We start from the raw sequence: 70,322 nt of genomic DNA on the forward strand, positions 1-70,322 counted from the left end.
AGCTGCTCCAAGCCCCTGTGTCCAACCTGGCCTTGAACACTGCCAGGGATGGGGCAGACACAGCTTCTCTGGGCACCCTGTGCCAGCACCTCAGCACCCTCACAGGGAACAGCTTCTGCCTAAGAGCTCATCTCAGTCTCCCCTCTCTTGAGCAGGTTCAAGCCATTCCCCTTGGCCTGTCCCTACAGGCCCTTGTCCCAAGCCCCTCTCCAGCTTTCTTGTAGCCCCTTCAGTGCTGCTCTCTACCCTGTGGTGTCTCAGCCCTGGTAAATCTGGGGTGATTTGGCCTCTTTGGTGAAAGGAATTGCTGAGGTGGATGGGACAAACCTGTCCCAGGGAGGACACTGATGCCTCTCCCCAGCTTTGGCTTCTGGACCATTTCACATCCTCGCATGAAGGGATGATACTGCTCAGGTTTGCAGGCTTTTGAGTGTTCAGTCAAACAGTGGGAGCATCTCTCTCCTGAGAGTGAGGAAGCTTGAACCCATGGAGCTGATGTGTCCCATGCAACATGGAATAGCTCCAAGTGTTGCCCAGGGAGCTGGGGATGCGGCTGCCTCTGCACAGAGCAGGAGGCTTTATCAAGGTGCTGAGTAATTCAGGTGCCCCCAGAGCTGCCTCTGGAAGTCCCTCCACATGCTATGGGGGGGCTGAAATACCTTTGAGCACCTGCCTATGGTGTTCAACCAGAGCTCAGTGCAGTGCACAGGGAGCAGCTCCTGTGTTGCTCGAGGGGGCTTTAGGAAATGTGAGCTCTGACCCCATTGCCCTGACCAAGCCCATCCCTGTCTGGAGACGTGAGGGGGATGATTCGCCCTGAGGCTGGGTGTTCAGATGCACTCCTAACCCTGGGAGCAATGGGGAAGGGTCTGTGTGATGTGCACAGTGCTGGTGCTGCCCTTCAGTGATGCACTTGGCTGTGAATGCAGGGAGGCCTCAGTGTGGTGCTGTGGGCATTGCTTCTGTCCTGGTCCTTCCTGCATGGTGCAGGGGGTGATGCTGGAGTGTGGGTCCTGTCTCTTTGAAGTGTCTGCCCCTTCCTTTGCTCCCGGTTTCACCCTGGTTTGGCTCCAGGGTGGGTTAATCTGTCAGACTCAAAGCCAGACAGACAATGAAGGATGTCAGATCTCTGCCTCCTCTCCCCTCCTGCAATTGGGGTTTGAAAACAATAGCGCTGGTCCCACAGACCTGGTTTCATTCTCTGGGAAAGGAGATTGCAGGCTTGGTTGCTGAAGATAACTGAGTTTACGTGCCAGGCTCCAGCTCTGCAGAGGGCTCAGTTTGCTATCATGGTGTTAACAATTAGCACTGCACCCACTGCAATGAGTGAGCTGCTCACCCCACTGCTGCTCGTGTCCCCTGAGGGGTGCTGCAAATGCAGTGGGGATCTGGTGATGGACATCCCTGCCAGGGCAGCTTGTGCTGCTTTGGCCACCCTCCTAAAGCACAGGCTGCTGCCTCAGAGGGTGGGATGGGAAGGGGATGGAGCTTTGTCCATGGGGAGCTCCCTTTGGGTCACCCCATTGCTGTGGCTACAGACGATGCTCAGCATCCTTTCCAGCTCTCCATCTGCAGGACTCACACCTGTGCTCGTGGAGAGGTCATGGCCAAGGGAATGGTGCTCAGGGCACCTATTGCTGGTGATGCTTTGCCTGGCAGGAGTCACAGCCCAGCCCCAGAGCATGGACTTGCCCTGGGTTTGCTGTGCACAGGCACCAGCAGATCCAGGTTTCCAGTCCCTTCCTTACCTGCCCTTTGCCTTCCAGGAGGGAGCTCTAATCAGGTGCAGATAACAACCCCGAGAGCTGCAGCCCTGTTATCCCATCTGTACCAGATGTGTTTTATTGTCTTGGGAGGAGATGGCAAATGTCAATGGAGGGAGCACGATGCACCCTGTGGGTCCCACCACGGCTGCAGTTGTAGGGCAGGCTCTGTGTGCTCTCTGCTCATCACCCCTCTTCTCCCTTATGCCTTGGCACAAGAATGCTGCTGGGTACCAAAGCTCCTTCCCAGGTACCTAAAGCAGCTTCCCTGGGTGATGCCTGTGTCCAAAGACCAACACTGGGACCTGGAGTCTTGGTGAATGAGGACAAGTAAAGGGGGAACATGAAAATGAACCACACTGAAGGAGCTTCTGCTGGCTCTGAGCAGCATGGGAGCGTCTCAGGACCGGGTGCTGGGTTAGGAAGGGCTGTGTCACTGTGTTTGCATTCCTCGGTGAGGCAGGGCACTGGGATGCAGCTGGGTCTGTCAGTCTTTTGATGCTGCCCCATCCAAAAAGCCCTGAACCTGCTGGCTTAGCTGCCCAGCTCTGGCTCCCTGCCTGCTGCCCTGCTGAAGGCTGCTGGAAGGTGCAGACATGGGCAGAATGAGCCCTTACATCTGTCATAATGTGACTGCAGTGGCAAAATGGAGCAAAACAGGACCTGCTCCAGTGGAAGGGGACCCTGCCCGTGGCAGGGGTTGGAGCTGGATGAGCTTTAAGGTCCCTTCCAACACAAACCAGGCTGGGGTTCTATGATTCTGGTCAGAGCTTGAAGGATCAGGGACCCTCACCACAGGCAACACCAGAGGCTGAGACCTGGCTCTGTGTTGGCATCTCAATGGGCTGCCTGGAAGGTCTCCTCTCTTTTGGGGAGCTGCTGGAGAGCCAACATGAAATGGAATTGGTTTTTCCAAGCTTTCCCAACCCCGTCAGTGATTGCAGCAGGTCCTTGGTTTTGAGGAACATCAGTGCGTGGCAATAGAACCATAGAATGATCCAGGGTGGGAAAGGGCTTTAAGGTGATCCAGTCCAACCGTTCACCATCACTGCCAAGGCCACCACTGCCCCATGGCACTGAGGCCTCATCTCCACGGTGTGTGAACCCTTGCAGGGCCGGTGCCTGCAGCCCTGCCCTGGGCAGCCTGTTCCAATGCCTGAGCACCCTCTGGGGCAGGAATTGTTCCTCAGCTCCATCTAAACCCAACTCAGGTACGATCGGAAGGAGCCCAAGGGCTGGGCAGAGGTGTTGAAGGGGCTGCCCCTGGCAGCTCCCCAGACTTCCTGCTGCTCCCCCAGTGCTGGCAGCCCCCAGACCGTGGCTCCATGGGGCAGGAGGCATCGCTCGCTCTCCCTCGCCGCCATGGGGATGCCTGGCCAGGATCACAGGACAGCTTAAGGGTTTAAGCAGATAGGAGGCTTAATAGCTTGACCCCAGGACCTCTCCATCGCCTGCTTGGGGCAGCAGCTGCAGGCTTGCAGCGCGTGTGGGAACGTGTCCTGAGCTGCAGCAGTGACCTCTGCTCACTGCAGAGACACAGCTCCTGTGGCCAGGGGCTTGTGTGCCCTGGAGATGGTGGTTTCCTGTCTGCATGGGGTGTATGGGGCTGAATGGCGCAGGGGATGTGGTTGCCCCTCTGCTGGTTGGGGTAACCTCTCCTCTCCCTCTCTTCTCCCTCTCCTCTTCATCCTCTTCATCCTCTCCCTCTCATCCCATGGGTGGCCGCAGCGTGATCCCGGCTGTGTCCTGCCATGGATGATGGGTGGGATAAACCCACCCGCACCTCCAGCAGCAGTGAGTGGAGAGGAGGAGCAGCCACACCAGGGTCACAGCCTCTCTGACACTGCCTGGGAGCCCCAGGACATGCTGATCCCAGGCAGGACACGGTGCTCAGGCTGCCTTATCCTGCACCACTCCCTGCACGTTCCTCATGTGCTGCCTCTGATGGGAGCTGGATGCTGCCTGGGGCTGGGGCTGTTGGTGGCAGCCTGGCCTTGAGGTGCCCTGTACCACAGGGCTCCAAAGTGGGGGGGGGGGGATTTGCTGCTATCTCTCCTCCTGTCTTCTGCCCGTTGGTGGGTCCCTGTGGTCCCACCAGTCACATCCTGCATCCTCAGAGAGAGTAGGCTTGACTTTATCTCTGCAGAGCTCTTGCACTCAGCATCACCATGCACCTCGGGGAAGCCTGACAGCCCTGCTTGTGGTGCAGCATCGTGAGGTTCCAACAGGAGCAGGAGCCCCAGGTGAGCCCCCAAACCCCATCAGGACCAAGGAACCAAAACCAAACCCGGGAGCATCCCTGGCTGCAGGAGGGACCAGGACCCCCAGTAACGCACCAGTTCCAGGGCCATGGGACCCAGAGCAAGGGGCCCAGCACCGTTTCCCCCTTCCTACGTTGTTATTTCAGGTGCTGGAGCCTCACAAACACCCGCAGGTGCCGTTCGCAGGGACCTTCTCCCCTCGCCCTCTCGGGGCTCCCCAAGACCTTGCACCTCTCCCCCCACTGGGACAAGCTCCACATACACAGCCCCTTGTTGCTCACCTCCCTGCTGACCCGAGCTGTGAACAGAGGCTGCTTTGCTGCGGCTGAGGAGCCGGCAGGCTCCGGCCACCGCGCTCCAGCCCTCCAGGGCTGCCTCTTAACCTGGAGGAGCAGTGGGTTATTTGTGTTGCTCTTGGCAAGGCAGCCCCGGCCCTCCGAAACAGAGGTGAATGCTTGGAGGTGTGGGGCTTGGGCCAGCGTGTGCTGTTTGTGTTGGACCTGCCACGCGGGGAATTAGTTCAACCCGGCTGCTAATTGCTCCTGAAGTGCAGGGCTCCGGCAGACGGAGGATGGGAATGGGGAGTGTGGATGGGCCCCTCCTGGCTGCATCCATCCCGCTCCGGCTGCAGGGAGCACAGGGGTTTCGGTCAGCATCCGGATGCTCGGGTACCACCGGACTGAGGTGCGATGCTCTGGTGCTGGTGGAGAAAGGGCAACCCCATCCCTGCCCCTGGCATCTCTCCTGGGATGGAGAGGGGGAATTGCCAGGGAGCCTCTCTGGTTGGTTCAAGCCATTCCCCTTGGCCTGTCCCTCCAGGCCCTTGTCCCAAGCCCCTCTCCAGCTTTCCTGCAGCCCCTTTAGGCACTGGAGCTGCTCTGGGGTCTCCCCTTCAGGAGCCTTCTCTTGTCCAGGCTGCCCCAGCCCAGCTCTCTCAGCCTGGCTCCAGAGCAGAGCTGCTCCAGCCCTTGCAGCATCTGCATGGCATTGCTCCAACAGCTCCACATCCCTCTTGTGTTGGGTGCCCCAGAGCATGCACCCATAACCGTGTGGCACCCGAGGGTGATGTCCACATCACCATGCAGGTTAATGTGGCCATGGTGCACCGGTCCTCCTCTCTCTCAGGTTTAGCACTGGCCTGCTTTGAGCCTCTGTGGGCTAAACCAGGCTCCTGCCCAGCGCCTGCACCCTGCTGTGTGCAGAGCACTGCCCGGCTCCATGCTGTGGTCCTGCCCATGCCCTCTCCCACCACTCCCTTCCCCTGCTTCCATTTAGTAATTATCCTTTACAAGCCCAAACGCTCATTGTCCAAATGGGGATTAAGAACCATCTGTGCAAACTTGGAGGCCGTTTTCGGTGACTGGGAGGAAACGGATGACTCAGGCATTGCGACACTGCGATCCCTGAGGAGCAGCCCTGTTAACCCAGGCACCTCCCACAGCCTCGTGAGGCTCATGGCAAGGGCACCGGTAGCAGGTTATGGAGGTCTGGGATGTCCCCCCTGAACCATGAGGTGTTTCCATCTGCTGTTCCTCATGGCAGAGCTTTGGTCCATCTGGTCCCACTCTGAAGGATGGTGACAGAAAGCACAGCATCCACTGATGGATACCAGGAGATGCCTTCTCAATGGCAGCAAGAGGTGTGCTCCAAGTCTCTCCCCATCACCTCACCTTATGTGTTCCCGTAGCCCATCGGGACTGGGATGGCACCCAGACTGGTGTCAGCCCAGAATGGCTGCTGATGGGGATGTGATGCAAAGTGTTTGGGTTCCCTGCAAAACCCCTGCCCTAGGGAGCTCCAACCAGAGCCTGCTTTGGTCCAGTGTCCTGAAGGAGGAAGTCAACAGGTTTTATGGTGGTTAAGGCTGGGAAGAGGAAGGGAACAGGCATTCTGAAGGATGGTGATTGAGCTGATCCCATCGTTACAGGAGGTGGATCTGGGTCCTGAGGAGGGCAAACACAGCTAAACCCAAGGATCTGACCAGGGATCCCTGGGTGATGGGTGTGAGGCTGATGAGTGAAGTGCTTCTGATTCCTGTTTGTAGGGTAAAAAGGGATTTCTCATTGCTGATGTGCAGGGGGTGATGCTGGAGCTCAGATCCAAGAGCAAGGATGAGGCAAAGCTGGGCTCTGAGTGATGTCAGTGATAGGGAAGGAGCACCAGGAAAATGCTCCTCATTTGGGAGTGTTTCGCTCAACTCCTGCTCATGGCTGCTGTCCATGCCCATTGCATTGGGGTAGGAGATGGGTGTGAGATGTGTCAGCTCCTTTGCTGGGGGCCTGCCTGTATCTAAATCTGGTGTCCTGTGTGCAGCTCAGGGCCTTCAAATCCTGAAGAGGTGATGGCTGGGGCAGGACATAAGTCACCCTCAACAATGAACTGTGATTAAGGCAGCTTTACACCACAGGTCCAGCCTGGACACATCCATAACCCCAGAAGTTGGTGAAATTACTGGGGAAGGCTAAAGGAAAATGACCTGAAGACAGCGCTAAGGCAGGTGAGATTTTGCTTGGCTTAACACACAAAACAGGGAAGGAAAGGAAGGAATTTCCCCTGTGACAGTCTCGGCTGCTTCAGTTTCCAGTGACAGTCAAAGAGTTAAAGTGATCTGATGGGAGTTATGAGTGTTTATCTAGAAGAAAAGTGGCAGGTGAAAGGGATAAAATAACACCGTTTGTAAAGCAATGCAATATGTTCGAATTAGCCGAGGATCAGAGCTGGAATCTGGGAGGTAATACTGGATAGAAGGAAATGGGAGATGGAGACAGAAATAGGATGAGGAAAAACCAGCCCAAGGTGGCTTCACCATTGGCTGCTACCAAGGAATAAAATGGGGTTGGCATTATTAGGACCGGTGTGAATTTGGTTATTAGAGGGGGTTTTGTTGTGCTGTCAGGATGAAGCTCAGGACCTCTGCTCTCTCAGGGTGCAGAACAGACCCTCTGGAGCTGGGTTTGGCTGCAAAACCATGTGCAGAATCTGTTACCATTCCCAAGGACATTCCTGGCAACAGCCATTGCCATGACCGCGTGCTGGACCCTTCCTGTCCTCCTCCAGCACTCCGGGCTGTGGGTGCTCAGCCCCATGGCAGGGCTGGGTTCTCCCCAGATCTCTGATGGGCTCAGCACCGTCTCCAGCAGCCACAAAACAAGCAGGGTTTTGGCAGTCAGGGTCTGATGTCTTCAGCAAGTGTAGGTGTGAGCAATGGTCACCCCAGCTCTTGTGCCATACAGGTGCTATAGGTTCTATGGGCCTATAGAACCTATAGGTCTATAGGAGACCTATAGACTCATAGAATAGTTTGGGCTGAAAAGGACCTTAAGATCATTCTGTTCCAAGTCCCTGCCATCCATCAATTCCAGTTCCTGTGTCAAGGACACCCTCTTCTTCCATCTGCCCATGCAGAGACACCGTCCCATCCTAAAGCATCTTTTCTTAGTGGTCCTAAGCTCTTTTTCCCTGCTGTCTCCATCTCTTGGCTTCCTTACATCCAGCTGGTAAATTCCTATGGATAAAGGGACCACAGGAGATACAGGGAAATGACCCAGGTCACCACTGCAGGAACATGCAAAGGGATTTGCTGTTACGTTCGCTGACGTGTAAGGGAGGGAAAGGATGCAAGTGCTAATTCCTGCCCTGCATGAGCACTGTTAATGCCACCCATGGTGATCTAATTGCTTTGTGAGCAGGGTGGCGGGTGAGGCTGAGCATGCCCAGGAAGGGAGGATGAGATAGTTGGGAGTGATGACAGCGTTGATGGGCAGTAAAGGGCATGAGGGTGATGTGGTCAAAACAGCTGGAGACAAATACCAGCTCTGCCCATGCACTGGGTTGTGTTGTGCTCAGGATGGAGGGTGCAGAGCTGGCAAACATGAAACCCACGACATGGAGGAGGTGAAGTTGAAGGTATGTGACACACGGGGTGGGTTTTCCATAGGGAAAGAAGGAGCAGAAGATGGTGGTGAAGTTGGGAGGTTGGGGAATGGGGGAAACCGATGGAGTTACCCATCCATGGAGCAGGGTGGGGAGGGCTTGGAGGGGATGTCCTGTTCTTGCCATGATGATCTCGAGTTGGCAGTGGGACATCCAGGATGGTTTATGAGCGGGAGAGGCTGGGTGGAGATGGGAGGTCCTAAGGGAGAGATGAGCTCACCAGGGACAGGGTGTCAAGGGGGTTGAGGACCAAGGGCTGTGGGGCTCACAGTGGGAGGGATGCAGTGGTGCGGGTGTTATCGGATGTATGGGGATGTCAGGGACCAGCTGAGTGGGTGGGAGCGCTGGAGGATGAGGAGGATGTGACCTGCTCCATCCAGGGTTGGGGGAAGCTGCCATCTGCTTGCACCTTGTTTCCGTACCAGGGTGAAGCAGGTTCAGTTCCACCACCACCCTGGGAGGTGGTATGGGGAGAGGAGACAGTCCCTTACCTGATGCTGATGCTGGAGTGGGGAGGGATGGAGCTGGGAGGTTGTGGGGTGGGATCCACTGTGGGAAGAGAGGAGCCATTTGAAGGAATGGGGTTTAGGAGGCTCGGGGCTCATTTTGTCCCATCCTGTTTCTGCAAGAAATGGTTAAACTTAAACATAGCCCTCAAGGCCTGCCACCCATGGAGGCCACAGTGAGAGAAGCCATTGGCTTTACCAGGAACCCTATGGGAAGGTGAGCTTGGAGAGCTACAACTGGAGAAAGGACACGAGGTAGAGTGTTAGTGCAGCCAGACCCAGCAGCAGCCCCTGCTGAAGTGGGCAGATCCAGACCAGAAGGAGCAGTGTGAAAAGGATGTAGCTGAGTGCCCCTGGCTTGAGTGAGGACAAGGGACAAGTGAAATGCATTGGCTGGGGGCGGCTGGGAGTGTGCTGGGCATCTTCAGGATGCTGGCTCCAGGGAGACCTGAGCAGCTTCAGTGCCTAAAGGGGCTGCAGGAAACCTGGAGAGGGGCTTGGGACAAGGGCCTGTAGGGACAGGCCAAGGGGAATGGCTTGAACCTGCCCGAGAGGAGACTCAGATGAGCTCTTAGGCACAAGCTCTTCCCTGGGAGGGTGCTGAGGCGCTGGGATTCTATGATCTGGCACCGCATCCCTTACAAATCCAGCACCTGCAGCACAGGGATGGAGGCAAGAGGTGGCAGGGCCCTAACTCTGCAGCTGCATCTTGCCCCCTCCCAGCCCAAAGACACCACGAGACCACGGGCAAGATGCTTCCAGCAGCACACGTAGCAGCTCTGCCCCTTGGCTATGGGCAGGGAAGGGATGCCTTGTCTTAAGCAGATGAACATCAGTGCCCTCTGGACAGGAGGAAGTCTCAGACTTCCTGAGGTCTAAGGTAAGTTGGCTCCCAAGGCAGGGATGTGCCAAGTGGCTGAGCAGAAGATCAGTGAGGAATCTCCTTTACAATGAGGGGAAAGCAGGGATGCAGCCTGTGATCCAAACAGCAGCATCTGTGTCCCAGGAGGAGGGATCAGGACAGCCTCAGTGTCCCTATGACACTCTTCAAAAGCACCATGTGGACACTTCTCCTAACTAAGGACTCTGGAAGAGACCAGCAATGATGAGATGTTTGCAGCACGAGCTGGTTTTACTCAGAGCCTGATTGCCAGGAGAAGAAAACCCCATGGCTCGTTCAGCACAAACTCATTATTTAATAGACAAAGTAAATATGGAAAGGAGAAAAAGGCATTTCCCACCCCCTTCTGGTGCTGAAATTTACAGTTGTGACAAGAGCCAGAGCGCTGGGAGCAGGGGTATCTCCGGGTGACATTTGCAAGGGCTCAGCTTTCATCACAGCTTGAAAACATCCCATAGGCAGAGATTATCTCCGCGCTGATCTGGATTGTCTTGCTCAGCTTTGGCCCTCATCCTAGATGGACAATGAGCAGAAAACTTGGCCAGTGGCCTGAGGGCCGTGACCTCCTCTGGGAAGAGGAGGAACAGCCTCCAAGGTACTTGAGAACTTGCAGCCTTGCAGGGGGGGAGCTAAAGAGATGGAGCAAAGCCTGGATCCCCCCAGGGAGGATTTAACTGCATCCTTGAGCAACCGAGGCTGCTCTGGTGGGGACACCTCTGCTTTCCATTGGGGTGGATCAACCCATGGGGCTCAGCTCAGTGTCCCCTGGCCACCCTGATGGTTTTGGATGTGGGGCTGAGCAGGCACAGGGGATGCCTCCCCTCAAACCTCCCTCGCCCTGCGCTGCTGCTTCAAGTCAGTTGTCAGCAGCCTTCCAGCCGGATGGTGTCTGGAGACCTTCCAGCGACCACAGCCTCTCCCCCAGCCCATCACTGCCACAGCACAGACAGGATTTAACCCATGTCTGCACGTTCCACCCCCCCAACCCTTTCCCCTCTGGAGATGAAGCAAGGAATGAAACCCATGCTGCAGGTTTGCAGGAACCTCCTCCTCCAGCCCATAGGGCTATGGGCACAGTGCTGGGCTCTGCTGGACCATGCAGGGAGGGCTCATTGATGCTGATTCCTGATGTTCCTGTTGCCTCGAGGTGCCATTCCCAAGGTTTTCTCCCTCTCTCCTCTCAGAACAGCGGGTGAGGGATGGAGGATCCGGTTTGCTTCCACCTCCCCTCGCAGTGCCCCTCTGCTTATTAGTTCTCCAAATAGTTCGTCCTGCAGCACGGGCTCTGCACTAACCCGATCCCAGGCAAGAGGGGAAGCCAGAGCGGGTAGGACAGCGCGTTATCCTCATGGCATCGCTCCAGGCCAAGCCTGTGGGAGCGGGATGGGGCAGATGGGGCCCTGCTGCATGAAATCCTGGCAGCCTGGGCACATACAGCAGCATCACTCCTGTGCTTCCCAAGGGCCTTTCCCCCCAGCAGCATCTTTCCCTCACCCCAAACAATTGCTCCACTTCATACTTCTGCTTTTCTCAGCAGCCAACAGGGTGGGAACCATTCCCAGAGCCCTCACCAGGTGTGGAAAACAGGCATGTGGAGCCGGAAGAGGAGATCGGGTTGTGGGATGCTGGTGGGAGCGATTATGGGACAGAGGAAAAGAAATCCCCTGGGATTTCCTCCCATTGGCTCCCAGCTCCAGCAAGACTCATTGGACTGCACCTTAGGAAAGACTTCATCCCCAAAAGGGTGGTGAGGGATTGGAACAGGCTTCCCATAAATGGTGGGATCACTGTCCCTGCAAGTGTTCACAAACCATGTAGGCAATGCCCCCAGTGCCATGGGTTAGTGGTGGCCTTGGGTGTGCTGGGGCAATGATTGGACTGGATGAGCTTAAAGAGCTTTCCAACCTAATTGATTCTATGATTTTATGGCCTTTCTGCATCCTCTTCACAATCTCCAGCTGAACAAGGTGATGAGAAGTGAGATGAGAAGGGGGCTTGCAAGGGGAAGAGCACGGTTGGAACACTGTATACTCCGATTGCCCTGGAGCTGCTCCAAATCCATCCAACACCCAGCAAGCCATGGAGCATCCCACAACAAGGGGGATGCAGGAGTGTCCCACATCTCCCTTATGGGGATCACTCTGCACTGAGCATTGCCTCCTGGGGACAGTGCCACCCTGTCACCATGTGCCCACCCTATGCAGGGCTGCAGGTGCTGGCTGAGCTCCATCCCCTCCCCAGGCTCAGCCAAGGCCAGCAGTGCCCTGGGTTGCTTCGGCACACAAAACCAACTGCAGCAGAGGATATCCAAGCACCCAATGCCAGCCCCAGCTCAAACCCCTCCTGTATGCAGCGCTCCGAGGCAGCAGGAGGGCATCTGATGAGAGCAGCATCCTGCAGGTCCCCAACCAGCCACTGGACGCAGACACATCCCTGCTGGCGCAGGACACCAAGGGGCTCTGGCTCCAGCAAGAACTAAAGCAAGTGAACAAAACAACATCAAAAAGAAGCCAAGAATGGTCAATTTTTTTAAACTTTAAATATTTTTTTCTTTAAAATCTGTTTTCCTCTGGGCTCTGTCTCTGTGAAGAGCTGCGCTCTCCCTGCAGCATCTGGGTTCCTTCCTCAGTCCTGGCCATGGGGCAAGGGAGAAGCTGGGTCAGTCATGGAGGGGGACGGACGGATGCTCCCCGCCGTGCATCACCGGCACGTGTGGATTTCCACCACCCGATGGCAGGGTTTGCACTTGACGGAGCAGCACCAATGGAATTTACAGCTGCACCTTTCCACAACCTCCACCTCGTCCGTATGAAAGCCCCGGCCGCAGCACATCAGCTCGCAGCCATCGATCGCCTTGGAGGTCTTGTTGCACTGCCGGCCGCTGGTGCCCAGCACCCCGTTCTTGAGGTCGTGGTCACAGAAGTCAGGACTGGAGTCCAGGTAGACGAGGTCCTCGTCCGTGTGAGGCTTGAACTGGGAGTTCTTGGGCACCAGCACTTTGGTGGAGCCGATCTCGCTCTGCTCGACCTCTGTGGCTCCATCGAACTTCTCCTTGAGGACGTTGCCCACTTTGCGGAAGGGGGGCATGGCTTTCCAGCACGTCTTGAACTCGCAGGAGCCGGACACGCCGTGGCACTTGCACTCCACCCGCATGTTGTTCAGGATGGCCTGGAGCACAAGGCACAGGAAAGGAGAGGGGATGGTCAGCTCGTGATGGACACAGCAAGAAGGGCATGGGATACAGGGTCTGGAAAGGGGTATGTGGAACGTGATGCTGATGGGATTAAAGGAAGCCCAACTGGCTCAAGTGGTGGCTGCAGAGCTGCACTGCCTGCACAGGTTCCCCCCTTGCCATTACCTTCCTCCCTGCCTCGTTGTTGTGGAGGTTCATCAAGGCTCTGTTGGAAGAGGCCCCTTTGCTCCTCTCACGGACATCAACGAAGGACTGTGAGAAGGCCACACCATAGGCGATGTTATCAGAGCAGCCCGACCACTGGAAGCCTAAGGCAGAGAGCATGGATGAGATGGATACAGCCAGCCCCCTCCAGCCTTGCCCTTCCTGAAATACAGCTGACCTGCCCCTCGTCTGCCTTGCTACCCACAAAGCTGGGCTTTGGGGTTTTCATTGGGGAAGATGAGGAATGTGGCCCTGGGGACACACAAGCAAAACGCTGTCTCTGCCCTATGGGCCATGCTCCCAAGTGCATTTTTGATTAACTCACTTGGAGTAACAGGGGTTTCATAGAATCATAGAATGGTTGGAAGGGACCTTAAAGCTCCTCCAGCTCCAACCCCTGCCACAGGCAGGGACCCCTTCCACTGGAGCAGCTGCTCCAAGCCCCTGTGTCCAACCTGGCCTTGAACACTGCCAGGGATGGGGCAGCCACAGCTTCTCTGGGCACCCTGTGCCAGCGCCTCAGCACCCTCACAGGGAACAGCTTCTGCCTAAGAGCTCAGCTCAGTCTCCCCACTCTTGGGCAGGTTCAAGCCATTCCCCTTGGCCTGTCCCTACAGGCCCTTGTCCCAAGCCCCTCTCCAGCTTTCCTGCAGCCCCTTCAGGCACTGGAGCTGCTCTCAGGTCTCCCCTTCAGGAGCCTTGTCCAGGCTCTCAGCCCCAGGTCCTTCCCTTCTCTATGTGTTTTACATTCTCCTCTCTGGCTGCTCCAGGGTTTGGCATTTCCATGCCTGGCTACATTGCAGCCCAGCTCAGCTGCCCCCATTGCTCACTTACCCTGCGGGCTGCCCCCCTGCACCGTGCGGTCACATCCGCACTTGTCCAGCTCTCCGCTGCTGCAGGCACGGGTCACTGCGAAGGCCACCCCTGCCGAAGAGATGGCATAGACGAACGCTGCCTCCCGTGTCCCTGCAAGGCACAAACCACGGTGGGAAACAGGGCAGCAAGTCCAAGGCATCAGAAGGGCTCTCCCTGGGGTGTGCAGCCCTGTGGCCAAAGGCTGTTGTGTGCCTCTGCTCCTCTTCCCTCCCAGGGCGGGTGTTGCACATCGTGGCACATCACACTACCAAGTGAAGCCTTTTGCTCCATCTCTTCCTCCCAAGGTGGGGTACCCCATGCAGGACACTCATCCTGCCCACTCGCAGGGGTGCTGTTTGCTTAGTGCTGAGCCTGGACCGGTCTCGGCAGAGTCACCTCTGCCCTGAGACATCATTTGCCACCATGAGAGCCTTGCTTTGCACTAGTGAAGGAGCTGGGAGCTGCCCACAAGCTTGAAAACAAGAATGAGATGGGTAAATCATAACCAGGGAATTAGAGAGATGCAAAGGCTCTATTGCCACTGTGGGGAGCTCTGCAGAGCTTATATGGAGAGACCCTCTTGCCTGATGCTTGCAGGGCACTTCTACCATGAAATCCCTCCTGCATCCACAATACTTGGCTGCTTTCCACCTCCAGGAGCAATGCAGCTGCAGATCTTTGCCATCCTCTCACACAGGGTCCTGGAGCACCCAGCACCTCCCACAGCACCCTGCACACACCAGTGCAGACCCGCACTGGTCCCTACCTATGCGGTGCCATAGGGTTAAGAGCAGCTTGTCTGGGAAGCCAGGAGACATCCCTGAGCATAACCATACAGGGCAGCATGGCCATGGATCAGCCCTTACACCCAAATCCCTACCGGCTGAGGACACAGCCCCTCCATCTCCAAGGAAGGAGGGTTGGCACTGGGGGTAGTCCCGTGCTGGGGGCAGAGCAGGGGATGTCTTGCCAGCAGACATCACCCTGGCTTGCTGGTTGGACAGAGGGCAACTACTTTGGTGGTCACAGCCCAGCCTTTGGTGGCCGAGCTGTGCTCTGGCGGCAGTGGCTGTGGGGGGGACTGAGCCGCCTCCAAGTTAATCGAGGTTAATAGTAGGATCCTGTTGGTTGGTTTGTGCTTGTGGCTGCCTCAAAAGAGACGACTTTTAGTTTCTGGTATTTCTGGTATTTCCAGTCCCTGAACCTTCACAAGAAGAGATCTTCACCCCTGCGTTGAGGGGAGGGAAGTCAAACAAGGAGCTGGGGGGGAGGCTTTGCCCTAAGGGTGCTGTGAGGGCTGTATCAGAGATGGCACCTGAAAGGAGGCAAGGGCCACTTCTGTGGTCTCCAGGGCTGTCCCCTCCATATCCTCACCCTGATGGTTCAATCGCAGCCCTGTGCTGCTGGGACAGCAGTTGGGAATAGAGGGGCTGGGGGCTGCCTTGGTCACACCCCCCCCCCCCCCGAAGGCTGGCAATGGGTGGTGGTGGTGGGTGATGATGCTGCCCTCCGAGGGTCCAGCACCGTGTGCTCTACTCGCCTCGGGCGGCAGAGGGCTGTCCTCCCAAGGATTCACCTTGGGATGCTTCCCTCCGGTCTGGCCCTGTCATTGCTTCAGTGCTGCCAGGGGAAGAGACCCAATACATGCAGCCATTGCTCTGCAGAGCGAAGCTCCTGGGCTTGGGGGGGGAAGAAGTGAGACTGCAGGGACACTTGAACTTGGCATTGTCCCTATAAGAGGTCCAGGCTCTGCAGATGCCCTGTGGGTACCCACTGATGTGGATAAGGTTCAGGAGAGGAAGCACCCAGCAGCTGAAGAACTGCAAGGGCCTGGATTTGCTGCCCCAGTGCAGCACAAAGAGCCATCAGCCCCACAATCCAGCATTGAGGCATTCCCTCCTCCACCTCTCTGCTGGCTCAGCAGCACGCAAGCAAAACCTTCCTGCATCCCTCCAGACTGCTGCTGTAGCCATCCCTGCCATGCAGCATCACCCCAGGCACGCATCCTCTGGCTCACCTTGTGTCACCACCTTGCCAAAGACAGGCAGGGTATCCAGCGTGGAGCAGTTCCAGCGCCGGTTGCGGAACTGGTACTGGCACTCCTCGATGGCCAGCTGGGCTCCGCGCCGCACTGAGTCCATCACCTCCAGGTTCCTCTTGCACATCTGTACCTGGCGCTGGATCAAGCCCTTGAGCTTCTCACACGTCTCCTCCTCAGAGATGCTCCCCACTGAAGACAGCTTTGCCAGGTACCTGCCGCAACAACAGGGAAGGGTTGGGAGATGGTGATGGTCTAGGGTGAGGTGTCCCTGCCTATGGTGAGGGGTTGGAACTGGCTCATCTTAAGGCCCTTTCCATTCTGTGATGCTATGATCTGGGACACCCTGCACTGCAGAAAACAAGGGGTCCTAACCTTCTACCCCCTCCCTAGCTGAGACCTGGTGTCCATCTGGGGTCACCTTAAATGTACCAGTGCTGCTGTGGCTCCACAGGATGCAAGCCCAAGGAAAACAACCATCCCTCCGCAGCCTGGTGCCCTGTCTCTCAGCTGCTGGCTCCCCTTTGCCTCTATTGCCTGCAAGGAAGATATTTTCGGCGTTGTCTGAATGTGCCCGGTCAGGTCTCCTGAGTACCGGCACATCCAAGCGCTACTAGGAAAAGCCAGAGGTCTCTGAAGTCAGCCAAAACAAGCAGGACAGGCGCTCGGCTGCCAGCTCCAGCTGCCACACTGCTCCCGCAGCCTGCTGTGTGCTCATCACCGACGAGCATCGCCCTCCAAACCACTTCCCTCCTGGAGCCTGCTTTTAGCTCCCCCAACCCCCAGCAAGGAAGGATGGCCTCTGGGAGCTGCCAGGATTCCCATCACTGGGAATTGGAGCAGGGCTTGAAGCAGGGAGGACAGAATCAGGAGCCTGCCATAGGCAAAACTGCACAGGCTGGGTACCTCCTGCACCAGCCCAGCTTGTGAATGGGACCAGGAGGTCTTTGCTGACCTGGAAAAGACTGGCTCTGTGTGGAGGTGACTGTGTGCTCTGTTCTCCATAGCCCCATCCTCAGCAGAAGCTGTCACAGAGCTGCTCCTTGGTGTCAGCATTAGGGATGTGAGGGACCTCATCCTTTTGGGGCAAGCATCTCGCAAGCTGTTGGCACCTCCTCACCGAGCGCATGGGCACATTGCAGTAACCCAACCCACTGCCCTCTGCATGCGCCCATGCTTGCCCATTTCCCAGGCCCATCCTTCTGCCCCAGCTTCTACATCCCATAGGGAGCTTAGGATAGAGCCAGTCAGTTTATCCACAGGCTGTTGGACAGCCCAAGGTCCTCTACAACTCTCTGTGCCTGTGCCAGCACATTCATAGCTGAGGGTCCCTCCTCGTGGCTGCTGGCACCCGCTGTAAGTGACATTCTCCTGCCATGGAGAAAGGGAGGTCCCCTCCATGGGACAGGCAAAACTCACACTTGCACCCGCTGACCACACCGAGCTTTAACACCCTCATCCATCACCAGCATCAGCTCCTGTTGCTGTCTCGCCTGCACCAAGAGATGCGAGTACAGAGCGAAGGCTTTTTGGAAACCTCATTCCTTGACTCTGCATTTCCCAGCCCTACAAGAGCTTGTGGGTTTTTTGTTTGCTTGTTTTCTGTTTTTCCTCCTCCTCCCAAGTTGCGACATCCTGTTCAGGATCCTGCCTTTGAAGCCCTGCTCGCCTCCGAGAAGTGACTGTGCAAAAGCAGCTCCTGCTCCCTGCCTCTTCCCATGTGTCCCAGGAGCCGGATCTGCTGACTCCAGCCACAGACGCGAGCTGTCACAGCCTCTTCCTCCCGTCCACCCTGCCAGCCGCCCCAGGAGCACAGAACAGGATTCTCTCTTCTGTGCATCAGCAGAATTATCCACCAGCTCTTGGTTTCATGCTTACAACCAGGGACCGTGGGAGATGGTGAGAAAGCCGCTTGGCTTGCAGTGTCCGTGGGGAGTCTGCATGGCGAGCTGTCAAAGCAGCTTTCCTTGTGCATGGAGATGGTTTGATGCAATGGCTCTCGGACGGCGGGAAGTGGCAGGCTGCCGTGCTTCCAGAGCCAAGTTCTTCTCTAGCCTTTGTACCAGCTAAGCATCCCTGCCCAAGCTTGCTGCTCCTCCGAGGGCACAGCCCTGTCTGCTGCCTGCGCAGCTCCATGGTGCTGGCTTGGAAACCCCACTGTGGCCAAACACTTCCAAGGATATGGAGGGACAGGCCAAGGGGAATGGCTTGAACCTGCCCGAGGGGAGACTGAGATGAGCTCTTAGGCACAAGCTGTTCCCTGTGAGGGTGCTGAGGCGCTGGCACAGGGTGCCCAGAGAAGCTGTGGCTGCCCCATCCCTGGCAGTGTTCAAGGCCAGGTTGGACACAGGGGCTTGGAGCAGCTGCTCCAGTGGAAGGGGTCCCTGCCTGTGGCAGGGGTTGGAGCTGGAGGAGCTTTAAGGTCTCTTCCATCCCAAACCAGTTCTGTTGGCCCCCACACCATGCAGTGACCCTGTCCCTGCGCTGCTCTCCTGGACACGAAGCACAACAACTGCTGTTCCTGCATCTTGCTGCTCTTGGCTGACCCTTGGGAGGATGGTTTGATGCTGAGCAAACCCGGACTGAGACAGCTCCATCCCCTCCCAACAAGCCATCATTTCAGTGTGAGCATGGGGAAGCTGGCACAGAGCAGAGCAGTCAGATTCATCCCAAGACACTGAATCAACCCATCAGCTTTGAGCCTGGAAGCCAACAAAACCCAATCCTACCTCCAGTACCAACCCTTTGTGCTGATCTGGCTTTCCCCACCTCATGCAGCTGAAGCAGGATTTATTGTACCAGGCAACCAGCTCCTGCAAAGCAGTGGGGCTGGTCCTGAAGATGAATCAGTGCCTGGTCTGACCGCAGGCACCTTGGCAGGAGAGAGCTGTGCCGCAGGTGTAACAGCCACATTCATACCAGCTCTGCTAGGGAAGGGGCCATCACCTCCTTTTCTAATATACTTCCCAGCTCCCTAGGATTCTCCAGGCGATGGGGAGCTATAAATTCAAAGCACACATGAAGAGAAGCATGACAAGAGCCTTTCAAGCCTTTCCAAGTAGATGTACCTGATAAAGATGCCTCCCCAGCAAGAATTTAATGCTGTTTGGGATGATAAAATGAAGGCCAAGGATGCTTCAAAGGTAGGTACAGATCTCCCAGAACAGGTCTGGTAATTTGTTTTGTAAGGCAGGCAAATAAGATGAAGCTATCCAGAATGGTGCTCTGGCCTCTGTCCCCCATGACAGGTCCTCTGTATGCCATCATTCCCCCTCAGCCCTCATGTGTTTGCCATTCCTTGGGGATGGAGCAGCCACTTTTGCACAGTCACTTCTCAGAGGTGAGCAGGGCTCCATGTGCCTGAATTGCCATGGCCTCATCACACTCCCAGCTCACTACCAGTCTCCTACATCCCATGAGTACCATCACTGCTTCCCAAAACCACACTTTTTTGGGGCAGGGGAGGAGCCTCCCATCCTGGTCCCTGGTCCAGGAAGGATCCAGAGGTTGAGTCAAGGATATAAGGAAGGACCTTTACTGAAGGATCTCAGCTTTGAGGCATCTCTCCACACCATACCCAGGACACTAGGCAGGAACATCTCACCCCCTTTCCCCTTTCTAGGGCAGCTGAAGGGGGACACAGGAGCTGGGAAACATTCTCTGCCCTCACCAGCACTCAAAGATGCTTCCACCCCACAACTCAGAGTATTTCTCAGGGCTGCAGAGCTCAGGCAAGGTACCAAACCCACCCACAGCATCCCACGGTCACCATGGAAACCTGGCTCCAGCACTTCCCCTGGTCCTTATCACGGACCTTGCTCCAAACTTCATTTTCCTGGAATGAGGTGGTGGAAACCACAGGCAGAGCCTTTGTCTACCTGCAGACACAGCAAGACAGGCACAACAGGAGGAACCCAACAGTTCCTGCCCTTTACAAGGTCTCAATGCAGATCTCCAGCCAGACATCACATCTTGATTGCTGTGCAGAGCTGCTCAGGGCTCTAGAGTATGCCACAAGCCTCACATGGAGCCTCAAAACAGCCCTGCTTGTGGACAAACCCCTGCAGATAATGGCACATTTTATCCCTTTTCCAAGAGTTGGCAAGGACTATTTCAAGAGCTGAGCTGTTCCCCAAGCTGTTTGTTCAGGTTTTGTCTCCTTGCTTCATCATTGCATTCGTTTCTTTTCTCCTGCCTTGAAATCCAAACGAGTCACTTGCAGAACAAGCTCCCTTTTAATAGAAGTTATTGGTTTAATACAAAACTGATGGGAAGCCCTTCCTTTTTATCCCCATGCACAGTGTATAGGTGAAGGCTGACACCCCAGAATTTAAGCAGCCGCAGTTGAACCACCCTGCAAGATATTAAATAAGGGAACCTCATATCCAGGGAGCTTTGAATAGGTCGGGGGAAAAACCTACCTAAAAATGATGGTAATAATTCCAGAAGGAAGAATAATCGGTGCAATGACAAGGAGGCATTGGAAAAGTCACAGCAGTTGGCAGATAGAGCCAGAAGGAGAGGGGAGGAGATTCCCTGCTGTGGGAAGGTGCAGGAATTTGAGTCATTGACAAATTCTCAATAGATGCAGCAGAAATCTCCAGTGTTTCTTTCATGTACGAAAATGCATTTCAAGTGTGAGAGCTCCTTCTGTTATCTCACATTGGGAATATTTTCCCGAAGTCAGACCCAGGCCACTGGCATCACTGAGGTATCGCTTGCTTAGAGATGCTGAGGAGTTGGATGAGCTCAGAAGCTTCCCCTTATACAACAAACACTCAACCTACTTGGGACACCTGCCTGGCCAAGGCCACAGAAGCCTTGTTCAAGTCTTACATTGCAGAGATGCCTCAGCTCTGCTCTGAGAAGCAGCCTCTGCAAACATCCTCCCTGCTCATGGGGAGGCAAAGTCAGTCTGGATCAGCAGCGCATCTCTGTGTGTCTTGTGGCTGGGTGCATGGGCAGCCAGTGACCCAGGGTTATACTTGGGATTGGGACTGCCTTGTGCAGACAGGTTTGTTCTGAGGAAGAAAAAGGGCTTGTTTAGGATGGAAGACCCAACAGTGCATCAGGACAGATAGGCACATGCAGAGAGGGGTACTGATCAGGTACTACAAGAAGCCATCCTGTAGCTATGGCAAAGGGGATAATCTTTTCCTTGTTGCTTTCCCCTTATAAGCAGAGAGAAGGCATAGAGAAATGTCCCTAAGGTTGGCAGGTCAAAGGATGCTCTAGGTGAGCCCCTGTGCTTTCTCATGGTGTCCTGCACTGGGTTAATACCACTCTCCTGTGCCAACAAGGCCAGGGTCGTAGGAACCACCTCCATTCTTGGCATGGTTCAGCAGCTCTGCCAACTTGGGCATGTTCCTGTCAGGACCTGTGGAGATCTGCAGCCTGCAAGCTCACCCTTATCCAGTGGCTGGCTCTGCAGTAGGACATGTCCCTCCTGGGAACAGGTATCCTGCCTTTCCAGCCCTTCTTAGTGTAAAACATCATTTACAAAGGCATCACCTGAGAGCCTGTCTGGTTTCTTCCCTGGAAGAAAAGCATCCCTCTGGCTCAGTCCTTCCTGTCACTGTTAACTGCATGTTTCACCTCTTGGCTGATACCATGCATTTCACACCCTACCCTTCACCTCCAACTGCCAAAACAGTCTCCCAGGAGGAGGCAATGCCATGCTCACCATTACCTGCCTACAGCCCTATGTGTGCAGCTCCACCACCTGAGCTCAAATCCTGACCCCACACCTAACACCATCTGCAGCCAGCAAACACCCATCTACCCATGCACCAGCTACTGGTTGTAGCCTGCCTCCTCCCCATTATAAGTCTATGGGGACAGTGGGATGGCCTGGCCACTGATCCCAAGCCAGTGCTACTTCTTGGCTTTATGAGCATCCAGGGCAACATCTTCACTCTGTGGTGGGCAAGACCGAGGTGGAAGCTGGGAATACCCCAAGAGAAGTATCCACATTGGAAACCTGCTTTGGAAGAAGCCTTCCAGTACCTGAAGGGGGCTACAAGGATGCTGGAGAGGGACTCTTCATCAGGGACTGTAGGGATAGGACAGGGGCTGATGGGTTCAGACTGAAACAGGGGAAGTTCAGGTTGGAGATAGGGCAGAAGCTGTTCCCTGTGAGTATGGTGAGGTATGGGAACAGGGTACCCAGAGAAGTGGTAAATGCTCCATCCCTCGCAGTGTTCAAGGCCAGGCTGGGCACAACCTTGGGCAACATGGTTTAATGGGAGGTATCCCTGCCCATTGTGGGGGGGTTGGAACTGGATGATCTTAAGGTCCTTCCTAACCCAAACCATTCCGTGACTCTACGTGTAGGCAATATCCTTCACTGCATCTCCCTTTATAAGCCAATAGAAGGTACTCCGGAGCTTGAGAACAAGAGCAGCTCCTTGTTACAAGAGGAGACAAGCACAGGCCATTGGGCTGAACTGTGGGAATTCCCCTTCTGCAGCGCTTCAGGCTAGACCTGGTTGGAGAAAATCTGATGAGTTGATAGTTTTGATCAGAATCTGCAAGCACACAGCGAGAGGAGCCTTCTGCTGGGTTAGGTTGATCTCACCCAACCTGCAACAGACCCCAGGCTGCTCTCCAGCGCCCAAGAGACTCAATTCATTTGTAACCCCAAGTGATTTCATGAGAGCACAACACTGGCTCCAGTTCTGCAGAGCAAGATGGGTCCTGCACATCAGCTTCACTGCTGCAGCTCCAGCGGGATGCTGCAGCATCCTCAGGGGATGCTGCTGGGGGTCACCCGCAGGCATGGGGCAGACACCCTGGAGCTGGAGCCGAACTAAGGTTTCCTGGGCTTTGTACCATGGCAGCAGGCTCAGATGAGTGAGATTTTGGGGGGATTTAGAAAACTTTCAAGCTTTAAGACAATAAAATCACGTATTGTAAGAGCTGACATGGCTGGAAATACAGGAGAGCCCCTGAGGCGGTCAACCTCCAGGATTGCTCAGCAATTTCACCAGTATAAGGAAGCCCAAATAAATGGCTGTAATGCATTTCTCTCCATCCACAGGGATTAAATTAATAGAGCAGACAGGAGCTCTCAGCAGAGTGACATAAACACTTCTTTGGCTTCAATGCAAAAGTCCAGTTCTGACTCACGGAGCCATAGAGAACCAGTGCAGAGAGGAAATCAGCTTCTTGCTGTTGCTCATGTTTGGAGCTGATCCTCTTCTGCACAATCTGGGGTGCACAGTGGTTTTATCTCACGTCCATCCTACCTATAAGGCTCTGCTGCAACAGTTGGGCTGTAGTTTCAGTTGTTCCCTTAGGAAAAGGCAAAAATGCCTGTCAGTGCTGAGGAGCAGTGAGCACAGGTCCTTCCAATGCCATCCAGTCTTCATTCCTTACATGACCAGTGCTCAGAGACGAGCTAAACTGGTGGCAAGTCCTGCACCAAGACTGGCAGAGGCTGCAGCCCTTAAAGCCAGTCTGTTCTCATCGCTGGGCTAAAATCAGCTGGTTTTGTCAAAAGTGGCAAGACTTATGAATAAATAAATGTAATTCCAATGGGGACTGCTGGCTTCACTCTCCCTCCCCTCGCCCTCAGGGGATGGGTACCACTCGTTGCATGCACTGACCCTGTAGGATGCCCAGAGCAATGCAAAGGAGGTCTGGGCACCCTAGAAGCAGAGAGCAGCTCATCAAACCCACAGCATCCCTCAAAGCAGGGACATTCTGCATCAAATCCAATAGGTGCAACCCACCATCCCAGGCACGACCTTCCTCATGTCCTCACATCAAAACCCAAGAGTACCAGGCTGGGCAGAAGCAGCTTTGCCCTGGAGAGAGCTGCATCAACCAAACCAGCACTTCCACAGACAGCATCCACTGGGAAAACGCTGGACTGGTTCCTTGCCAAGTGGAAAATGGGAGGGTCACAGCGACAATGCAAAGAATCCTGTACAAATGAAACTCAGCCAGGCTGGAGGCGAAGCTGGCGAGGATCACCTTAAAGAAAGAATGGAGTCTGGTTTAAAACCAGAGGGATGCAAGCATAGGACCCAGGCTGCTTCTTCCCCAAATCCTCCACATTGCACAATGACCCAAACCGGCACAAAATGAGCTCTTGCGACATTCCCACTGCAAAGCTGGCAGGGATGAGCAGGGAGAACCAGGCCCTGTGTTTGCAAAAGCACCTTGTGGTGTTCAGATGAAAGGGGGGACAGGGAAATCCTCCCTCTGCAAAGGGGTTACTATGAGAGCGCAGCTGCTGAGCCAGGCTTGTTTGGACACTTGCAAGGTCTCCACGCTTTCCCAGAGTGCTCAAATTCAGCCTTTTTAAAGGGGTTTAAAAGCCCATCTGTGCTCCTGGCCCCTTCAGCCAAGTCTCGAGCCCAGACGGAAGTTTTAAACCCCTGTAAATAGGGGGTAGAGGGAGCTGCTGGTGGCACACACTGCTCCCCAATGGCATAGCCGCATCTTGGACTATCCAGTGTGCATATGGAAAGCATCCTCCAAAGGCAGTTTTAGCTGCAAGAAAACACAGAGAGGCTACAGTGATAGCTCGATAACCTGGGGTCTTACCCATTAAGGACCCTTGTCCTGTTGTACCCGATGCTTTCTAGGCATGGGGTTTGACTCTCATCATTCAAACCAGCCCAACAGCTACAGACTGCAGCGGCCCCAGTGCCACATTGCAGTTAGTGGATGCCTCCATCCACAGCACATTTTCTAGTTCAGCTCTTCAGGTGGGCTTCCCTGCCTCCAAAACAGATAACTAAATGACTATATAACTAACTAAATAACTAACTAAATGAATAGATAACTAACTAAATGACTAGATAACTAACTAAATGACTGCTTGCCCCTTACTTCCTACTAAAACCGGAGCCCAAGTGCTCCAGAGAGGTGCTCCTTTGGTCAAAACCTTCTACAAAACAGCATCCCCAGCACTAAGATGGTTTTCAAAGGACAAGCTTCAGTTCCACCACATCACTGCATGTGCAGGATCAAAAGCTGAATCAAGTCCGTGAAATGTGGGTTGCTTTGGACGTAACTTGGCTATTTCCCCTCTATAAAAGACATCGCTGGACTCCTCCAGAGAGAAAGCAGAAGCTAGAGGTACCTTCCCAAGCACAACCAGCTAGGATGTAAAAGGCACTAACTACAGCCCTTTATCTAATTCTATGGTTCTATGCATGAAGAGGCAGGAGGAAAAGCTTTGAAGCTCTCTGAGCCTCCAAAGGCAGGAGGAAGGCGAGAACGGGGCGCAGAGCATCTCTTCAGGTTTGGAGAACAGCAGCTTTCTGGATAGGCAGCAAGCCAAGCAGCAACCCCCAGACTCAAGACACTGAGGAAACACAGGTGGGTCCTAACCAGAGAGAAAGGAGCTCGGTCTGTTTAGGCAAAAGATTTGGCAAAGTCCCTTCCAGCTCAATGGGCAGCAGAGCGATCCCTCTGATACCCACCCCTTTACATGGGATGGCGCAGCTCAGGGAACAGAGCTCGCAGAGCCAGAGCGAGCCCTTCCCCACCAAGCCAGGCTTACACAAACCCCCTTCAGCTCAAGTGTTGCAAGCAGCGTCTCTCGGCAGTGCTGGGAATGCGAGTCCGGACAGGTTGGAAGAAGCTTTTTTGGGGGGGGTTAGGAAAGAACAGGGGGAAAGAAAAGACAGAACTGAGCTTAATCACTAATCCAGCAGGTTTCTGGCAAAGCAAACTTCACTGCGGCTGCCACCCGGCGCACACACCTATGAGCAGAAGTATGCGCTGGTGAGGTGCGGGCTGGCAGAGCCCACATGCGTGAGGCGGCGCGAAGACCTACGAGGCATCCTCATTCCTCGAATATCTGATAACTCCTGGGATCCTTCTAACCCTGTTTATTGCCTCCGGCAGCCTTTGTTTCTGATGTGAGAAGATAAACAATGGGAATTGTCTTAATCCTAAAGGCAAAGAATCAAAAGCGCCGAGCGGGGGACGATCCTTTTATCACGATACGTTCGCAGCATCAGATCCAGCTGACCCCCTTCCTTTCAAGCGCACTGAGATGTGTCTGCTTTTCCTCCCCTGTTGGCAGGAACGAGCCCCCCCGCGCCCACCCCAGCACGGACGGCTGCACACAGACCTCCCCATGATCCACTCCTCCACCTCGGCTTCCCAAACACGATCCCAGCTGCATGCAGCACTGGGGAGCAGGGGGTCCCACCTCTGCACATCCACTTGTCAACCTCCATCATGAACCCCCCTTTGCCAAGCACTTCCCTGTGCCAACCCTGGGGCAGCCGAGGCTGCTCCTCTCCAAGGATCTCCCACCACCCCGCAGGGCTTCTTTTCCCTGCAGGAAAAACACTTCCCCCAGTTCCCAATATACCTTCACCCACAGCATGACAGCTTAAAAGACCACCTTGATAGCTGCTATGATCCACCCACCGCCTGCCGGAGACGCGTGGCATGCAAGTCTCTCCATCTGGCAAAGGAGGAGGGGAGGAGGACGAAGTGTTAACGCATCCCAGGCGGCAACCGATGGGAGAGCACCTTTTCCCACGGGCAGGACACTGGGAGCACGCTGCTGACCTGGCGCTTTCCCTGGGTGTAGGGAGCATCCTCCAAAACCCACCCACATCCTGCAGCCTCCAGCCAGGCAAATGGAAAAGGCAGGAGAGTCGGGAGCTGTATCTGGGTATGGAGAGGACTCCTTGTGCAGGGGATGCACTTGTGGGGCCATGCCTACCTGGGCACAAGCCATTTGGGATCTCTCATGCCAGCAGCCCCTGGCATTACCTGCCCTCACTGACAGAGGCCGGGGAGGTGAGATGGAAGCGGCCCATGTTCTCATGCTGGGTGCATGCACTGGGAACTAATGATTTCCCAGCAGATGGGTGCAGGCGGAAGCACCATCTCCCACCAGAGCAGGAGGAACCAGTGCCTTTGCTCAGAGCTAGGTGGGAAGGTGCTGTCATGCTCCATCCCCTCTGCCCCGGGGGGGGGGGGGGGGGTCTCCCAGAAGACGGTCCCACCGCCTTGGCAAACACGCAGGAATTTTCCAGAACGATTTCCGCCCCTGTTTACCTTACACATGATTTCAGTGTTTGTTCAGTGGGTTCCCAATGTCACCGTGCCACAGCCCCTCACCACTGCGCTCCCTCCGGGAATGGGGTCCGAGGTGTGGGGCAGCCCTTCCCACCACCGATCCCTAGGGCCAGCGTCAGCCCTGCCAAATCCTGCCCTGCACCGCTGGCCCTGGCGCAGCACCTCACCAGCCCCCAGGCCCTGCTCTGACCCGATGCCCCGACCTCCGTCCTCCCCCGGCACATGACTTGAGGATAAAGAGGGGACGGGGGCTCCATAACCAGCCGCTGCCCATCCAGCCTGGAGAACACCCCGGATCCGAGCATCGCTGCAGCCCACGTTGGGGATGCTGCTCCAAGCCTCCACCACCGGTGTGCGGTGTCCGCGGGACAGCGGGTACCGGCGCGATGGGGACAGGAGCCGGCTGCCCCTCCGGGTACCACCGAACAGCATCACCGCGGGTCGGGGGGGTCGAGCCACGGCACTGCCCGAGCCTGACGGCACCTGCCCTGGGGTAGCAACAAGTAGCGGCGGTTCCCCCCCCTCGCCCCGCGGCTACTCACAGCCAGTTGCTGGCGTTGGCCGAGAAGGTGGCGAGGATGATGAGCAGCAAGGAGCGCAGGAAATACTCCGGGCTCATCCTGGAGGGCGGCAGGGATAAGCCCGAGCGCGCCGGCGGCGGCAGCCCCCCCGGTCCGTCCAGCCGGGGCCGGGGCAGCCGCCGCCGCAGGTGGGCTCGGGGCAGGAGGAGCTGCAGCGGCGGCAGCGCTGCCCGGTGGATGCGCCCGCAGCGGCCGCCGAGCCCGACTGTCAGCGGGGCCGGCCCATCCCGGGATGGAGCGGCGGGACGGGGCGGGACGGGGGCGGGCGCAGCCCCGGGGGCCGCCCCGGCCCCACCGCCCCCTGGGCGGGCCTCGCCGTCGGGGACACCCCCGGAGGCGGGACGGGGACTGGGAGGACATCATGGGGGGGTCTGGTGCGGTCGGGGCACGGTGGGGCTTGTATCCCTGAGGGGCAGAGAGAGACGGGGGGGATGTGGAGGGGGAGCACATCACGTTTGAATGGTTTGGGTTGGAAGGGACCTGAAAGCTCATCCGGTTCCAAGCCCCTGGCACGGGCACCTTCCACTGGAGCAGCTTGCTCCGAGCGCCGTCTTGAACTTTTGATGCTTTGAGGGTGATGGGAAAGCAAAGCCTGCAGGATAGGGCTGTGGGTTTCCATATTGCCGGGAGCGTCGCCCCCGACTGCCTTCCCCATAACCACCTGCTGTTCTGTTGGAAGGGGTTTCCTGAATCCCAGTTTCTGAGGATTTACCATAAATGCCAAGTTTTGGCACTTGAAAACTGGCAAACAAGGAGAGGGCTCTGGGAGGTTTCTATCAGGAGGGGATAGAAGCCAGAGCTGGGGTTGCAGATCTTTGCAGTATCTTCACAGGGATGTCCCCATGGAGTGCTCTGGTGATGGGCTCTGGGTGATGCTTGGCCAAGCACAGAGGCTTAAATCCACCTCTGAAATCTCCTGGAAAGGCCAACCCTTGGGAATCCCAGGAGCTCCCAGCAGCAGGGTTTGTCCACCCTGGAGACTGAGAATGGCAGCAGGGTCCCCATCTCCTCCCCCATTGCCATACCTCCTCCATCTATCCCCAGCTGCCCATGTGGGCACAAATGACTTAATTTAAAGCCAGGAGCAACACGAGATGGCCGCTTGGTGTGAAATCCAAGATCCCAGGCAGCCAAATCTCCTCCTGACAATGTTGTTAGTTAGGTCTATTACTAAAAACCTCTTGCTACCATCTCTAAAATCTTGCCAAGCTGGTTTGGAGCTATTCAAAATACCCTTTTGTCTTTTCAATTCCATTTTCCTGCTCTCAGTGTAGCCGGGACACACTCATTCAAGGCACGGCAACTCGCACCGGGCTGCACACATGCCTGTCTGAGTGTATTACACCTACTTTAAAATCTCTGTGTTAGTTCCCTGTCAAAGCGAGGATTTAATTTCAAAGTGCTTTGACTTATATTGCAGCTCCTGACAGGCGGCAGCCCACCCTCACCTAGTCATTCATCTGGCTTTCACGTCCTTGCTGATTATCCCAGTTGAAAGCGGGATGCTGGCTGCTCTGCTGGTGAATCGGAGGTTGTTGCTGTGAGCCCCGACTGGGTAATTCAGTGCAACTGGAGCTGATTAATCTGGCTCATCGCTTGAGACAAAGCCGTGGCCTTCCTCCGGCTCCTAATCGCTCTGGGTGTTGAGTGAAGTCGTCAGGAAGGCAAGAGCTAATTGAAAGGCTCAGGGGAATGAGGGGTTAGAAGGCTGTGGCTGCCTGGTCAGAGCCGTGTGGATCATAGAATCATAGGATAGTTAGGGTTGGAAAGGACCTTAATATCATCCAGTGCCAACCCCCCTGCCATGGGCAGGGACACCTCACACTAAATCCATGAATTCACGGATCCATGGGAATATAATAGTTTTTGAGCATCACATGTGTTATTCCCCCCCCCAAGGGGAAACACCAGAGTGTTCAACAGAAGCCAGAGGTTGGGCATGGACCTGTGTTTCTGCATGGGTCCCCAGGGTGCCATTACTGGTGTGGACATCTGCATCCCATGGAGCATCCCTGGCCGAGATGCTCCTGATGCCAGGGCTGGCAGTGCTGCTGGCAGGGCACCCTACGGCTCTTGTCAGGGTAGCTGTGATGGAAGACCTCTGTGAGATGCCATAGTTTGATTTCCCACAGCCTTTTATATGGGCCCTATGTGCCCAGGTGAGGTGAGATGCTTCTCTGCCCCATGATGTCCCTTCCAGCACCTGGCTCCAGTCTTGTTTCGCTGGCCCTGCATTAAGGGCTGTAGGTTAGGTGGGTTGAGGAGGTGTTTAGGAAGGCAGATCCCCTGGTTATTCTGCTCCTCACCCTGCTAGCGTGATCTGGTCACTTGGCCCCAGCACCCCCGGAGATGTGTTTCTCCTGGGTTTGCTTCACCTCCCACCTTCTGCCCATAACACACCTTGGCACCTTGGGCAAGGAGCTGTAGAGCATGTCCACCCCTTTCTGCAGCAGGTTCAAGGCACTGGCTGCAGCTCAGCAGGTAGAACAGAGGGGAACATCAGGACTTACCCAGCAGGAAGGGAGGTACCTGCATAGGGCATGAATGCCAGGCTGTTTCCAGGAGTCACATCCACAGGATGCATTGGGACTGGGGTGTCCATGGGGTGCTGGGTTGAGCCCCATGCTGGAGGGGAGGCAGATGCAGACACATCTGGAGTGAGTCACGCTGAAGGGAAGTGCAGTGTGAGCTGTCTGCAGAGATGATAACAGTGCAGCAGGGCAGGAGGGTGTTTATTTTACTGCCTCTGCCATGGAGGAGATGATGAGTGTGAACGGACACAATGTGGAAATGGGCACTCACCAGGAGAGGGGGGTCCCTTGGCCTGTTTAGAGATGCCTGTGAAACAGCTCAACCAGTACCTGCAGCTGAGGCACTTTCTGTGAGCTCCATTCTTTTGACCTCTCATTCAGAAGCTCTACAGACTTCAAAGTGTGGCTGATTTGGAAGAGAGGAAACCTCACATACAGGAGAGCACTTAAGAGAGGTACCAGGGCTCCTGGGCTTGTGCATCAGTGCAGAGCATCCTGCACAGTGGGGTCCCTCCTCTGCCACCCTCTGAGGACAACAACCAGGGACAAAGAGCCCTTGGCACCCCCAGTGAGCTCGGAGCTCATCACTATTAGTGCCCATGTGTTGCTTTAATAAACATCAAACCCCATTTGATAATAAGGCTCCCTTTGATGTCTGAATATTACAGTGGATGGGAAGAGGAATAAAACGCACCCGAGGGGTGTTTCACAGGCTTGCCCAGGTGCTGCTTTATTCAAAGGCTACAGAGAAATTACCATCACCATATCACAGGCGAGGGAAAGGTCCCAGTGGTGGCAGCAGGAAGACTTCCAGCTCTGAGAGCAATGTGAAGGCTTACAAAGGTGTACCAGAACCTGGGTTTAAGTGATGTAAATACAAGTATGCTGACGAATAAGTGCAGACAGGTTGCACTCTTGCTCACATCCTAGAGCTGACCAATGCTATTAGTCACAGGGGTGTGGGGGATATTTTACAGGTTCTTTTTGACTATCTGATGCCCTTGGGGCTTACTGCGAGTGGGGTAGTCTGCAGTCGGGACTGCGGTCTGAGCCGCACGATGGGGAGAAGAGCTGGGAGAAAGAGGGAGGCAAAACCCCCGTGGTGAATCTGAGGCTGTGGGGGTTGAGGCTGAATAGAAATGGATTCAGTTTGGAACTGAATGGAACATAAATATCGGACACTTAGCAACAGTGTGTGTATTAATCCTGTCCTGGAGAAAGGAGAAGCTGTTCTGGGAGCCTCCGTCCCAGAAAACACAGGACAATTGTACTCCTTTATAGAAACCTGTGGTTTTTCTGATGAAGTTTATTTCAAACTATCCAAACACAGTTTCCAAGCTGCTCACAGAAGGTGCTGTACAGGGGTGCTGTTCACAAACAGAAGCAGCTTTGCAAAGATGAATATTGCTCTGACAAAAGAACTGTGTCTGCATCCATTATAGACAGAAGGTGAGTGGCTGCTGTAACCCGTGCTCACCTGGCTGACTAAACACAGCACGATGGGCACTGGAAAGTCAGGATGGTCCTTTCTGAGCTCCAATGGAAGCCTTTAGATCCTGGTGGATTGCAGAGCACTTCAGCCTGTGTGCTTGGGGATGTGCATTTACCTGTGTTACTGTTCAGAACCCACAGGCATTCAGCCCTAACAAGCTGCTGTGCCATTACCTGAAATCCAAGTGCCAAGGCTGGGATGAACTCCTCTGGGTTCATTGTCAAACAGGGCATTGAAAAACCAAGAGGAGTAGCTTGGGATCTAAGGGTTTTGCTTCTGGATGTTGTCTCTGAACACACTGGGGAAGTTTCTCTAGGATAAATGAGTGGCTTTGTGGGTGCTGTCCATACAGGAACTTAGAGCATCCCTGAATGCTTTCAAACTATACCATTGCAGAAAGAGACAAGTTTACCACTGGCCAAATATATCCTGTTTCACAGGGATGTGAATGAATTGTCCTGTCTTGTAGTATCCTAAAGGAGGTTGTGTCACGATTCCAGGCTCTGGGGTTTGAAATGCATCACAACTGACTTTACCACTCGGTTTTGCTGCTGAAACAACTCCTGATGCAGATGCCAGAGCAGTGGTCATGAACATGCAGTGAGCCTGTGCTGGAGTGACAACCAGCCACTGCAACCTTTGCCCTACTCACCCTGCCCCAGCCGGATACATAACACCCCGACCCACTCCTCTGCAGTGCTTATTATACCTCCAGGCATTCAGGAGCACCGGGATTTCATCCCCCATCCCAGGGGAGCCACGCTCAGCTGAGCAAGGTGGGAGAAGGGATGATGGCCACCAGGACTGCAAAGAGGTTTCAATGCTGGTGATGGCCAAGAAGGGACTGGGCAGTGATGAACACCTCTGACCATTTGTGTCCTGTGATGGTGTTGTCTTCACGTTCAGCACGTTGCAGATAAGGCTTACTCAGGCACCTGGTGGTGTTATCAGTGCCAGGATCCTTGGCTTCAGTGATATCCACATCTCTTTCCATGTTTTCAGAGCAGGCTGTGGGACTTGTCTTGCTTTAGCTCCCTCCTGGCATCACCCACCCTGTTAGTCCTCTTGTCGGTATAGTTTCAGCCCAGCCAGCTTGCACCCCTCTAGGCAGTGGCTGGAGTTCAAGGGAAGTCTTACCCCAAGGAACGGGATAGAGGAGGCAGCTTTGATTTTGGCTTAGCTGTATAGTTCCTACCAGGTCTACCCCATTCAACTCTCTGTGCCACCATTCCCTGGCCTGTTTTGTTCATGCAGAGATAACCTTGTGGGGATCCAAACCCAGAGGTGGGAAGGAATAGAAAAAATCAAGGAAAAGATCAGTGCTGATTGGGATATTGGATCTACCCATGGTGAGTAAAATGCTGATGGAGGAAATCCTTCCTGATGTTCGTGCTGAACCGTCTCTTTTATAGGCTTAACGCACGATGTGCATCCACAAAGTGGAGGAAACAGGAACCTGAGAGATGAGCAGCATCTTCTGGAGAGCTGGTCCTGTGCTTAAAGGGACCTTTCAGGTGCACTTGGAGCACAGTCCTGTCTGTGGCTTTACAGCTTCCTCATTGGGGTGGCTGACGAAGGTGCATGGATAGGGCATTGTTTCCTGGTTGGGAGGAAGATGTGGGCTTTGGGAGATAACCAAGGGACAGGTTCCTGCACTTAGACCAGCCTTGAGTCCACTGCTCTGCCAAAATGCAATCAATAATTGAATCTGATTCTGTATCGAAATCCTTGTTTCTCCTGAAACACATCAGGAATGGAGCTGGCACAGCAGCATTGGGCTGTCTGGGGCCCTTTGGTTTAATTTTCTCTTGTAGTGGGAAACTGCTTATTTTAAGTAATGTTCTCTTCAGAAATGACTAATTAAACAACAGAGCAGGAAATGTAAGAGACAGCAGAATCCCCTCAGCTGCCCAGCACATTTCTATATCAATACGGTGGTAAAATGATGAAAACAAAACCTTTTGGAGCCAAAGGCGAGGGACAGACCTGATGATGCAGCAGTGAAAAATCTATACTTTGTGATAATAAACTGAAACCACCATGTTTATCCTCTGTCTTGGAGGATTTGGTGCAATTATTCTTTAGGAAGGGAGGGAAGTTGTGTAGAAATCAGAATAGCCCAGATTTTTTTTGCTGAAATATTTGTACAAATCAGGTTATTCAACTACAGCAAAGGACTTCATTGGGGCTCTTGCTGCTGAAATTATCCTGCAAAACTGGAAGGACCGTAAATGCTTGGCCTTAATAGCTAGCTCCATACAATGCAAACCTAATCAGTGAAGCTTGAAATGTCTGTGGCAGGGAAGAAAGGCAGAGTTTTATGGCTCTGCGGAGGTGTACAGAGGACGGGGCACAAAAAGCCGCTTAACGCACATGGAGGAGAGCAACCTCTGATCTCCATCGCTTTGTGCTCAGGGACAACGGGGTGAATTCTCCACGCTGACACAAGCTGCCTTTTGCCTGGGTTACCCCTTTCTGCCCCCGACTCCCAGCCAGGCTGCGCGCTGTGGGGCAGGGATCCAGCAGAAACCATCCCAGCAATCCGGGGAGGAATTAGGGTCGCACCGTCTAACTTTCGGTTTTGCCTCCAGCGAAGGCTAAAAACGTTCCACATCACTTAGAGGTGTCAGGTTATTTGGCCATGGGCTGGGAACAGCCCTCGGAACATCTCGGTTACACATTACCCTGAATATCTCAGCAAATGACTCGCAGCTAATTGCAATAAAGGAAACGCAGTGGCTCGGTTTACCCGGTGCACTGTATATAGCAACGCAACCGCTGTGTTCTGCATTGATCATAAATCAGGATTTATTATCCCACCTGGCAAATATTGACTTCGTTTTTTTACTTCCCCCCCTCGGTCTGTACTTCCTCCTCCCATCAATATAGCAGTGTTCGTCCCAACTAAAGTCAATAGTTTCTTACTAACATTTCAGGTCTAGACTCAGCCCCTGCATCCCCAAACCTCTGCTCAGTGGTTTTCAACCTGCTTCGGTTTGCTGAGTCTCAAAGCAATGCAGCCCCTTCTAAACCAACTGTACTGATAACAGGCTCCAGGTTGATGAGTTACTTGCTGTGGACCCCGCATAAGTAGGGATTTGCGGATCAGAGGTTCAAAAGTGCAGATCCGAGAGATACAGGGGAGACAGTCAATCAGTTAGACGTGAATAGTTCTGCATATTGAATTTAGAGGGGCTCCTGAGCCATGGGGCAGATGTGATGTGGAAAACCTCCTAACACAAACCACTAAGAATGGGACTGTTGAGGTGAGCAATAGCTGTGGGTGCTGGCATGTATTTGACCTATGAATATGCATATATATATGTATATATATCTGTGAATTCAGCCTGAAGTCAGGAAAACATTGCCTGGGTCAGGGATGGAAAATCAGTCCCACACTGGTAGTGCCACATCCATTGCCTGTGCCTTGTTCATGGGGAAGGCTGCAGCACTGGGATTTCTCCAGAGCAGAACAAAGAGATGGGCTGTAAATACCACAGAGCCAGGGAAATGGGGGAAATGCAGAGGGGCTCAGACACAGGAAATTTGGGGAGGAGACGGGATCAGAAAGGCACATGTTCACTGTCTCAGGTTAGAGAGAAAGAGTGAAAAGGTTGGAGGAAAGAGAAACTCCACATGGAGGATGAGTCGTGGGCAGGTGGAAGGAGCCAGGGTGCCCTGGAAAAAGGCTGAATATCAGGTGGAGAAGGGACTAAAAATGATGGATTTTGTTGTCTGTGTACCTGTGGTTCATGTACTCAGTAATGAGGTGGGCAGTGGAGCAGCATCTCTGCTCACCGATGAGTAACTCCTTGTGGGGGGGTTTGGGCAAAGTCAAGTGGAGGGCTGGCTGCTAGGGGATGAGGAGGAGCTAAGCACTGTTTCTAGGGCTGAAAGACCCCATGTCCTCTCCCATTCAAGGGGTAGCACTTGGACTTTGTGCCCTGGACACATGGAGAGTACTGTGGGCTACCAGGATTACAGCATCCAAGGGTGGACCACTGAGTGCTGAGATGCAGGAGCTCTGCCAGAATGGTGTTAGTGGGGCAGACACATAAGTACAGTGCTCTTGAGTCACAGATGATGAAGAAGAGATGCCATGAGCAGAAAAGCAGGAGATGGAGGATGCAGGGCTTCCCATCACTCCTGGCGTCTGGGTGAGCAATGTCTCAAAGAGGGATGTTACAAGTACAGGAGCTCCCTAACACTTCTGAGGAAGATACTCAGCATCAAGGGAGATGTCCTAGGTCAAGACCCTTCAGGCAGTAAGTGACCTGGATACTGAACCTGGGAGGTTGGATATGTTCCTCCTCTCAAGGGTTTCTTCAGTGTTCTCTAAGCTTTGGATGCCAGTGGGCATCTCCTATTACTTATCTGGGGAGGGAGTAATAGCAGAACCCATGTGAGGAAGGAAGGCCTTTGGGATGCTGAGGTTTTGGGAATGCCATGCTGAGATGTGTAACACACTATAGTGGTATCTGAAAGAGCTGGGAGCCCAAAGTGCGTCACTGGACCCCTTTGAGGTCCTCAGACAAGTCCTTTGCTGTGATTTGCAGGATGCATCACCCCACAAAGGACAGATCCCCAGCACACTGTGGGGAGCTTGTGCATGGCAGTCAATGAGCAAAGGGTTCAACACATCTTCCTCCAGTGTAACCACTTGAAAAACGCAAGGTAAGCAGCCATGGTCCCTTCTTAATCCATGGAGGAATGGTGGCCTCTCCAGTGTGTGTTCACCCTATCTCTCCCCAGTGGGTCGTTCTTGCACTGCCTGTGTCAATGCTCAGCAAAGCAGTAGAGAAGCCCATTGACGTTCTCTGTTTGGGGTGAGTGGGTGAGATGAATTCATTCCTGGCAGCCCATGTGAGGAGGACTCAAAACTGATATTTGTGAGCCCCTTGCTGACTGGAGGCATTTCCCCCCCTGTGTCTCTGAAGGGGAAATTACAGCAGCAAGTTCAGGCTACCCAGGCCCACAGAGCTGCTGTCACAGATGCCAGGATTCATAAGTGCAGTCCTGGGTGACTCAAGGGTCTCAAAGGACTCCCAGCTGTAAATGCTGACATTGATATACAGGTCATCTCCCATCCTCGAAACACTGTACAAAGTGACAGACTTCATACAGCCCAAAATGTTGCATGAGTCAGGAAATACCTTGGGGCACGTCTGGCATCAAGGCAAAGCCAAAGGGAAGATGTTTAACCATCTCTCTGGCTTCCTACCAAGCTGAGATGAGCAGCACAGAGTGGCCAGTGTGCCTGGTCCCAGGCCTGCTGAAATGAGGACAAAAATACTCAGAAGTTTTATTTTATTTTCCCCTTCTCAAAGTGCATTTTTGGGTAATTTCTTAGTTTTCTTGGAGTATTTATTTCTGTGGCTTGGGGAAATTCCTAGTTTTCCAGAAAATTGGGAAATATTTAGAGCTCTGATTTCCAAGCAGTTCCTCTCAGAGGTGCAGGAGAGGATGGCAAGAGCCTCACAGTGAATGAGAGCAGAGTCTGGAGCATCCTTGTCAGTGGACACTGGTGCTAAGCGTGCAATGAAACCCAGTTTGGGGATTAAGAAACTGAAACACAGCATTTTTAAGGATCTGTCTCAATCCCAACGTACTCAAACACACTCAGGGTGTCCCATCATCTTTTAGAGCTCCTATGGTCACCTGCTGTAGCATTTCAAACCCAAGAGTGGCTCTGTCCTCCCACCCAAGGAAACACCACATTGATTCAACATGGTACTTCTCTCTTGAGCAACACAGGGCAGTTTGCATTGCTCACTCTACCAGGATATATGGAAACATGAACCCATGGAACAATTATGGTTGCTTAAGAGAACTGGTCAGCAAAACAAACATGAAATGTTTAGGAGAGCAGGATCAGCTACGTCCCATGGTGCACACACAGCTAACAGGGAGCCTGACCCACTGTGTTAGCCAGGATTAAACACAACCTTCATCCATAGATGCAGCAAGGAAACAAATTTCCCTCCTGTCTGGTGGTGATGCTATGGATGGAGAACCATGGAACTGGAGCTGTTGAGGAAGTCCATGTTGAGTAATGCTGAGTGCTACATTCAATGTGGTGAGGAGGCATCTTCACAGCCTGGACAGCTGTAACTCATCTCTTCATCTGCAGGCAGCAGCTGACAGCAATTCCACTTAATCCTCCCAACCCTCCCAAACCCTTCATAAGAGGCAGGGGAGGCATTGCAATCTTTGGTACCTGTGGCTGGTTCTAGTATTGTCTTGCTTGGTCAAACCATCTTTTGGCTCTTCCTACTGCCCCAGCTGAAGAGGAATAAGTGAGGGTGGTGAGGTGCTGGAATAGGTTACCCAAAGAAGAGGTAAGTGCTCCATCCCTGGCAGTGTTCAAGGCCTGGTTGGACAGAGCATTGGGTGATGTGGTTTAGTGTGAAGTGTCCCTGCCCATGGCAGGGAGTTGGGACTGGATGATCTTAAGGTCCTTTCCAACCCAAACCATTCTGTGATTCCATGACTGGGAATATCCTGCTCACCCTTATGGACCAACCATTCCCTAGAGGAAAACCTTGCCCTGGTGGAGGTTGGAGCTCAATACAGGCCAGAAGCAGCATCGCTTTACCTTAGAGTGCTTCTTTGCGCATCCCAGTTTTAACCATGCTGACACCCAGCACAGGACCACTGAGGAATGGCAGAGGCACGAGTTCATGGTGACCATGGTAGGGATGAGCGTGTCCGGCTCATTGTGGTGGCCAGGCACACGCTGGCTGGGACACGCCACTAGAGGGGGACACAGCCACGTGTAACGTGGCCACTGGCCACCAGCGTGGACCTGTGGGGCTGGCTCAGTGGCCCAGTGGCCAGTGTAAGCCATCGCTGTCTTAGACCTTCTGGACCTCGGCTGCCCATGGTCATACCCAGCCATAGGAAGGCAACGTGCAGGTAAAACTCTCTGGCCCTTTGGCTGATGGTGGAGCCAATGGCTGTGGTGTGGGATGGGGTGGACTTTGCTCTTCACTCTTCCTGTTTTCATTGGTGTGACCCTGGAGGTTGGCTGGCATTTTCCAGGTCTTTAAATCCTGAAACCATACCAAACCATCTGCTCAGTGTGTGGAATGGGCAGACGGCATGGTGGGATGTGACTTGTGGGGAAGACCCAAGAATGACTCAAATGAAGAGTGTCAAGAGTTTTCTGCTTTATTTTTCCCTTTACTGGGGCATCTCTTTAAGAAGAGATCACTGATTTTGGATAACCAGGCTGTATGCTTCTGCTGGTGTGATCTGCAGCCTCCAGCTTCTCTTTCCTTACAGACCTTTCCTTGAGGACTGTTAGCTGCAGTCACTTCTGGTGGTACAGCTGGTTTGATCGTGGATGCACACTGAAGTTGAGACTTAAAAGGTTTTGGAAGAACCTGAAGAAGGATGGGACAAATTTATCATGGGATCAGTGCTTAATTCTTTAGCCAACTCTGAAAACTACAGATTTGTGAATCAAATTCCCCCAAAAGGGTAATTCCTGGGAATGTACAGTGCTGCTTATCTGCTCAACTGGACGTGAGGTAACTGTTTGTGTGCCTGCAGGGTCTATGTGTTGAATGAAACCAAAGGTGTGATGCCCACCTATAGACACCCAGTGGAGAGAGGACCATGGTGTTCAGAGAGGAATATAGGATCCAAGCATGGCATTTGATGGCCTGGGTGCATGTCACATGCTCGTTCAGCATAGATGATGTACAAGAATGGGGAAGATTGTCTCTCCGAGTTGCTTGTGTCAGTGGGGTATGAGGGGCTTGGGTGACCTCCTGTTGTATGCCTGTAGTATGGACCAGGGTGGTCTCCCTGGATGTGGCCCTTGAAAAGCATATGTGTTTTTGTGTACATGTGGTGATGGGATTGACTGACTCCAGGGCAAGTCTCCAGCAGTGGCATCTCATGCATCATATCTAGTCCCATGCAGCAGTTACCTTATCCTCAGCAGACCACACAAAAGGTCTGATGATGGTGCCTGATATCAAAGTGAGTGGTGATAACAGGGGATCCTGGTACCTGCAGGTACATGCAGATATGCAGAACATCTGCAGAGATGTCTATGGATGGCCACCAAATCCCTCCTGGTTATGTTTTGCTCTGGACAAAGCTGATGCTGTTGCTGGCAGCGGTTTGATGGACAGCTCATCATTTTGTCAAACCCATGCAAACCCCTCTATTGTCCACAAGTTTGGTTTTCATCTGAAGGCAAAAATGACTCAAAATTCAAACCAGAGCAAATGAGCTTAAACCAGTGGCTTGCAGCTCCCAGGAGAGAGTAAGAAATGAAATTACTTTGCATTGTGTTAGCTAATTTGCTGGATCTTACAGTAATGTCTCCTACTCGAATGGTAGGTATTCTGTTCAGTAGATTTATTGCTAACCGAAACCCTCTATAGCAGTGAAATTAGTTGGGATTTCTTGAGTATAAATTATTACGGATTTCTGCAATTGATTGCACAATGAATGGCTCTTTTTATCACTCCGGAGAAACGCAGGGATGGGATTTCATGCCGTTAATTTTTATGGGAGTTCAATGCCAGGGCTCCTGAGGGAGCTTTGAAAATCACAGCCCTTCACTTTTAATTTTCAGCCCTTAGAAACAATGCTATTTATTTGGGTGTGCCTGCGAGCTGAGGGCCGGTCACACATCGCCTCTTGTGGGGCCTGCCAAAGGCTGGGTCCTTCGGAGTTTATTATCTTACTCTGTAGTTACAGGGGAAGTGCTGAGCCCTGATGCACAACCCGAGCCTCTGCTTGGCTCCGGTTGATGCATTTGGCCAAGGATCCATGCCTGGACCTATATAAGGACTCAAGGATGTGACATGTGAGAGCCAAAAGGGTAGTTTTGGGAGGGGAATTTGCTCCTGTTAGGCCAAGTCTGAGCACCTACAGCAACTGTAAGGGTTTGGAGGAGCCTGTGGCCATGGTGGTCTGTGGGAGGGTGCAGGCTCCCAAGAAGACACAGCATGGTGCTGATCCCCAGCACTTGGGTGTTTGGTCCCGTGGAGGTCATGCAGGTGAAGTCTTTGCCATCTGCAGCCAAGCTTGGAGCTGGCACCCAACACCTGCACCTTTGGGAATGGGAACCCACGGGGTGATCTGCACCTTTGGGAATGGGAAACCACGCCATGATCTGCACTGTTGGGAATGGAAACCCATGCCATGATCTGCACCTTTGGGAACGGGAACCCATTCCGTGATCTGCACCTTTCTCAAGAGGAATGGCACCAAACCCATGCATGGTTTGCCCCAGGGGACAGGCACTGGCCCAGCAGTGTCTCCAGCAGCTCCCACTGCAATGACCTTATTGCCCTGACTCACATCTTCCTGGCCCTGCTCCCCTTCTCACTTACTCCCTGCCTGCTCTACCCACCAGCAGGCAGGATGCTGGGGCCCTGGGGCTGCCAGCACCTCCCTCTGCACTCCTTTGGTGACAGGACCCATTGCCCAGCCTGGAAGCACTGTTTCCATGCTGCCATCCATCCGTGGAGGAGCAGGTTTGCCCCATGCTGTTGCTTGTAGCCAACCCAGCAGTTCTCATCCTCTACAGGAGCTCTGGGCAAACCAAAGGGTGTTTGTACCCAGTTGAGTAGTAGCCATGGGTTAAATTCAATTGGGAATATTAGGAAGGTCAAAAGAAAGAGGCAGCATCACCCCATGTCCATCAAAAAGCCCAAGGATGAGGGTTGTTTCCTATCCTTTGCGGTTCACCATTCCATTTGCTGTGCCAGGAGGACAATTTGCAGTAGCCCTGGTTTGGGTGGGGAAGGGTTTACAGGGTTCCTCATCCCACTCAGAGCCAGCCCTGGGTGATAGGAGGGGAACTGGTGACTTGCAAGGAGGGGCAGGAAACTTCCAGCCTCTAAGGCAGCGGGATGCAGGGACAAGGTCCTTGATTGGCCCTTCTGCCCTCTGGCAAGGGGCATGTTGCTCTGGAGCTTCACATAGTGACATGAGATTGGGACTTCAGAGGACTCTGTGCCTTCCTTGCAACAAGGGGCAATGGGGGAAAGAGCTTTCAAGTGAAGGGAAGTCACTTGCCCCAAGAAGGGAAACTCACTTTGAGGCAGTATCTCCATTGATCCTGATGGCCCATCAGTTGATGGTGGCCCATTATCTTGTACCTGGCTGTGGCAGGCAGCACTGAGGTCTGCTAGGTGGGCTGATACAGTCCAGAGCCCAAGGGAGCCTTTAAGGACCGGGCAGGAGGCTTTAAGGACCAGACAGCCCTGAGCATCCTGCATCACCCTGAAGCCCCCCATGCATAGCAGTCTCGCATGGGAGACTCTTGGGTGACCCCTTACTGCCAGGTGAGCCCTTGTTTGTGCAGTTGCCCGGCGGATGAGATGTATTTATAGCTGTTGTTAAATCACAGCCGTGCAGCTGAGGGACTGGGCCGCTTCCAAGGACTGCTCACGCCGATGTGGCGGGGGATGGAGGCAGGTTACATATTTACACATTAGCTGAAAATGTGGATTCTTTCCCCGGGGGCCCAGAATGGCTCATAGGCAGCTGCTCCAGCCATCAGCTCAGCTCGTATTTATTTGTGTTTTTCAAACATTTAGTCAGTATTTACACAATAGATGCAATATTAGTAATATCTGCAATAATTTATATGATACCAAATGGGATTTCTCACGGCCAGTGGACTGCCTAGGGACTTGGCCCCTGCTCCTTGTTAAAAGCTTGAAAAAGTACAAATTAACAGGCTGTAAAACAACGTCTTCATAAAAGAACGGGGGGGGAAAGGCCAGATCCTGAGAGGTGCTGAGTGATTGTGACAGCCCTGAGGACCGCTGGGAATGGAGGGTGCTCAACACCTCTGTAATCAGGTCTTTGCTGTCCTGTGAGGAGGAGGAAGGGTCCTATGGGGCTCTTCTGGGCTGGGCATCAACATTCCTCTTTGGAGTGGTTGGAGCTGGAGCAAACCTAGCACTGGGTGCTGGTGGCACCAGGGATAACCCTTTGCCCTATAGGCAGTGGCTGAGGACAACACACCACAATGCTCCTGGCTTCCCCATCTCCCCCTTCTGTAGGTGCTTGAGATGAGAAGCAGCTAAGCTTTGGGGCAGGGATGGACCCATAGGCCATGTGACAGCATCAACACCAGTATGGAAACCAGTGCACATCCATCATCTCCGTGGCTGGATCCTGCTTCCATCCTGGTCCTCTGGGCATGGTGCTGCTGCAGGGACCAACAACGTGACCACTCACTGCACATCGGGGCACATTTCCTTGCAAGACAGACTGAAATGAGACTGTACATGGAGCACCTTCACACAGGCTGATGTTTTCCCATCTTCCTCCTTACCATCAAGAAACAGAAGCACTGCAAGGAGGGTGCTGGGGTTTCGTCTTGCTTTTGGGTTATTCCTGAACATTTGGGCCATCTATGAGCAAAAGCCATTTTGCCAGACCCTTGTGTTGTGCCTCAACTTAGCATCAGACCCCTTTTTATTTCCTGGGTAAGTTCACCCTGGGGAAAAATGGTTTCCCAACCTGTCTCTTCTCTAGTGTGTGCCCCTTCATACATGGATGACCCATGAGCATCCTTCCTTGTGCTTCCAGCAGCTTCATGGCACCATGGCCCAAGGGGCCCTATGCAAGCAGCTTGTGCAGCCTCACACATCTTCATGCAGTGTTGTAGAGCCTTGGTCCATCTTTTGCTCCACTGGAGCCCCTACAAAGTCCCTGGTGCAAGTCAGGGTGTGAAGATGGGGAATGAGGGCATTCCATGCTCTCTAGTGCTGCTGGTGCCATTGCCTCACCTTGTGCCCTGCAGCCAGAGATGTTAGAGCAAAGGTTGCTTCCCTCTGCTGAAATCCTCCTGGCATCGGCTCCAACCACCCCCTGGCCCAGCCTCAGTGCCCTGGGGACAGCTCAGCCCCAGTCCTTATGCAGTGATCACACACCCCTGCTCACGGGCTGATGGGGAGGGTTAGAGAAACAGGCCTTTGGCATCCACCCTGCTTTCCTTTCCCTCTGCATCTCCCCTCCCACCCTTTCCTGATGCCAGGGAATGTCACCATTTCATCTGTGTCATCCACAGCCATCCTGCCCATCACTGCCCACCACATGGACATCACCTTGTGCTGATCCAAGGGGTTGTCCTCCTCCATCTCCTGCTTTGTGGGCAGAGGTAGGTACTGCAGTGGCACGGGTCAGGGTGACAATGGCCTGAGATGATGGCATGTGGAGGTGGTAGCAAATGACTGGGGATGGAAGGTGGGGTCTTGCAGCATAACGTAACTGCAGGGCACATGGTCCATGGGGGCCGGCAGCGTGAGGAGGCGTGTGTTGTATTTCAAGCAGTTCCACACTGTCTCTGCCTCTGCAGCCACTTGCCATATTCAAACCAGATGCAATATCCGCTTGTCAGCAGCGTAGCGTGCATGGGGGGATTTCATTCATATGTTTTGGACCTATCCCAAGCCAAATAAATGATGGAAAGGCGCAATTAACCCAATCTCAAATCTAATCCGCTCTGAGTGCCTCTCTGTCCCGGGCTCTGCCTGCTCCACGTGGTAGTGACTTGTGTGAGGAGACGTGGACACTTGGCCAATAAGGCAAATGACAGGAACTGGAAATGGGGGACTGGTGATGGTGCTGGGGTAAGCTGAGCCTGAAGTGAAGGTTGCATGCTTGTGTAGCAGCAGCTTTGCATCAGCATGTGGATGGGGAAGGTAGGACACAAGGCTGGGATGGTGAGTGGGAATGGCCCAGGTCACACATACACCAGGCCAGGTTGGATGAGGCTTGGAGCAGCTGCTCCAGTGGAAGGGGTCCCTGCCCATGGCAGGGGTTTGGAACTGGATGAGCTTTAAGGTCCCTTCCAACCTAAACCATCTGTGATTCCATGATTCCTGATGATGCTCTTTGCCTGAGCTGTCCCATGCAGGAATGGCTTGGGCTGGTGCTTGGGACACATGTGGCCCTTGTACCAAGCCCCAGCAATGTTCAAGGTATTGCTTTCTCCCTGGGGGCTGGCCAATACAAACACAGACTGGAAATGTGAGGCACTCACTCCAAGCCCCCCCAAACCCTGCCCTTAGAGCCTCTCCCTGTATAGAGGCTGGGCTTTAGTGGGCAACAGCCACCATGGGACCTCCAGCAAGGACTGGATGATGAGCTGCAGCTATGTTGCATCTTCTCACCCAGGTCCCCAGCACTTAGAGCTGGTCTCTAGGACCCTCCGTGGGTCCTGAACCCCCTGAGGTGAAGCCCCAACATGAATGTTCAGGAATACATTGCCCAGGCCTTCTCCTGGATCTGATGTCCACAGTGAGGACCCATGCCAGGCCACCTGCCTGGAATGACTGTGGATTGCTCTGACAGAGTCACAGAGCACAGGGGGCTCATCCAGACCAGGCTCACTGGTATGGGTCACAACTGGTGTTTCATCCAAACTGGATTAGCTTGGTTCTTCCTCTGCTAATGCACTGGGCGATGGGAGCAGGAGGGTGGATATATTCCGATGTGAAAAGACTCCTTGGCATGATGGTGTGAGCAGTTCTGATGTGGATTCTCCTAGCACCTCCATGATGTACAAAGAGAAACCTGTTTCTAAACATGTGCAGGGACTATTTGGATACAGTCATGCTTGTCCTCATCTGTGTTGCCTTATTTGAGGATGCAAACACGCTTCTTCCTGGCCACAGTGGGGACAAAGTCACAAGCCAAAGCACTTGAATGCCAAAGGTGGGGAGAGCACCAGCTCTTGGTGGCCAGGAGAGCCCAGGGCAGGGCTGTCTTTGTTGCTTCATCCCCTTCCCAGCAGACAAGCCTGTGGATGCAGTATCTAGCTAGTGCTGTGTTCCCTGTACCCCAGTCCTTCCTTCTCATCTTCTCACCTCATCTCTGCTAGTCTGTTCCTGTAACCCTGTTTCACAAGCTTGCATAGGGAATGCATATGCTCTGCATGCTCCTTAGATGCCATCTGCAAGCAGCAGGCTGCAAGAAAGTGTTTATAGATAGGGATGGAGAGGAAGAACGCATCCTTTCCTTGCTAATCCCCTGGCTTCAGCAGATGGGTCCTGAAGAAAACAGAAAATCTTAACAAATGAGTGCTGATTGATGGCCAGACTGCAGTGCCCTTGGTCCATCCTGAGCAGGGCTGCTGGGCATGACCATGGCTGTTGGGTGCCTTCAGACGCACAAAGCAGTGGTTGATGTTGGAGCTGTCTCTTGTGTTTGAGCTGGTGGCAAAGTACTGGGTGGGATTTGACACTGGGAAAGGTGCTGGGCACTGCAGGGCCTCTCTGCCAAGAGGATGTGGCAGACACTTTAGTGTGCAAGCATGAGGATGGGATGGCTTCCACTGTGGTGGGACTTTGAGTCCTTCACCAGTGCTGGACCTCAGAAATCCCCTTCTGCCAGCGCAGCCAGAGACCATCTCCATTGGAGACCATCGCCGGACAAGGATGCAGAGGGGACGTCTCACTGTCGAACTCCATCTAGTGGCACGTCTGGGCCTTGGCAAGACCAGAACATCTCCATCCCAGCTGCTTCCCAGCCTGGACACTTGGAGCAACCAGCTGGCCCTGTCCTTGGCTGCAGGAACCAAAACACCAGCAGACTGCTCGCTGCTCCTCTTCCCCATCCCCAAGCTATCTTGCCATGTGCTGGGCGGTTTTGGAAGAGCACTTTGCAGCAGTGATCTGTTTAGGAGCAAGGTAAACAGCTGATGCAATGGGGGGGATTTGCAGCGAAGGCTTTGCTTCATCATCCGACAAAAAAAAGCAAGTTGGGATTTGGCCATTTCGATGGGACAATCCAGCTGGCAAGTTGTGCACATTTGTCCCTTCCAGGGGTTACAGATGTGTGCTGGACACTGTGGGAATGGGATTTTATAACAGTAATTAGTTTATTCCTGAGGTAAGCAGTATAAATAGGAGAAAAATTTGTTTCCTGTTCCAATGCAAATAACTAACTGGCAGCCAGTTGGACAAGGGCCATCGAATATCAAAAGGCGAACAGGGGACTGTGTCAGCTCTATATCCCCTTCTGGCTTATTTGCATGCTGGTTGGTAGAGGAATGTTTCTCTTTAGGTTACTAAATTTACTAGCTTACTGTATTTTTTTAGCTTGGGGCTGGTTATTTGAGTGGCCACTGGCCAACTGGCTGCCTACTGTTTATTTGAATGGCTGGTGGCCAGCATTTGTCACTGGTCCTCTGAGCATCCCAAACCCAATCCACGTTATTGACCCAGGAGAACGGGCTTCTTCTGAGCTGGGCTGACCCCATGTCAGCAGCAGAGCTCTGCATCACGTCCCAGCAGGCTTCTCCTCCACCAACCATGTGTCTCTTGCTGCTTTTGCTCTTGGAACAGACATGTGTTTTCTTTCTGCCTTTCTTGATAGCTTTTAGTTTTCCCCACAGTGGCATAAGCTGTGGCTAGAAAGAGCTCCTGCTGTTCTGGGTGATGCTTTCTAACAATGCTTTGGCCTGTCTCTGCACCAGAGGTGTGAGGTCCTCCTCCTGCTCCAAGAAACATTGCATCTGTGTTTTCCCCACTCCTCCTTCATGTCCAGTCCCAGATTTGAATGGGATCCCCACCCTCTGCACACCGTGGTTTGAATAGAGCTTGGCTTTGGGTGCTGTCTCTCTTACCATGATGTTCAGGTGGGACAAAGCTTCACTCCTCTGGAGGAGAAGCAGCTGGTTGTCCCATCAATAGAGGTCCCTTGTGTGGCTGTTGACATTGGATTAGGAGAACAGTGACACGCTCTCTTCATCAAGACGTGCAGCGTTAAAAAAGACTATTTCCCTTCCTATGCTAGAAACACCGTTTTTGGGGGACTTTTTGGCTGTATTACAAGCCACTGGTTTTCCCTCCTCCTACTGATGCTTTCACATGAGAGGATGCAGCAAGATTCTGGGGACGCTTGTCAATGACTGTTTCCTCAGGCCCCCTCCACTGCACCTTATCCGCTGTCCTGCTTGCACCTGACAGCTTGCTTTATCACCTTTGCAAAGACAAGCAACATTTTGCAGTGGGGCAAAACACCAGCTCACCTTCATCTTCCCCTCTCCATAGCCACAATCTTGCGTGTTTGGGGTCTCACTCTTCTCCATGCCTACATCTCCTTCCTAAGGGTGTCCAGCTGTAACCTAATGGCAGCAACTGAATGAACATCCCTGGCTTTTCATCTCATTCATGTGGGATTGCAATGTAGGACCAGTCCCCTGCTTCATGTGGATCTTTGGCCTGCGAGGGCAGTACCATGGGTCATGTCCTTCCTGTGGCTAGTGACAAAGACATTTAATAGGAGCTTTTCCCCAGCCTGTGGCCAGGTCCATAAATTCCTCCTGTTTTCCTGAAGGAACTCCACCCATTACGTGTAGGTTGCTCAGTGTGTCCCATAATGAAAGACTCAGCGCTGAGTGCTTCACAGCTCTGCCAACTCTCATAGCTGAGGCTGGAGTGGTCCCCAGGTGGTGGTTGGGGTTTGTTTTGCTGGAGAAAGTGGGAAATTTGGTTAAAATGGTCTCTCAAAATAAGGCTCGGAGCAGTGCACTGCATGACCCAGGTTAGGAGCAGGCTTGGTGCCTGCGGGTGTGGGAAGTTCATTGGAGAAGCAGTCTGGTGCTGGGAAGCTCTTCTTCATCACCCCCTTGCCTGTTTCCCATGCCTGGCCAAGGGCCATCTTTTCCATCTGTCCTGCCTTGGAGATGGATGGAGCTGGATACGAGACGTGACCTCAGCCCCCAGTCTGGGCTGTGCTTCCTCAGGGAGCTGGCAAACACCAGGTCGCTGCCTTTCAACACAAGTGGTTCTCCATAGCCCAACAGTCCTTATTCACCGGGCTGAGCTGCACAAGACCTTGAGAGTTCTCAACACCAATCCCATGGACTTGCATGGGGACCTTCATAAAATGTTCCTTCCCTTTTGCTGCCTTGCACAAGCACTGGGAGAAACAGATGCTCCCATGATGGCTTATGGCACTGAAGATGCACTGATATGGCTAAAGGCACTGAAGGATGATGCTTGTGTCCCTGCAGACACATCAAGGAATCGATCTAATGACACCAGATACTAAAAGCCAGGTTCACAAGGGTGTTTGGGTGTGTTTCAACACCTAAGTCCTGCTGTGAGGCTGAGCCCACGTCTCCAGCTGCTCTGGAGTAAAATGAAGAGATGCCTTCATGCTAAAATACTCAAGGAGAGGCAGTTTGAGTCAGGCTGAGAGGAATCTTTCCTTGCAGCAGTGCTAAATCCCACACCATGCAGGACTACAGTGTGAAGGGAGAGGGACCATGGGCTCAAGACCCATGGCTCTGGTCAGCAAGGCTGCAGATCCCTGTCAGCACAGCCCATAGCTCAGCACTCTGTTGTTTCCCTTGCTCTCTTGTTTCTATGCACACTGCTGGTGCTGGGTGGCTCCATGTGGATTCCTGCTCCAGCATCTCCCAGCAGATGCTGGTGAGTCGCAGGGCTCTGGCTGCCAAGGAAGGGATTGGGGCAGGGCCAGTCCCTTCCCTACCATCACCATCCATCTCCCATGACAGACGAGTCCCAGACTTCTCCTAGGACATGGGCTGGCATCCATCCCTGTTTCTGAGCTCAGCCTGGCTGGGTGCTGCTGGAGAGTCCTCCAGGGACTGGGAGGAAACCAGTCCATCTGGGATGGGAGGTGGAAACCCAGCCACAGGGTGTCTGAATGGGCTCAGAGCATCTCTGCTGTTGTGGCTGGTCTGAAGGTCCATGGAGAGCCCCAAGCCCACCTTGAACCCTCCCAGGACCATGCCAGGTCAAAGGGAGGATGGCTGCGGCATCCAGCTTACACCTTATGGAGTACTGTGATGAGGAGCCAGGGAATGGTCATGGTCCATGGGACAACACAGGGATGTCTCTGTTGGGGATGGGCTTTGGAGTGCCTTGGCCCCATCATCAGAGGTGGTCTGGGCATGGGCTGATGGCTCCTCTTTGTGTCCAGCCCATGGAGGAGAGCCCCCGTTGAGCTGCCCAGTGAATGAGGAGCTGCCATCACCGGCCTGGCGGCTGCAGGAGACAGGATTTCATCTCCTCACCCTTAATTCCTCCATCCGCTCTGCCAAATCCAGCCTCCCTCCCGCCTGCCGCTGCCCGGCTCTCTGGCGCATTCAGAGCCAGCCACACAAACCCGCTTGGGATTGTTTTGAATGTAAAATCCTATTAGTCTTAAATTAATTGCCTTTTCTTGCGGAGCAGCGGGTTGGAACTGCCCGGCCGGGCTTGTAATTATTAACTGGGGAAAGGCGCAAGAAAAGCTGCTTCTCTCCTGCTGGGCTGTGCTCTATAGGCACAGCCCTTGTGTCCTGCTTTCTTCTTCGTCTTTCATTAACCAGCTCATCCCCTTTTGCTGATCATCCTTTTATCTGGGAAGGGATGGGGAAGCTTTGAACCTTGGAATTAGATTCTCCTCGGAGCCATGACGAAGGGGCAAGTTTTGGTTCATTTCACTCTCAGGGAAAGTGAGAAAAGTCCTAATGGGAACTGAAATGTGTTGGTGGGGATGTCAAGGGGTTAATGCAGAGGGAATGACTGCAGCACCTGGGGAGATGATCCCAGTTCAGGACTGGCACAAACTGGGACCTGGCATCTCTGCTTGCTTCATGCAGAAGAGCTTCATCGGGTGCGGGGATCCTCTCCCTTGTTCTGGCATAAGGATCCTTGAATCGTGCACAAGCCAGGAAAAGCCTTGTGATGTTACTGCAAACAGCGCAGGAATAAGGTGAAATTAGGGTTTAGGAAATGTCTGACACTGAGACCTGGTGCCAGTGTCCCTGTGGGATTGGGATAAAGAGGATTTGCAGACCTGCATCAGAACTACATGAAAGGATGTGTCTCCAGATGTGCTGTGTTGGGATGGTGCTGGCCCCATGGAAGGGGTCAGAATGATGGGGGCACCTCTGCTGTGTCTCACCTGTATAAGGAGCAGGGGCTAGTCCCAAAGCACCCATAGGTGCCAGGGACTGAGCTTTGAGAGGGTGCCGAGTATGGAACAACCTGTGCCAGGGGGGAGGACATCTGCCTAGGGAGCTGGTCACATTAACAAACTGCTTTGGCTTCAATCCCTTCTGGATGGAGCCAAGGGCTGCTGTGCCAGGTCCCATCCCGGCAGCATGGGACTGACTCCTGCCAGTCTCTCTCCGCCCAGGAAGGCTGGTGATGGCCAGCACTGTGGATGCAGCTCCATGGGTCCTCTTGTTCCAGAGCCATCCCAGGTCACTTCCATCCCAGGGCCAGGAGGAAGCAGACTCCGATGGGATTTTGTCATTTCCCCCAGGACTCTGGGGGTATCTTAGGGAGCATCCTCATACTTGAAGCCCAAGTGATCAGCTGGAGCAGCATTGATCCGAAGGGACCACATCAGCCCCGATTGCCCTCCATCCCCAGACAGACAGTGTGATGTCTAGTGAGGAGAGCAGCCCGGTGAGCAGGGCATCATCCGTCTGGGCTTTTCCAAGGTTTTTTGATTCCCGGTGACAAATCTCTCTTCAAGTCCATGCATGACTGAAATCCATCTTGGCTTGTGGGAGCTCAGTGAGCCCAGCCAGGGAGGAAGGGAGGGGAGGCCGGGCAGCAGCTCAGCTCATCCAGCCTGCCTGCTGGATTAGGCAGAAACAGCTCCTGCAATGATGGCTCATGGGCAGGGTGAGACAGGAACTCCGGCTTCACAGACAAAGTTATTTTGGTAGCTGTGTGCGAACCCCCCATTGGAAAATGTGACACGCTTCTTATCCCCTTGAATTTGCTCACAAAACACTAATTAAGGCATGTAATGAAGACAGCAGCATCCATTAATAAAGAATCATTATGGGGATGGATTAGCGAGCTTATCAGAAACAGGTGGAAGTGAGCTGGGAGTCTGCTCCAGGCAGCATATGTGAGCAGAGGCTTTCCCAGCCTTCCAGGCCAGCGTGCCAGGAGCCTCCAAGGGATGCATCCCTCCGCTATGGGATGGATGGGGCAAGCAGGGGGATGAGCATTGAGGGAGCTCCCTTGCCTCAAGGTTTGTTTTGGGACTGAGCTCCACATCCTTCCCCAGCTGCTCCACTGCTGAGGATGCTGCCAGTGGTGTTGGGTGTGGGAAGCCACATCCATCCAGTGCAGCAGATAGCAGCTTGCAGGGACAGCAAGACCCATCCAGCCTCTCAGGAAGGAGGGAGGTGGGGAATGGCTGGAGCATGGGAAATATTCACTCCTTGTAGGAACAGGAGCTTCTCAGGCCAGGGGAGCCTGGTGTCTTGTTAGCCCTTGTTAGCCCCTGACACCACCTGGCTTCTGGCCTGCTATCAATACAGAGCTGACTTATGGTCTCTGCAGCCCCTCTGGGCAGGAATTCATCACCAAAGATGCTCAGCCTGGTTATTTGAAGGCATGTCGCATCTATTTCTGAGCAGCTCGGCTAAGGCCAGTGACGAATAAAGGAAGCTGGGCTCTCCCTGGCCCCCTGTCCTTTGTTCAGGAGACATTCCAGTGTCATCCCACAGTGCACCTGTGTGGTTGGACCGCCTGCCTTCCTGTGAACAGGGGACAGGGCAGCCCTGCTTCCAGCCACACACCTCGGTGGGACACCCTCCTGCCTCCTCTACCAACAGCTCCCATCGCACAGGGATCCATCCACCACCTCCAGGCATTTGCCAAAGGGAATACTGTGCTCCTGTTGCCTCCTCCTTCGAGCTCTGGGGTCCCAGTGCACCCACAGAACTCCCCCCCTATTCCCAGTTGTGTGATCAGGTTCACCCAAACCACCATCCCAAACCTGACATCCTTCCACATGTCCTTTCCTTACTAATGGGAATCTTTGTCCCACAGGGTTCAAACCCACCTGGACTGGTCCTGTCTGCATGGTTCCATCTCCTGCCCCACAGATGGGGGTCACGTAAGCCTTCAGGAAAAGGGGCAGGTGTCCTCACTTATGGACAAAGCTGCACTGTTTCTGCCCCATCCATGGGCAGACACAAAGTGCCTCTGCTCTCATGAGCATCCTCCCCATGCTGCTGCTCACTGCATCCTTTAACCTGGAACTGGAGATGCTTCTTAGACATGGCCTGGGCTGCAGGGAGACCTGGGGGGGGGGGGGGGGGGGGGGGGTTCTGGGGCCTTGTGGTCCCTTGTGTGTGTCTCGGGGGGAAGCAAAGCAGCAGGTGGTTTTCCTCGCTCAGGGAATGATGCCCCGTGAAGAGCAGAGGAAGGTGTGAGCCAGCAGCTTGGCCTCATGGAAATGGAAACCGGAGAGGGGAGATTTATCCACGGGCATTATGTGTGGTCTCTACAGAAAGCTGGTAATGCAGGGAGGTCATGCGTTTAGCAGGAGGGATGTTGGGCTGATGGCTGGGAATATCTTGTGTATCCCGGGGTTTTCTTTGTATACCTGTTACCACTGCAGAGCAACTGAGTCTGGGCAGCCCTGGGTCCCAGAGAGCATCACTTACACCTCTCATTGGCCTGGGATGGGGAATGTCCTGGCTTTGTCCTGAACACATGGGACATAGCGCTTGAATGGGGGAACTGTGACAGGTCTCACCCAGGTGTTGCTGTCAGGGTTATGCAATGTACTGGCAGCCTGGAGACCTCTGCATCATGGAAAGAGCAAAGGGAACCCAAAGGCAAGGGGATGGCAACAGCACTGGTGGGTTCTTCTGCACCAGAGGCTCCTCTTTCTTTGGGAAGAGCTCTCCTCCAACGAGCAGCACCCAACATCCACCCTACAAACACCCACTGGAGCTCACCCAGGAGGGCAGGGGCAGGAGCGCAAGGGGTGAAGACATTCTTTGGATTGCGTTTCCTTCCACGGCTCCAAAAGAAAAGCAAAATCCTCTTTTGTTTTGGTGCGTGTTTACCCTGCCGGGAAAGCCGTGGCTGGTTGGCAGAACATTCCCGGGAACCGATTTCATGGCAGATCTCATAGCAGTGGCTATGTCCCAGCTCGGCCTCTCCGGCTACGCGTTCCCACTGGCCATGCCGTGGCTGGGATGTTCAAAGGAGGCTCTACTCCCACTGCATTCCTCATCTGCGAATCGGCTCCGGCAGACCAGAGTGGGGCTGGTCAGGAGGTGCTGGCAGGGAAGGAGGAAATGCCTGCAGTTTGCTTACTCCAGACCATCTGCACATCTTCAGTCCAACGCTCTCTGCAAAGCTTTCCCTGGATAAGAGGGGTTGTCTCCACTCAGCCCTGCTCATGGCATCCTCCCTTGATCCTTTCTGTGGGAACCGGGCTTTGCAGTGGGAACTGATCCTCTCCACCAATATGGCTATTTCCGAAGCATTTCCAAGACCTTTGGTTTCTTGGAGATGCAGAGCCCGTTGCCTTGGGTCCCCAGCAGTAACCCCCATGTGCTTCTCCATGTACCTCTGCAGAGATGCTTGACAAGAGATGCAGATCTTGGGGCTCCTGCCTGAGCTTCACACTCCCAGTTCCTGAGCTCCTCCTTGGAAAGGAAGACACTTCCCAGGCAGGCAGGACAAGGGGAGGATCAGGAGGAGAGCAGCAGCCTCTGTGATTTACTGATGTGCTTTTCCCTCTCCCGATGGGTTTTCCTTTCTCCCTTTGGCTTGCTGTCTCTCTCCTCTCCTGTCTGCTCATGGTTTGTGGTTCCCCCCCCCCCAGTGTAACCTGAGTGGATTATGTGTTTATCTGCCATGACACGGCACGTTTTGGTCTCCTCATTGGTTTCTGAGGTTATTTGTGGAGCCTCAGCCCTGGTCAGCCCCAGGCTCCCCTCCACAACATCCTGGCATAGCACAAAAGTGCTTCAGTGCCTGATATCTCCCTGTCCCGAGCACCTGCAGGAAGGCAGAGGTGTCCAGTGGGTGCCCATGCATCATCACAAGACATCCCTCCTTGCACCACACAGGCTCTTCCTCCCTGCAAACCTCCTCCTCCTCCAGCAGGCTCTGTCATTTCCTGCACAGCCTCTCTACGATTCAAATCCTCGCTGTGTATGTCTCTGGCTCCCAGGTCCTGTTGCCCTTGAGGACCACCTTTTGCCCCCCAATAGAGGAGGAGAGGACAGAGGAGGCTGTGCTGTCCATCTCAAGCTGGTTTTTCCCTATGGAAACAAAAGGAGCTGCAGCCCAGCAGTTTCTTGGACTCTGCACAACCTCAGAGGTGAACCCAAATTGAGACCTGTCAACATGTGCATGATCCTGGTCCCCCATTGAGAAGGTTGCCATGGTCTGAAAACTTAGCCAGCAAGCTCCTGCCCTTCTGCTCCTATTCTCCTGCTAAACCTTTTCCTCAGCATCCTGCCCTCCAATATCCCTCCCTACAATTTATGCCCCATGTTATACCCCTGGAGAAGGATTTTCTTTGCAGCAGCCTTTTAGGGGCTTGTGGACTTCCCATTTAGTGAGAAGCTTCATCCCCTGGCTTGTGCTGATGGAGGATGACCTGGTCCCAGCTGTTTTCTGAACCCATCCCATCCTTTCTCTCCAAAGACATGGCTGGGCAATGTACTGACCCATAATATGCCTCTTCAAAATCACTGCCCCTTTTTCCTTTGGAAACATCTAGTTTGAATGGTTAGGAGGGTAAAATGGAGATACCTTGGGTTGCTGTGACCTAAATGAGAGCAGGGAATGCATCATCAGCAAGTTTGAGGGTGACACCACATTGAGGGAAGCAGTTGATGCTTTGGAGGCCAGAGCTGCTGTTCAGAGGAGCATCAACGTGCTCAAGAGACTGGCAGTAAATGCATTCAGACCAAACAGATCCTGGCATCATGGATGGATTATTCTCATGCAGCAGGCAGCTGGGAAGCACCAATTGAGATCCTGTGCCCTGTTTTGGGCTCCTCTACAAAACAAAGGTGTCTGCAAACTGGAGTGGATCCATCTGAGTACCACAGAGGTAACTGGGCACTGGAGGATGGGATGTCTGAGCAGAAGTGGAAGGAACCAGACTTGCTGGGCATGGAGAAGAGGAGTTTGATAGGGATAGAATCATAGAATAGTTAGGGTTGGAAAGCACCGTAAGATCATCCAGATCCAACCCCCCTGCCATAGGCAAGGACACCTCACACTAAATGGGATCTAACTGCCCATACCACTACCTACAGGCAAGTGTACAGAAGAAAAAGCCAGCTCAGGCACACAAAGGACAGTGGCAATGGGAACACATTGCACCAAGAGATATTTTGACATAGGTTAAGTTTGCTTTGTCCTGTAAGTGGTCAAGCACTGGAACAGCAGCCCTTCTCCATCCTTGGAGATGTTCAGCACTTAACTAGACAAGGCCCTGTACCATCGAATCTAGAGTCAAACACAGCGCTGTGTGGGGCAGGAGGCTGGATGAGACCTCCAGAGGCCCTGTCTGACCTACATTCCTGTTCATTTCTATAATTCATTGTGTAAAATGATTTGCAAATTGCTTCCTACCAGGTATCTCCATTGTGCATGTGCTGCCTTGCAATCACCAGCCCAGCAGCTAAAGGCAGTAGCCTGCAGCTCTGCTCAGAACATCTGTAATTACTCAGTGCAATTCCAAGGTGTGCATTAAATGAAAGATAGCAGGAGAGGGGAAATGGGCTGGAGCTCTGGTATTAGATAGGAGTGCCCTGTAGCTTAATTCAGTTCTTGAGTTTGTAATTTGTTCCCTGGAGGATTCGGGATAAGTTTATAGGTACTAATACTTTTTGCCCTGTATTGACTGTAAGTGCATTTCCAGCACCCAACTAAATGAGACCTGGATATTTTCTGTGGCACAGTGGGGACTGGAAAAAGTGCTGTGGGAGCATCAGGAGACACAAATCTTTCTGGTCTCTCCAATACAGAAAGAACATTGAACCTATGCAGTGCTCTGCCTCACATGGGTGAGGTTCTCCAGCAGTGAGCATGCAGAGGGGGACAGGGTGTGAAACTACTTCTTCATATGCAATGAAGATCTTATAGATCTTACAATCTCCTCTCACAAACACAGCAATAATGGATCCAGCCTGTTTCATTGCTTTCCAGTTTATACCATGGCAGGCTGTTCTAGTCATGATTGGCTTTTCATATGCATCAGCCATGCATCCATCCTTGCAAGTGCTGGTTTCTCATATGGGAAAGCCTGTCTGCTGCCTCTCCTACACTCCAGCATTCCTAATGTCTGCCTTCAGTCTCCAGCCAAACCCATCACCTCCATGGCCAAGGAGGTGGGAGGAGAAGGTGAGATGCCTCTGCTCTCTCGTGGATGGCAGGACAGACTCTGGAAATATGGGGACAATGCTTCAGAAGGATGAGAATGAAATCTGCCATGTCTTCCCCATTCCCTCCAAGGTCTGTTTGCTCTTGGCTTTCAAACAGCTGTCCTAAGTGAAAAGGAAGGGCTGGGGGGGGGGGTCTTGTCCATCCTTAAGAACAGATGACCCATGTGTCTTTCCCCATTGTAGCATCTGCACAGTAAGACTTGCCGATGCCTCCAAATCCCATTTGTGCCATGCATCTTCTGGCACTGGGGACACAAGGAGACAGAGCATTGGGTGCAGGACCACACAGCTGAGCAGAGGTTTCATTACAGAAACTTGGGGCTGGGATAAAGAAAGTGATGTTTTCCTCCTGTGGGAGGGATGATCAATGGCACAGCTCTGCCTGCCTGCTCCTTGCTCTCCTCTCATTAAAGATACCCTTGGTCCTTCCATGTAAGCAGCTCGTGGGATGGGTGTGAGCAGTGCTGGGGGAGAACTCATGAGCCATTTGGAGTGGCTTCCCCTGCTCCTGCAGGGCTCCTGGCCTCTCAGGTTGCTCACATGCATGGGCTGAGCACCCTGTATCCATCCCAGGATGTGGTGCATTCATTATTAAATGCTACCAGGCAAAGAACATGGGAAACAGGGAGGAGGAAGCAGTGTAAGGCTGGTTTGATACCACCTTCTCTTTGGTAAATCTGCATCAATCCTGTTAGCAGGACATTGGTCAGGGAGGGGTGTTTGTGATTTAGAGGATGTCTCCTCAGGCTTGTCTTTTAGTGGATGGGCTGGAGCAGCTCAGATCTGCATGGAAACCCATCCAGACAGCCTTGTTCACAACCCTCCTCCTCACCAGCTGTCTCTGTAGGGATTGCTAACACACCTATCCCAACGCCTCTGTAGCATACCCCGCAATCACAAGCAGGCAGAAGGGCAGAAGTCTTGTGTGTTGTTGCAGTGTGTGGGTCTGCCTGGTTCCAAATCCATCTCGATTTGCTTAGGACAGTCCCTGTTGAGGGGTAGGAGACAGGAGCTTAGCCTGCATGCAGGCAGCACATGAACATGAGGATGGAGATGTGGCAAGAAGCTGGTATGCCCTTGGTCTCCCTCACTTCCTAAAGTGCCTGGGGACTGAAAGGACCCATCCAGAGAAGCTTATCCTGCTGGAAACAGATTTGATTTTAAAATATGGGGTGTTAACAGAGGCACCTCCAGAGCATCTGATGTGAATGCATCAAAGGAGGAGGAAGAGGAAGGGAAGACCTGGCAGGGGTTGGTGCCTGAATCCCTACAGGGGTGGGGAACCACCACACGAGTGGAGAAGGATGGAGTAGAGAATGGAGTTTCAAGCTGTGTCTTCTTACAATGTCCATAAATATGTTGTTTGCTTTGGTTTGGTTTGGTTTTTAGTGAAAACAGTGATTTGAGGCTGTTGCAGGGCTCTATAGGCTGGGTTTTTAAGAGCACCTGCAGTGCTTCAGGTGTCAGAGGCACCCAGAATAAACTGCCCCGTGTTCAGCTCAGCCCTGTGGTCGCTGTCAAACCTGTCCAGGGCTGTAAAAAGCAATCACACTGTATTGAAATCGTCTTAACTTGTTCCCAGTGAAAGGTGCTGGGCTAATTCAATTAAAGGCCTAGTGCAGATGGATTTAGGAGCCGGGGTGGCGGATGAAAGAAAGCAGAGAAAGAGGGAGAGATCCCTGCGGAGGTGGGGAGCGGTGCTCCGTGGGCTCTAAGTCCATCACCTAATTGCCCTCTGCTTTGAATCAAAGGGACAAAGGCTGCCCCTTGCCTCCTGCCCCCAGCACGGCCTTTTGCAGGGCAGAGAATCGGGGGTGCCCCCTCTGTGTGTGCAAGGAGAGAGCTGCTTAACTCCCCTTTGGTCTGAAAGGATTTCCCCTAATCCTGACCTCTCCCGGTGCTGCTCAGACGCCGCTGCTGAGAGCGGAGCGTTCGTGCTGGCTCTAATCCCACCCCACCGCTCTCCCCTCCGCCGGGGGCACTCACCCCTTTTCAGCCCCTGTGTTTGGGATTGAAAGGCTTGCAAAGAGCCTTTGGAGTTCAGTTCAAGAGCCACATTCCTCAGGACACAGCCTGCTCCCCGGGAGCCGGATTGCAGTGGGAAGGATGCAGCTCTCCTAGAAACCCCGCTCGGATGCTGCGGCTCTGTCCCTCTTCCCCTGCCTGAGGGTCTAGAGTGGCACCAGGATTTGCACTTGCTGGCAGTGGAGCTGGATCCCTTCTTTTCTGCTTGGGATGCTGTGGGTGAGCGGTTTCCAGCTCCTTCCATGGATCCTGCCCCCGGAGCAGCAGGCAGAGCCCTCACAGGATGGTGAGATCTGGCTAAGGATGCTCTGCCGTCAGATTTATGTCTCATGCTGCCGAGGCTGCTATTGCCAGACACAGCTTCTCCCACGCAAGAAGTGTCTTCCCCCCTGCAAAGCCTGGCGAGGAACATGCTCTGCTGAGGAGCAGGAAGCTCAGATCAAAGCAGTGCTCGTTCCACAGGCTTCTCTGTTGTTTTTCACCTGGTTAAGTGCTGTCTGTTGGTGTGCAAAAGAAAGCCCTGGGTAGCATTAGCCATGAGAGGACAGGCTGGTTAGCAGCCCTAAGGCTGATCCATGGGTATCCATGGGTGTCCCTGTGGATCACAGAATAGTTATGCCTGGGGGAGATGTTAAAGATCACCTAGTTCCAGCCCCCTTGTCTTCGGGTGAAGTATAGCTGGCAGCAGGAATGCATGTCACCATGCATGTCCAAAGGCTGGAGAAGTGCAGCATCAGGGATGCAGGATGGTGCAAAATGGGTTAAAGAGGACATTTGCTCTGTGGTGTCTCAGGCTGGAAAGGGGAGAGGCAAATTCATGGGCAAGCAGGGAGGAAATGACAATACTCTGAATGAAAAAGCTGGGAAGGGAATGGAATAAGGGGACCTGGAAATGAGGTAGCACTGGGGCACTCATGGAAGGGACACACAGCTCCTTCCTCAATGGTGTCCAGCAGTGCAGTGGTACCCACTGGACTGGTGTTAGTGGCTGCAATGGGGAGCAGGGATAAACCTCAGCTCCATCCTCCTGCCCTTGGGTGGCAGCTCTGGTCAGGCTCAAGTTTGGACACCTGCCGTGTGGAGTTGGTTTCATGTGGATTCAAGAGTGCTGCTCAAGCAGAGAACTGCATCTGCTGTGAGCACAGCGAGGTGACAGACTGCAGCTCTGCTCAGCTCTGCTGCCATGCCATGGATGGTGTGGAACAGGGAGGTGTTCAGAGGGTTGGAAGCTGCCTGATTCCATCAGGAAGCCTGTGGACAGGGTAAATGTGCCAGCCTGCGTGGCTCCCAAGTCCTGCAGTGATGCCTGCAGGCCTTAAGGCTCTTTATGGAAAGCCAGCATGGTGATGGGGATGAAACTGCTGTGGTCTGTGCTGCAGTGCCGGCCTGCAGCATCTTCTGCAAGGTGTGTGAAGGGAAAGGCACTGTCTGGACTCGCATCACCAGAGCTGTTTGCTCACTGCAGTTCACTCTGCCCTGAGCCAGGGACAATATCCCACCACCAGCCCAGCCCTGGGGTCCTCATCTCATCCAAAAAGAGGCATCAGACCTACTGGGGAGACAAGCGGGATGCAACGTGAGGATTCCTCCTCATCTGAGACACTCCTCCAGGGACAGGGACAGCACGGGGACATTTCAGGAGTGCTGCAGGCTCTCGGTGATGCTGGGGAGCTGAGTCAACCCTAAATGAATCTGCAGGGCCAGTGTCAGGTTGTGGTTGGATCTAAGTTACGGAGTCACATTCGGCACGTCCGGTGGCCGAAGGGCTCTTTGTCTCTCCCTGTCTGGGCCGTTGAAGGCTGCTGAGATCATGTTTCCGAGGTGCTCTGGGCTGTTCAATGAGGGAGACCCATGTGTGAAGCTGCAGGGTCGTTTTCCTGCTGCCAGCCGTGCTTCACCCAAAGACATTAGATCGGGCTCTGAAGAGATGGGGGCATTTTGGACTTGGGCCATCCCAGCACATTCAGCTGCAGATGGTTACAGGAACAGATAACTGGTCCTGCAGAAATTCCAGGAAGTCTGATCACCCTGGAACATAGATCCTATTCACATCGTCTGTAACCTGAGAGCAGCTCTTCGGAGCTGGGATTAGCAAAAGTATTTGGCTTCACCTGCCCTACTCCAGGGAGCTGGTGGGCCAGTGCTGAGCCCCTGCGGTGGGGAAGAAGAGGAAGGGCTTTCTGCAGGCTAACGCTGGTCCTGGCATGGGAGAAACCTGCTTCTCCAATGGTAATAGCCATGGAGAGGTGTGAGCAGGGCTTTACCTGGATAACCCTCTGCTTGGAGCAGTGAGAGGTATGAAATCTATGAAGGATGGTTCACACGTGCACCTTGCACACCCAGGCTTGTCTGCAGGGCCAGGCATGTGCATGGATGTACTCTTGCTTTACCACCCCGAAAAATCACATCCAGCAGATGTGAAAAGCAGGGGTTGGGATGGGGTAATCAGGGCCGATGAACACAAAGCACATGCAGCCTCTGGAGCTGCTCGCAGGGCAAGTGCTCAAATCTGTCCCTGGAAAATACCCTTTCTCTTTGCTGAGGTTTATCCTGCTCCCTGAGACTAGGCAGGGACCTGGGGAATGGCACCTGGATCCAAAGAAGAGATGGGTTCGTTCTGCAAGGGAGCATCCCAGAAGTGATGCAGGCTGGGTAGGGAGATGCCCCATGCCCACTACTGCAAGAGATGAGCACAGCTGTGTGGGAAACCATTGCCTATCATTGGACTTTGCAGCATTGTTTCCTAGGAAAAAAGAGCTGAGAAGCTGCCTGGTGCTGAGAAATGTAGTGGGGAAGCTGCAAACCATCACCAGGGCATACCACACTCACCACATCAGGTGTTATTGGGCCCTGATGCCTAAATTTCTGTCCCAGAAGGCTGGAAGCTGATAAATATGATGCTAATCTTTGAAAGAATGAGTTAGGAAAGTAAAGGTCAATGAATCTGACTTGTGCACTGAGCACATCATCAATATTGCAATGAAAGACCAAATGAATAGACATGTGCATGTTAGCCTGGGTGAGCATGGATGAGTTCTTGCTGTGGAAAGGGTGCCTCTCCAGTGCAGTTCCAGTGTGCACATCAAGGAGTCTCTTGGAAAGGTGTCGTTAGCTTTCCTCCTGACAAACCTCATCACTAAAAGCTCTTGTTTTGTCACAGCCTGAGCCTGTCATTGGTACAGAAGCAGGCTTTGCAAAGTAGAGATGCTGGCAGGTTGAAATGCAGCTAAAGGAAGTATTTTACTAGGGTTGTTAACTAAATGATGGCTCTCACCACCATGAAGTGTTTGTGAAGGCCAAGTGCATAAAGGCTCTGGAAAGCAAGCAGATAAACCTATAGGGGACAGATTCATCCAGCATCCACTGTCTGTCAGCTGGGGGCTATCTGAAGAACAGCCAGGACACAGAAATTCCAGTTTCTGGGATTAGTGCTGAGCCCTATCATGTCCTGCTGGCTGTGAAAGGGTGGGATGAGTGAGCTCGATCTTCCTTTGCATCCCCTCAGCGTAGCAGCCGTTTTCTGATGTCACTTGTCCTTTTCTTGGCATCTCTTTCTCAAAGGCCCATTTTGCTGGATGCAGAGGCATCCCTGTGCTGCTCGAGTGGTCCTGCACGGGGCTGGGACAGGCTATGGGTCCGGGCAGGGGATGCACATAGGGAAATGATGGGAACAGGCTGGTGTGATCCTCAGAGAGCCTCTGGAAGAGCTCGAGTGTGATGATACCCAGTGCCCTAAGGGCTGTGGGTCCCATTGGGGTGAGGAAGTGTTCCCTGGAGGATGGATGCCCCTCGAGCACCCACAGTGCTGCTGCTCCAGTGACTGCTTCCCCAGCAAACCCTGATGGACAGTGCTGGCCCCTCCGAAACCCGAGGCCACGCTGGGTTGATAACAGCACCGGGGAGATGCCGCAGGGTCAGAATACCAGCCCCAGCCCCTGCCATACCAGGAGGGCTTCCAGACACCCTAAACCAGCCGTCAGAGACACGCTCGTCTGAAAGGCAGGCGCTGAGGAAGACATGCAAGCAGCCTGGGCTGGAGGATGGGGGGGTCACTCATATGGGGAGGGACAAGCCTCTGGATCAATTGCCAGACAAAGGTGGGCAGGTTCGAGTGCTTGGCCCTGCTCTGCTCTGGCAGACAAGCTTGTGGAGCAGTTGGCCTGGGGGCAGCAGCTGCGTTAATCCTGACCCTGTTCTTTATCTAAGGCTCTGTCCGAGAAAAACTGAGTGTGTGCCTTGCACACCCTCCTGAGCTTCCTGTTCCTATGCACTGGGCAAAGCAGAGCATGGCACAGAGGGACAGGGGCTGCCCTTCTGGCAGGACCTTGTTTGAAGGAGCAAGCTCAGATCCATGGCCAAAGACAGGGCTTTGAAAGGCAGATGGCCAGCCTTGAGTCCAGAGAAGCAGGTCCCCAGGTCCTCAGTCCCATCTTCCCCTCTGCACAGAGTGTGTCTGGTGCCTTTCACCATCTGCACAACTGAAACCCATCTGTTCTCAAAACCTCCTTGCAGGGGTGTAGGTCAAGCTGCACCTCAAGCATCTCTCCAACAACCCTTTACGCTTGGAGGCAGCTTTTCTAGACATTAAATTGTGCCTGTGCCCCTTTCCTTCGTGTTGTCAACAAGTGCTTTGAAGTGCAGACAGCAGACTGGTGCCCATACGATGGACTTACTCCTGCCATGCATGGAGATAGGCTGCTTCCCCTCCATTCACTGCTCCTCTGCTAAAGCCCATAAGACTGTTTACTAGCTAAGCTCCCTTTTGTCCTGGGAGCTTATGCTCAGCTCATGTTGTTTCCACAATTGCCTAAGGCCCTTTCAGTGCTGCTGCTTTCCAAGGGAAAAGACCCTGTCTTGTAAGTGTGACCCCCAGTCATCCTTCCGGAAGGCATTTGGCCACGTTCAATGTGCAGCACTTGTAAGCCCAGGTTTGTTGAGTCCAGAGCAGTGAGGAACACACTTAAAACTCCAAGTTTCATCCCTTGCATTTAGGTACTGCACAAGACCCTTCATATAACATACTCTTAGTATCTGAGCTGGCAAGCTCAGGAGGGATGGATTTGGGGTTCAATGACCAGACTGATAACACTGTGCAATAACTGGGATGTATTACAGCCCTGCATAAAACCCACTGTTGCTGTGGATGGTGTTGATTGTTCAGTCTCAGAAAGGATGGAGAAGAACCAGAAGGGTGCTGAATATGATCAGAGATGTGGACTACTGGCATGAGGCCATGCTGGTCCAAGTCTGGTCCAGTATGGAGAGCCTGGCACCTTGGAGAACAGAATACTTTGTCACTTCAGTCCCCTTGGAATGGTCAATGGACATCATGGCTGGGGTGCTGCCAGGCTGGAAGTGGACTGGATGTCAGGGATCAGGATCTCAGCAGTCAGGGACTGTGTCATGGTGTGATGAGGGCTTTCCACTGCCATCAGAGCCATCTCTGACTCTAAACTCTTGGAGCTTGGCAAGGAGCTGCCACCCTGTCCATGCAGCCAGCCTTGGCTGTTGATGAGTTTTGAGCTGCTCCATGGAGGCTTGGAGCAGAGATGGGATAGGAGGAAGCACAGACCTGGGGGCCAGGAGGATGGATGATTGCAGGGCTGGATGTCTTGGTTTGCAGATATAAGGTCCAGGTTTGTGCAGAGCTCTTCATCCTGGTGGCACCAGGCAGTGACTGGGGAAGCTCATTTACTTCATGGTCTCTAAAGCTTCAGGAGGAATTCACTGGAGCAGGTTGGCAGAAGATAGATTCTTGCAACTTGATTTGAACAGCTTCAAAGCTGTCTGTACTTGGGGGATTCAGTGCTACTGTGGTAAAGAGCCGTTCACTGGAGGGTAAGGAGCAGGTCTGGATGCTGGACCAGGTTTGGTTCCTGTTCACGATCGTCTTTTGTGCTCTTCATTTGGGTGTTAGTGCTTGAAGCGCTGAGTTAATGACTCCTCCAACCCTGGCATCAAAGTAAGGCCCAAGGCTTCTCAGCTCTCTTTGAAGGAGCTAGAAATCACCTTCTTTTCCTTCCTTCATGGTCCTTTCATGGCAATGGGCTCAGTGCCTTTATGTCTGTGCCCTGCTGATACTAAGAGGCTGCAAAGCATCCAGATCTGAGCATAATCCTCAGCACAGCTGGGACAAATGCTGGTCCTGGATCCCAAAGTACTTTTGGGTGGGAATGAATGAACTTTCCTTGTAAATGCTGGGCAGATACCGCCCAAACAAATGACCACAAATATTCAATTACAGTTAGAAATGCATTTGCGCCAACGTGCTCTCCTGAGAATGAGCTTTCCTAGGCAAACACTCGGAAAACCCACATCGTAAGCTCAATTGCTCCCTGAAAAACAAATTTCTGGATCATTGACTAACCACTAGTGGGGGGATCTGGGAATCTGGCACCCAAGACACTCTCTGGACACACTTCTTGCCTGTCAGTCCCCCCCATGCTGGTGCTTTTCCATGCCCTGGCACCCTTGCCCAATGCCCAGCTCCTTCCCAGGGTGGCCATCTAAGGGACCTGCCCCAACCCATGGTGTGATGGGGCATTGCCCCCGGATGGGAGGCTCAGAGCCATTGCCTTGCTGAGCCCTCTCTGCCAGTGGGGGGAGCGTGACCTTGTGACTCCCCACAAATCCCAAATTAATTAATCCCGGGGACGCTGGGGTGGCATGAACAGCCCGTTTGATTTCCCTGCAGTTTTTTCCTGGGGCTCAAAGGGATTAGTGCAGGCGGGAACAGGGAAACATAACAAGGGGCTCAGCTTTCAGCTCCCGCTCCCAGCCAGCAGACTTCTGTTCTTACCAGGGGTATTAGCAGCAGTAATCCACAATGTCTCCAAGCGCTATCTGTGTGCGGCATCCTCTTCCTCTCCCCACCCTGCCCTCACGTGTGTGCTCCCATACATACAGCTCACTCGTGTGTGTTCATGTCCTGCCTGATGAGCTCACACCATCACAACCCTCTTGGACACATGTCCCTCCAGGCACATCCTTAAGGATGTACCCTTATCCTTTCCCTTGTATCCTTAAGGCATATGCAATGCCCCACACACCGCCTATCCAAATGACTGGGGATCTGTGCACTTCTTGCTCATCTGTTCCCATGGCCTTACATGCTTTGTGTGCAACCCAATGATGCGTGCTTTCACATATGTTCTTTATCATGTATACCACACTAGGCTTGGGCAAGGCCAAGGCCAGTTTGGACAGAGCCTTTGGCAACATGGTGGGTCCTTCTGAAAGAAGTGTGAAGTGTGAAGTGTCCCTGCAAATGCAGGGGGTTGGAACTGGGTGATCTTAAGGTCCTTTCCAACCCAAACCATTCTGATTCTATGGTTCTATATCTGCACTCCTCCCCATTCATGTGCATCTCACTCAGGTAAACTCACACATGTGCTCACAGCCTGCCCATCATAGCCTCATTGCCCTCCTTATGTGCTCTGCATCAAATACTGGCTCACTTTTGCAAGGTCAGCCTGCTCGTGTGGGCAGCTTATTTCTCTCTTAGGCCACTCTCCTTGAGTCCTTGTTGAGAGCATCAGGCATGCTGGTCCCCACTGAGAGCTACACCATGGAAGTGGTTCTCCAGAATCAGCATATGAAGCTCAAACCCTTTTTCAGTTGTTTCATCACAGCCTGAACAGTCACCAGCTACGAGGACCCATGAAGACACCTGAGCTTGCTATCACTTCAGTGCAAAGCTGCCTTCAGTGGGAATGGCTGAGCTGCCACCATCTACATTGCCCATTGGGAGAAAGTCAACCTCTGGAGCCAGTGCTGGGCTGGGGCAGAGAGATGTACAACAGATGGTGATGCTAAGCAGGGTCAGAACCTCCTTGAATCAGCAGTTAGTAGATGTCAAGGTGAGTTCAGCCTTGCTTAAACCTCTCAGAGACCACAGCTGCATGTCTTCCTTGGGCTGCCTCACCAGCTCCCTCACCATTGCAGCCTGAATCAGGCTCTCAGTTCCCTTTTGTACCATTGCTATTCAGGAGATGGACACACACTGAGTCCTTCAGAAGGACCCACCTACCCTGGGGCCTGGGTTAGGTAGGGGGTTCAGATGTGGGGAGGACCCTTGGACGCTAATGTGGGCTCAGGAAAGCTGGGAAGCAGGGAGGTGACTGTAGAAACCACTGAGGGCTGGAGTTCTTTGCATGCTGGAGACAACATATGCTGCACCAGGGTTGTGGTGGGGAAGATGTGAGGGCAGGCATCTGACTGCAGGCACTTGTCTGGTTGGTGGTACCCTTTTGGTGATGCCTGGTACCTACTGGTCCTGGGCACATCCTATCAGAGGCAGGAAGCCTTAAGGCAACCTTAGAGGCTGTTAAGCTCCAGATAAGCTCTGTGGAGAAGCAGTTGCCCCATGTAGGTGTTTTGAACTTCTCTTCAAGCATTGTCTATCTAGAAAGCTTGGGTGCTGGGCTGGACCAGATGCCTGGTCTGAAAGCAAGCATTAGGATGTGGCCTTGTGCTGCAAACATGAAGTAACTGAAAATGCCCCCTGAAAACTCCTCTAGCACTTACACATGAGCTGACCTTGAAGACCTTTCTTTTAGTGAGTGAGTGAAGGGCTGCCCAGCTGCTTTGCCATGGGCATCTCCAGAGAAGGGAGCTGGAAGGAGGACTTGTGAGCAAGAGGGCATGTCACTGTTGAGCTCAAGGTGAGGGGTGACTGGGGGTGACAGTTGTAGTGCAGGATGGAGAGAGTCGAAACTGCATCCTGAGGAGCAAACTAGTGCATCATGAGGCCAACACAATGAGTTTGAGACTGCTGGGAAGCTGCTGCAGAAGTGACACCATTCAGCTTCCTAAAGGAAAAAGTGCCCTACCAGGAAGGTTTTCTTTTAATGCTTCTTTTCTCCAGTTTCCAGCAGGAAATTGCAGGATGAGGTGGGAAGTGGTGTTTTAAACTCAGCTTTTTGCTTGGCTTTTCAAAGCGTTTCTTCTGAAACTGGAAATGGGAAGTTTTCTCTCTTTCCCCTCAGTTTGCTGCTGAGGGCAATGAGGTGACTCATGTCCTGGAGTTTTTCCTCTCTGCTGTTTCCCCATTTTATTTCCCCTCCGTTTTCTCCAGCTGCAGGAAAGTTATCCGGTAGGAAAAGGAGCATTGCAACCACAAGACCTTGTCACCCAGTGGCTTGCCCAGTGCTGCTGAAATTTTGAGGCATTTTAAATGGCAAAGAACAGAGAAAGAAGGAGGAAAGACTGAAACCAGTGATTTACCAGAAATAAACTTTTCAGATGCCAGCATTAACGTTTTCATTCACTTAGAAGCAAACTGACTTTTCTGATTCGCTTCACATCAGAATTCGCCTCCCCACAGGGGAACATTTTCTAATAGAAATGATCTCATTTTAATATTTTGGCATGATTTTCTTGTGTATTTTTTCTCCTTGGAACCGCGCTAACGCTGGGCTGTAAAAGATGACGGGCTGGTGAGCAGCGTGGGCTCTGAAAGGGCTGGAACTGCTGCTTTGTAGCTGCAAAACTCACTTGTAGATGCAACCAGTGGAGCCTCCTACAGGGTTTTACTAAGCACAAGTCAGGACCTGCTGGTGCTGCCTTCACCTCCTGGTGCAGAACCTTCACAGGGAGCTTATGGTGATGCATTTGAAAGCAGGGCCCATTTCCCTAGCTGAGCTAGCATGGAAAACCATGTGTACCCATCTCCCCCCACCCAGTGGAGAGCGGAACAGCTGCAGTTTTCCTAGGAATTTTCATGGGTACTTAGTGCCGCAGGGCTGCAAGAAAGGGTTAAAGTGTTTTTGGTTACGCAGTGCACAACAAACAAAGGGGATGTGGTAATCCCTCCTGCCACAGAGTGAAAAGTTCACTTGATATGCTACTTTACACTGATTCTCACAGACTCTGGGATTAAACCGGACACACTCTGAGGTCCAGGTTTTCTAGCAAAGGGCTCCAGCCCAGCCTGCCACATTCACTTCATATTTGGGAGCATATTCTCTGAAAATCCTGCTGACAGATGAAGAGCAGGAAGACAGCCAGTTTCCCATGGAACAATAACTCCATGCAAACCGCATCTCACGGCATCCAACCTGGTGTTGCTGGGGCGGCTGATGGGGATGTCGCTTGGAGCAGCATCCCCGTGTCCTGGCCAAGGCTCAGGTGCTGTCAGCCACGACTGTCCTCCTGGTCCATGTCACAGGCTCCCCGCCAGGCTTTGGGGTTGAACTTAATGATTTACATACCAGGGAGCTTTTGCTGAGCTGGGAGCAGAGGATGTGGGACCTCAGCACCAGGTCCCAGTCACGTGCGATGGTTGAGCTGGGATGTTGATTGATTCCCTCTCCCTGGATGCCCCAAGCCTTGCTTATTTCCATGCTGCTACGTCTTCAAACGTTCCTGCAATGGGACCTCATGTATAGGAACAACAAACAGAACTCCCCTGGTTCCACCTCTATCAACGCTGCCAGGTCCACAACATTTGGGACTTTTCGTTTTTGGGGTGTTTGAACATTTGGGTCAAGAAACGACAATCTGACTATTAGGGAGGGCAGCAAGGGGGTGTCTGTGCTTCAGGCGTTTTGGGTTTGCTCTCTTCAGCTGGATGGCAGGGTCTATCCGGCTTTCCCTTTGCTCCGAGATGGTCGCAGTGGCATTTTTGAATTAAACTCTTTTTTCTTTTTTTTCAGATGAAACACTTAAAATTTCCTCTGGAAGCAGATGTTTTAATGAAAAGCATGCGTTCAGTTGCAAATCTGATTATGGCTTGGAAACCTCTCTTTGGCGGATGGTTTCCAACTAAGTTTGTCTACAGATTCTATTCAAGGAACAAAGTGCAAAACTTCCCTCTTGTTCAGTCCTTCAGCTATTTCCCTGCTTAGGGGTACCAGCATTGGCTCCTCTGTCAGATTCTGGCCCAGTGGGTGTCAGACTAAGAGAGAAGCTGCTGTGCTTCCCATGCCAGGGAATGCCATGCAAGGTCCCTCCATAAGCTTGCCCATGTGGCTATTCCCAGCTGCTCCCTGGAGCAAGTATTTTGAGCTTAAAAACAAGAATGAAAAGGAAGCTCTCATGGAGACCTGTTCATCAAAGGCTGCAGCCTGGGATGTTGGTGTGACCAGCACTGGTGTTGTGCTCTGCCCTGGCCCCAAATCATGTTGTGGATATGCCCAGGGTGAGCCAGGGCAGACACGTTTATTAGCTAATCAATTAATTAATTAATTAATGTATTTTTAATCAAAAAATGTAATTTTCCCTCTTTATGGATGTCCAGAAAGAGTTTGCCCTCAACATCTTTTGGGCTGCGATGAAGTCAAGATCCAAATGCAGTTCAGGTCACAGCAGTGGTCCCAGTGCTGTCCACTACCCTTTTACATTTACCTCTGGGGTGTCAGGGGTAAGAGCATGTCCTCTTTGACTCTCTTCTGTGGCACAGCATCTCTGAAGGGAGATCTTTTCCTAAACCTGATCTTCTCGCCTGTCCTAAACCACTGCAACCTATAGGGGTTGGGAATGATGCCTGGGAATATCCAGACACCATCCTCTCTGAACCAGGAAAGGAACTCTCCCTGACATGGGACACGGGGTGCTGTAAGTGGGTTAAGTCCAGCAGGGTGGGATTGGATGGGGAGAAGCCTTTACCACACAAGAACCACAGGGATGGGATCTCCAGGACCATGCATAGTGCAGCCTCCATACAGGCAGCAGGTACCATCACCTCCCACCCCACTGCACCATGGCTTGGGTGATGCTGAAACTCAGCCTGTCCAGAATGGCAGGACCTTGATCCTGCAGAACCCAGGGAAAGAGTGGCTCAGGGCTGCTCCTGCTCTGTT

General features: G+C 53.2%; 1 protein-coding gene across 2 annotated transcripts; it reads right to left on the reverse strand.

Moving 5' to 3' along the window:
* Window positions 1-11,893: 11,893 nt before the first annotated feature.
* WNT4 (Wnt family member 4) lies at window positions 11,894-27,500 on the reverse strand. Of its 2 annotated transcripts, none has more exons than XM_034068294.1 (5): window positions 27,255-27,500; window positions 15,634-15,869; window positions 13,596-13,727; window positions 12,723-12,865; window positions 11,894-12,532 (listed from the first exon to the last, which is right to left on the reverse strand). In XM_034068294.1, the coding sequence occupies exons 1-5, from the start codon at window positions 27,329-27,331 to the stop codon at window positions 12,065-12,067; spliced, it is 1,056 nt and encodes a 351-aa protein (XP_033924185.1). In that variant the 5' UTR covers window positions 27,332-27,500; the 3' UTR covers window positions 11,894-12,064. The 2 variants fall into 2 exon arrangements, with proteins under 2 accessions (XP_033924185.1, XP_012983095.1); XM_013127641.3 differs by lacking the exon at window positions 27,255-27,500 and adding an exon at window positions 25,994-26,152.
* Between the last annotated feature and the right edge of the window lie 42,822 nt (window positions 27,501-70,322).

The sequence above is a fragment of the Melopsittacus undulatus genome, chromosome 12 (genome assembly GCF_012275295.1).
Source record: "Melopsittacus undulatus isolate bMelUnd1 chromosome 12, bMelUnd1.mat.Z, whole genome shotgun sequence".
In the NCBI taxonomy this organism is placed as follows: domain Eukaryota; kingdom Metazoa; phylum Chordata; class Aves; order Psittaciformes; family Psittaculidae; genus Melopsittacus; species Melopsittacus undulatus.

What these genes read in the sequence shown, in the direction of transcription:
- WNT4 (XM_034068294.1), bottom strand. Translation starts at nt 27,331, where the DNA reads ATGAGCCCGGAGTATTTCCTGCGCTCCTTGCTGCTCATCATCCTCGCC. An exon ending in TGGCAAGGTGGTGACACAAG is followed by an intron (nt 13,728 to 15,633) that starts GTGAGCCAGAGG and finishes TGTGCCTTGCAG; the next exon opens with GGACACGGGAGGCAGCGTTC. An exon ending in GCAGGGGGGCAGCCCGCAGG is followed by an intron (nt 12,866 to 13,595) that starts GTAAGTGAGCAA and finishes TCTCTGCCTTAG; the next exon opens with GCTTCCAGTGGTCGGGCTGC.